Consider the following 65,070-nt stretch of genomic DNA (forward strand, 5'->3'; position numbering starts at 1 on the left):
TTGGCGGGCTGGAAGTAGTCGCGATTGCTACAACCTGCAGAGGGTGAAGAACAATTAATCATACAGTTTAGTGTTTACAAACGGGAACAGAAACATATAAACCAAGAGGTGGTTAAGGGTTTTACCCCGTCAGATTGAGAAGAAAGAACATTGCTTCCTGAAGGGGGTTCTGGTGCAGCATTATCGCTCGCTGAGTCCACATTCGCGAGGGAAGGCTCCACATTTTCACTTTCGCGGTGAGGGCTGGTCACACCTTCTTCATTTCCTGCCTCATTCTCCAGACTTTGAGTTGAAGAGGAGTAGGAGAGTACTGTTGTGGGGTTGATTGATGTTTGTGGCTCCAAGGTTCGAGTGCTCGCCACCGTGTTGAGGGGAGTAGCTTGAATTGGCTCTCTATACGTGATCACAGCCTGTTGGATGGCAGTCGCGACTCCCATGGTAGGTGACTGGGCTTCCTCATGAGCTTGTGTAGTACATCATTGATTCACAGACGACCAATATAAGATAAGGGAACTACATCTTAGCAAACAAAAAAGTGTTGCTTGGGGGGCAACAGTGTGTTTAACTACATACAGGAACGTCCGCCATCGTGGTTACGGCAGCATGAATGATAGGCAGAGGTGATCAAGTTGGGTTCTCACGAACCTACAAATCAAATAAGAATCAGGCAAAGTGGTTCATGAGTGAATAGCCAGTTGGAACAAATAGGGTGGTATCCTTACTTCAATTGCTGTCTCTGGGTTGCTGGTCCCAGTTGCTGGCTCAGGGTTGACCTGGTCAACGGATGCACGCGGCATTGCCTCAATCGTGAGCGGGGTAGAGGTGCTTGAGGCAGTTATTCTTCTCCTCTGAATCAACTGATGACCACAGACGTTGGTCAGTGGCGAAGGTTGCAACAGCCTTTAAGATTGTTAATCAAATATGGATGAAAACTTACAGGGTTGAAGTCTATGGCGTCAGGATCATCCTCGTCATTGTCAGATTCCATTACCCTCCCTCGTTTGCGGCCTTGGGAGGAGGAAGCACCAGCTGTGTTCTCAAAAACCTGCAACATGAACCGGTTATCGGTTTTTAATCAATATTGGTATAGAACTGTGGGAGTTCTAAGGAGAGTTAGGATTTTACCCTTGAGGGGACAATTCTTGCGGCATTTGGAATTACTGTCCGCAGCAAATTCTCATCACCGGGAACCTCAGGATCTTCCTACAAGTATCTTCTGAGCCCAGCCTAGAAGATGTGTTGGAAGATGACTCGCGATCGTTGTTCCCACTGGCCAAAATTGATCTTTCTCCACCATTGGGGGTAAGACTTGTCAACACGGAAACAGCGAAGGATACTCCCACTTGCTATCACAGGAAATGGTGTGGGTCGCAGCTGCGATTGGTGCCCAGGATTGGTGGCAGTGGCGGGAACCATGGGGCGTCGCCATGAGGAAAACAAGTTCAGACTCTCAATGGGAGGGAATGGAACAATTTGAGCCATGCCGAGTTGCCTCGCGAATAGATGGGGGGCATAGAGTTCCACTCCAGTGCAGGGGTGTCGGGGTAAGTCCGCCATCGAAACAACTTGTTCAAACAGATGCCGGCTCTCCCCGTCATAGCGTATGCGGATTAGAAAACCTCTATGGAGGGCATCAGGGTGGGTGCGGTCTAGGAGAAGCCGGGCTGAGTCAAGTACAGAGGCATCCAGGGTGTAGAAGCACTCGAAGCATGTTGCATAGCGAAGAGTGAAATTGGGCTCCAAACCATCAAATGCTTCTCCCAACACTTCAGTTAGACGGAAGTCCCTTGCGTTTTCGTTTCGCAATTGCACAAAGTAGACCTGGATCCAGAGGTCTAGAATCCACATAGGCCCCGAAAGCTTATGATAATTGAGGGGTTCCATAGTAAGCGAGCGCATCATACAGTAGAGTTCTGCCAGAACTATTTGTGCTAGGCCCACTGTGTGGCCATTGTAGAGGAGGGTCGCGAGTTGCAGGTAGCGCCCAGTCATCTTCTTGGAGTTGGAGCAGAACATAAACTTTGATAGCCAAAATTCCAAGAAGGCGATTCCAGCATTGGCAGTATGATTGCGATTAAAACTGGAAAGCCAGGAGCCATATGATTGATAAATGCCAATCTCGCGGGTGGCGGTAACCAAGCATTCAACATCAAGATAATCCTGATCTCTATAAGGCCTGGTACTAACTGGTAGACCTACGATAGCATATATGTCCAGCAGAGATATATCCATTTGACCAAATTGAAAGTCGAAGGTATTACTTGCAGAATTCCAGAAGCAAGCAGCGGTCATGATGGCACATCTGTTGCCTCCATCTTGGGTCAGCTTGGAGGAGAGATCGATACATTCCAAGATTCCTGCTGCTTCCTAGATGTTTCGATCGATCAAGCGGCGACCTTCATACCATGTTCGCATGGCTGTGGAAACAATGGGCCATGCTCCAACGGGGGACCCGTGATGATTGTGCCATGTTGTTGGAGAATAAGAATTTCGAAAGATGGTTTTCTGGGTTTTCTGATGATGGAGCAATCGGGTTGGATGAACTGGTAGATTTCGGGATCGCGATTTATATAGGAACTGAAGGGGTTTCTGAAATCGAAATCGATTGAGTTCTGGGAAGAGTTGCGTCTGCTCGATTGAAACTGGTTTGAGTTTCTAACAGAGTCAGTGTTTCTCGCGTACTTCAGCTCGAAAGGTTGTAGCGGTTTAAGGTGAAGTCGCGCGTCAATTGGCAACGGGGGAACGTAAAGCGTTTCGAATTATTTTAAAAAAGATAACCGTTTGGGGTTTTTCTTATAGTCCTTTTCAATTTCGCGGGGACTTCAATTTCAAGGCCTGGGTGGCAATGTTTGGGCCTAAAATAATACTTCGGTATTATCTAGACTATTTAGGCTCGTGGACCGGATATTTGGGGAAAATTTATCATAAAGTAAGATTACCTACCATATTGGAATAGATTTAGGAGACGATCGCTGTATAGAATCTGAGTTCATTAAGGAAAGTGAATCTAAATCAACTAGGAGGTTCTCAAGACTTGATCCGCAAGAAAGAACAATTTGTGTTCTCTATATAAAGGAGTCGAATGTGCAGAATAACACACACAGAACGTCAAACAAACTATCACGCAACCGCATAGTCAAATCTCCACACGGAGTAAAAGTCTGATTCGCTTCGGCAACCAAGTCTCCCATCGGAGCGGAGCTACCCAGATGTATGCCTCACGCTGCATGTAGCAAACAAGCCCGATTAACCTCGGCATCTATAGTCAAGTCCATCGAGTCGCTAGCCTAGCTTCTAGCAAACACAAAAGCCTGCACTAGTCAGCAATTCCCTACAGCGAGAGAGTCCCGCTATCAACGACATATTATAAGCTCTGCTTTTCCCTAAGCGGTCTAAAGTAAGATCGGCCATCTACTTGAGGTGGAGTGAAAGGTACCTAGCAACTCCGGTTGTGTATAGGTCATTCGAACTTCAGCGGTTTATCAGCAACTGCGGAGCAATCGTTTGAGACGAAGACAGTACGTGAGCACAATCATCGTCAAACAAGGCAAAAGTATTACCTAACTCAAAGGTACAGGCACACCAGCAACAACAGAGAATGAAGGTTAGAACCGTCTAGGGTTCAACACCGGGGCTTGCTAATTATTCTCTGAAGAAGATCTTTTTTCCCAGCTCGAACACTTTTTACCCATGCAACTCGGCTGAACTTGCTTGTGAAGCTTATAGTGACTTTGACTATATTTACCCACCTCACTCTTTCCCCTGTACTTCCAACATTTCCCAGAGCTACAGAGCACACAGTGATCAAGATCAGCTGTATTGTGAGAGAGAGAGAGAGAGAGAGAGAGAGAGATGAACTTCGGCGGCTTCACACCTATAGGTCTCCGGTTCCAGCCCTCCGAGGAAGAGATGCTGAGTCACTACTTGGAGAACAAGAATCAGCGCAAGGACTCCCAGTTCACGGCCAATATCATCCCTGAGATCAATGTCTTGAAGCACGAGCCTCACGACATACCAGGTACGTACTCCGAGCTGGCCATCATCTATCTATGCCCTTGCTCGTTTCTTCTATATGTTATGCTTGTAGATTTGTTGGAAAAAATGGTTTGGATAATCCATTTTAAATCAAATTTTAATTAATTAATTAAATTAAGTTAAACTTAAAATTAATAAAAGATGAACATATATTTGAATTTTCCATAATGAGGGCTATAAGGTCATATGTTTATTTGTGTAATTTGATTAGTCTGTGAATAAGAAATTGTCACACAAAGATAATTAATTAGAATGAGAGAAAGTGTTTGTCCTACGTTAGAAAGAAAAGTGTTGAAAATTATTTAATATAGAATCCATCGTTTATGGGTTGTAAAGTGTGTAAGCCTCTTTATACCCTCTCGCGCACGTTCAAGAGGTGCAAATCTTGGGTTGCAAGGAACTCGTGTATGTCCGCGCGACCTGCGGATACGAATGTAACATCGAATTGGGGGTCGGAATCTATGAAGCATGGATACGTCAAAATTTGGGTATGTGTGTATTGTACCCATGTCAGATACGGGTACAGGTGGATGTACGGTTTGGATATGCCATATACTCTTATCCATGGATGAAAAAACGTATCCTAACTATGAAGTGTAAAGTCAACTCAGCGGATACGGTCCGAATACAATTTGGACACGTTTTAGGGTAAAATCGATGTTGATGTCTCTTCACTCCTCTTCAAACCTTACCAACTGCCAGGGTTCCATTGAAGCCCTTTTAGTCTACATCCCGTCTTCCAGAAAACATGATTTTGACGGAAAATGAATTGGATTCAGGTTCTAATTCTATAGATATTGGAAAAAAAAAGAATTCGAATCAAGATATTGAGGCTGAGCTTACCAATATGAAATCGAAGAGGCATGTTGAACTTCCATGGCGCTGTTTAGAAGAAAGAGTAGGACGGTGGCGACGAGGTGGTATTGAACCCAGAGAAGTAAAACTCAAAGTTAGACTCCAATTTGACAAATTGAAGGAAGAATCAATTTAATAATCAAAGAGGAGAATTGGGTTAAACCAAATTCGAAGATATGGAGGCTAAATAGAGCTCAACGTAGGCGTTGCAGCTCCAACAGTTCTCCATTGTTTCAACTTCAATCCAGAAGAAAACTGCTTAAGTTGCTTGATCGAAGAGTATGGTTATGCAGAGAAAAGAGAGGCGAACAAATTGATGGAGATGCATTTCACAGGCCTCACCGGACGACGGCGCCAGATGATGATGAAGATTTTGGTGGTGGCGGTCTTGGTGAGAGAAAAGAGAAAAAGAAAGAGATTGAGGTCTCGAGAAGAAGAAAGAGATGGGAGACTAAACAGAATTAAAAGGAAGGGAATTGGGCCTAAGCTTTGGGCTCGGGTTATGGACTGAAAGAGAGATGAATTCGGCTTCTCCAAAGCACTAGCAACTCTAGAAAATTGATGGATTTTAGGTGTTATAATTGCTTCTTTGTTATTAAATTCTAGAATTTAATATATATATATATATATTAAATATTAATGTATAAAACGTATCCAAGACACTACATATTAGAAAAAATGTATCACTGTATCATGCCGTACCCGTATCTGCGTCCCGTACATGTATTGGTGCATCATAGGTCGAAATGCAGATTTTTTTTGCATTTTTGAAAATTCCTTTTGGATATTTCGCCTTCTCTTAACTGTTCAAATTATGTAACAGCAGGAATGTTATGGAGGAGATTTGTAACAGAAAACGTTTTTGTATTCATTAACTATAACCATTCTCTTTGAATTACAACAACCATCTTATTCATGACAGATTGCAAATCCTCATTGTATAAATAACCATCATCTTTTCATTGTAAAATCATTACAAACACAATCAGCTCTCCCTCTTTCTCAAACTGTTCTTAGCTTTTCTCTGGTGATAGAAAGAGGTACTTTTCGAGTTCGTTGAGAGTTCTAGTTAGTAGTGCAACTTCCTAAAATTGTTTAGACGTTATATGGGAGACAAGTGCCAAGCATCCTTGCACCGGTAGAGGAAGCGTAAACGTCTTAAGGACAGTGTGGTATCACACACATCTCAACTAGTTCTTCAATCATCAATCGTTTGGTATTTTAGTTGAGTTCATATTGAATTTTTTTCGTGTTCTTCGTTATTAGAATTTCATGTTCTGTTTCTGTTTTATAAATATTTTATAATTCAGTTTATTAAATTATATACGCAATATATCACTGATTTTCTAACAAGATTTACCAAACCATGCATCAAGTGTATGTATATTAGCTCTGATTCAGAGACACATTCATAGGATGTGCATGTATGTACGTGCATGTGTTTTTGCCTATATATAATCTGGTAAAGGTCGAGACTTGAGTTGGGTTGCGATTTTACAGCACTGGTGTTCGCAATGGCGGGGTTTCTGGAAAGGGAGTGGTTCACAATGGCGGACTCTCCGGGCATGGCGTGGCACTTCTTCAGTCCAAGAGTTTTTAAGCACAGCAAAAGCAAGAGCAAGAAACAAAGCACTCTGATCAACAGGACTACAGGGGAAGGCAACTGGAAGAAGCAAGGCAATGACTACAGAATCACTGGGGCCAATTCTAATAAGCAGATCGGGGGGAAGAGGATCTTGACCTTCTACCATTCGGAAAAGGGCAAGACTGACTGGGTTATACATGAGTATTATCTCACTGATGCCGATTCTGGTCAGCAGATTGGGGACTATGTTCTCTGTCGCTTGCAGAACAACCAATTGAAGAACAACCGCTCGAAGAAGATATCGAGCAAGTCTAATCATGATCAGCATACTCCGGGAGGTAAGCCTAGTAGCGGTAACTGCAGTATGGCCCCCGGCGTTGACGATCAAGCATCCAAAGAGATGAGAAATGTTCTTCCAACTCCCCATGGCGATGCTGATGAATCTGAACATGATGGCTGTAGCTGCAATATGGCCATTAATTTTAAAAATCAAGCGTCCAAACGGCTGGAAGATATTCTTCCCATTTCTAATGGCATTCATGATGACACTGAGGATGGTGGTAACAGCTGCCACATCGCCTCTGGTTTCAAATATGGAGGTACCGAATATGGTAAGCTTACAGAAGCGGAAGAATACCAGGCATTCGTGGTGCTGACAGATGCTGTTTGTGAATCTGATGGCAATGAGAAAGAACTTAAAGGCTTGCAAACTGATTCTTGTCATATAGATAAGAATGACCTTTCGGCCTCTCTTGAAGGTCAATCTGATAGCTATAATTCACCTGATTCTGAGATGGTTGAAGGGGTGAGAACAAACATACTTTTGTTGATTCTCCCATGAATTTTTTCAATTTGAAAGCATAAGATGTATATTGAAAATGTCACCTAACACTGTCTTGTGTTTCTTGATCTAACAGCTACTTCATGAGCCAGAAAACCTGGTCTTACTCCATCTGCCTTTGTCACCTCAACTGCAGTCACCAATGTACACAAAGCCGGGAAATTCCCTGTTCCTTGATGAGGAATGTCGTAAGAGGAAATATCCATTTGGAGATAGTGACCCTTCTCTTACGAAGAAGAATCATATTGATGAAATAGGCTCTGAACATGATGGTTCAGATGGGATTTCAGAGGTTAGAAAAGGAAGCATATACTCTTTAACCCTATCTAATTTGAATTTTTAAATATGCAGCAGCACAAGAAGTGTACACAAACTTAACTATTTCTTCCTACATTTGTTAATTCAGGGATATTCTCAAGGAGAGCATCTGGGGTCTGTACCATTTCAGTCACAGAACCGATTATCAATAAACAGAGAACCGAGAGATTTTCCCCATGACAATAATTTTATTGAATGGGATGATTTGGAACCTTTATTTGAAGGTTTTGACTCTTCTCTCGCAAAGTTCTCAGATACAATTATTGATGGAGGTATTAGTGACAAAAACATCGAAAAAATGCAACGACGAACGATTGTTCTGCATTAGCCATTGGAGCTACACTCCAATGTAGCTAGTCTAACTTTGTTTCTAGGAGAATATCATAGTAGTTATCAGTAATAATGTGTCTCTAAGTCACATTATTACAGATGATGATATTCTCCTTCAAATGGTTCAAAGATCTCCAAGTATATGAAATGCTCAGCTGTGTTGATTGACATACAATCACAGCTTTTCTGCATTTCTTGCAATGGAGGCTTTGGAAACCTCTTAGTCGTTTTGGCTATAGATACAACTCAGGACAGCTGAACTGTACCTGTTCTTTTTTTTTCTTTTTTCTTTTTTCCGGAGGGGAGGTGTTGCTGTGTTGCAGCATCTGGTTGGAATGCCATAATGTACCCCTTTTTGAATGAAATAACTCCAGGTCTGTTCTCATAAGCAGTTCTGAGGAACTGCTGGACATCTTGGGCTTTGTCCTTAAATGAAGTGATTCATTTTCCCAAAAAAAAAAAAAGCAGTTCCTCCAAGGTGGAGCTTCCTGTGTTAAACATAACTAGTTTACTACCGATATCCATTCCTCGTATCGTCTTGTCACAATAAGTAGTTAAGTACTAACATTCCTTACTCTGATCAAACATCGTATCCACAGTTGTACCAGTAATGTTTTCCTCATATCCATCCATAATTTTCAATTGTCCTAGGTTAAAGGACAATTAAGTATCCTTATCCATTTCTTCATTTCTTCTTCTCCAGTACTGGATACTCCAGTATCACCAGCAGTCATACAGAGTCTGCAATTAGAATTAGTGTGTCCCTAAGATCAAAGGACATATGCAAACATCAATATCATCTAATACTGATGAAAACACATAATTTGAAAATGGGAGGTGCTCCTAGAAGAATCCGACTGAAGATCAGCAGCACAAAGCCGAGGTGAGATAATCAATTTGATCACACTAAAGAATCTTTCTCTCATATTAAATAAAATTTTATGCTAAATCATTGAGGCTATTTTCTGCATTCTTTGACTAAATCTGGTTTCTGTTTACAGATCAATGAAGATGCAGAGGCATTATGTTGCTATTTTATCTTGCAAAAGAACTGCGAGTTCTGGGAGCAGACAACAGTTCTAGAGCTGGCAGCAATTTAAAAGATTCTATCAATTTTAGGAAGCATCTCCTTGCAATCCGTAGAACGGACTGAATTCACAGTTCTGGTCTGATAGGCCACTATGAAGACACAACTATTGTATAGTCGCTAATCAGGAAGCGGCATTACATAGAAGTGATAGAACCTGCAGCAAAAGCTCCAAGAAGCATCTCCGTTCAGTCCATAGAATGGACCGAATTCATAGTTCTGGCCTGAGAGGCCACTATGGAAGACACTACTTTTGTACAGTCGCGAATCCGGAAGCAGCATTCTGGGACAGGCGTTACATAGAACCTGCAGCGAAGGCTGCTGAAGTCTCAAGAAAGTGATAATCAGTCAGTAGAGTCTGGTTATTGAAAAAGGAAAGTTTGGGCTCCATACTTTGATGGAGTAGCCTAAGAGGCCACTATGAGCAATGCAACTGTTGCATAGTCGCCAATCTGGAATTCAGATTACATGGAAATTTTAGTTGGCTGCTGTAAAGACGTCGTTATTAATCAGAAGATTTCTGCCTGGTTAATAATTACTGTAAGTCAGCTTGTGCTCCCTCTTCAATGGAGTAGTGGTTACAATCATTTCCATAATGTAGGAATGCAATTGAAGGCAACAGAAAGGCCTTCAAACAGAAACTGTATTCTTGTTCTATCGCTCTTGTTTGTATTACCCTAATGTTATTGTACATGTTGTTCAATATGAAGCTGTAATGTTCAATGGAATTTTTTGTATATGCTCCAATTTGTATTCGAACTTTCAACATATACAGGCTTTGAATTGCTCAATTTCTAACAGAAAATAGTCATTTCATTCAGTCAGCAATGAGCATATGTGATATATTTCCATAGGTTTTCCAGTTTTCCTTCCCACAAAACTAAACTATCGTCTTCTGAAGGATAGATCCTTTGGGCATTTAGATATGTCATGTCAGGGATACTAAAGGATTCAGCCATATAGGTGGCATTAAAACTAGGATGCATCTTGCTCATTACTTAGGTGCAACCTTCTATAAGCAGCACAAAGTAATGATTAAGAGCAATGGATGTTTCCAAGTCCAGCACCGTGTTACTAAAACCTTTACAACATAAGCACTTAAGCAGGCTGCTATACATCTACTCATAGCTGACCGAGTTATCACTGTTTCACCCAAAGAAGAAAAAGCACGATGTTCATCATCCAAAGTAATAAAATTCATGATACCAACATTAACCACATGAGACAAGCGTGATGCTCAGAAATCTGCGATTTCTTGAACCAACCAAATGAACCATGCTAACATTTACATTCTAGCCTAGCATACGTTGGAAAAAAAGTCTCAATTTCATTTATTACAGAAATCCCAACATCACATCCAGATCCACCGCCACAATCAACCAAATTTGAGGTAGCTAAATCCTTCTGAACTATTATCTAAATTTTAGTGAGGAACTGGCAAGGAACCATTAACATGTAGGAAACCCAACAGTGATTAAATTAATATGGATGGCTATCACTAAATGGAAATTTGTGGAGGACAAGCAAATCGAAGTCTAAATTTGAAGAAGCCTAATGCAAGTAGCAGACAAACGACTTTATGCATATAGTGTCTTCATCAGGATCATCAGCCTCCCAATCTTTATCATCCTGAAGACTGTCAGATGATTCCAATTGCTCCTCATCTTGAATTTGTCCATCTTTCTTATCATTCTTTATCCGATCTAATATTGCAATCACCTACAATGTTTATGCTTTTATAAATCAGAATCAATAGACACTGACTTCAGAAGTAATTCTATAAGCACCACATAATTTAGATAGCCAAGAGATACATAAATACCGAAAATGTATTCATTAAAAACTGAAAATATTTTCATTAACAACCTCATACCCATATGGAACTCGATATGGAATGTCTTTTCCACATTATACTAAACAAATAGTGATAAATTAAAATTTTGACCCATGTCCACAAATATTAAACAATAACATCAATAGGGAAAGTCTTTTCTACAATTTGCTAGGCTGAAAGTCAAGGGGAACACTACCATTAAGTAATAAAGGAAACCATCACAGTTGATTGTTTCTGAAACAAACTGAAGATTACTCTCCCGACTTTCCTCAAGCGTATTTTGGATGAATTCACACACTCAAAGGAACAAACAGTTTACCAAAAAGAGTGGAAATTCATGATACATGATACTTGCGGGTATAACAGTGGTCAAGGATATGAAGATTTCACCTATTAATGTGCACTCAAAGGAGCTTTATACTATTCTTTCAGAAACTTGCGGTAGATGTTTCTAATAAGTGATGCACAATGATATATTATTACAGCTTAATTTGCCCAAGGGTTATGATCCACCAGTTAAATAGTTTCCTGCAAAAAAAATTGAGGAATCTTAATCATTGTGATCAATCCGAAGTTAGCTTGATTGTTTTAGGAGCTTGTACTGGAATCTATGCAATTGAAAAGAGTATACCAACCAATGCATCATTTAGAAAGCAGCACATATATTCCCTTGTTACTGTTCCCAGAAAAACAAATTAAAGGATACTGTAAATATTGTTCTAATGATAAAGTTGTGGACATTCTGTTATTGTGGTTCATATTAGTGTCATAGAAATTGGAAAAAAATGCACCTGAGAAAATAACTAAGATATCGATTGCTTGGAGTTGAAATCAGATCATGCAATGCTGCTCTTCTTAGAAGTTATTTAATTACAATGTTGAAGGTACATATGTTTGGCCTCCTTGGTGTCGATGAAGATCCAAAGGAGTGGAGATCAAGCTAAGGGGGAGCATTAAAGTTATTTCCTAGTTAGACTAGGAAATTGTCAAGGAAAGCTAGTATGTACCTCACGGCAAGGGTTTGTTCACTGATTCTAATTATGGGTATAATGATATATATTTGGGCATATAGAAATTGTTATAGAAAAGGGATTTATAATAAAAGGTGTATTCCATATTTATATGGATTTTTTTTCCCTTTTCTATCTAAGGTTGTATTAGGAAGGGATTTGGGCTTAATGCCTATTGGTGCTAGGGTTTAGAGTCTTTGTCGTGAGGTATATAGGAGGTATATGTAGTGTGTTGAGGTAAAGGCACAGGAAGTGATCTTGCCACACAAAAAGATACACACGGATAGAGAGGCAAAAAGAGAAACATTCCAAGAGAAGAATTTTTACAGGAAAGAAGAGCTTAGTGCATAGTCGATCTAAGTGATGACAACGAAGACCTTAGTGGCAACATCGACAATCTGAGTGAAGTCGACATCCGTGCGTCTACAACGATCTTAGTGAGGTTGTATTGACACTTGAAGCAACGATCTTTGTGAGGTTGTTTCATACTTAATTGTGACTATCAAGTAAGAAGTATTTTTAATTTTGAGAATAGTATTATTATTGATTAAGGTGTAATCATTACAATATCTTTTATTCAATAGAAAAGTAAAATTCTTCTACATATTCCGCTGCTATTACTCGTTCTTGTTCTATCTAATATTTTCATTTGGTACCAGAGAAGGTGCTGGAGGTGTCCGGTAGATCTAGCTCAAGATGGAACATCAAGGATTGAATCAACTTCCTATGCTTAAAAGTATGGATTTCGCTCAATGGAAGCTTCAAATGAGATCCATATATGGTATTGATTTTCATGCATGGAGGAGTGTTGAACGTGGATGAAAACCTCCAACGAAAGAAGTTGATTCAAAAGCTACTGAAGGTAAATCCACTGGTGAATTATAGGATGAAGATGAGTGGACTGAAAAAGAGATTAAGGCTAGTGAAGGAAATCACAAGGCTTTGAATGCTCTTTACGCATCAATGAGAAGATAATGATATTGTAAAAGAATAAAGATTACAACAATATTACTCTGAGATAGATGCGTTAAAAATGAGAGATGCTGAATCTATTAATGAATTTTACAGTCGTTTTACTGATCTCTCTAGTTTGTGTGAAAGCTTTGGAAGACCTTTACAAAAATTTGATATTGTAAGGAAAATATTACAATCTCTTCCAAAGTCATACAGGATGAAGAAGACAACGATCTAGGAGCAATATAATCTCAATGAATATTATGTGGACTTGTTGATTGGAAATCTGAAAGCTAGGGAGATGGAGCTTGATGAGGATGAAAGACCAAAAAGTAAGAATTCAAAAAATATTGCATTAAATGTTACAGAACACTCTAAATCAAAGTCTGAGAAGTCTGAACATAATGAAATACTGCTTTTAACTAAACAGTTTAAGAAATTTTTGAATCAGAAAAATAATAGGAATAAACAAAATAATCAGAACTCTAGGAGAAATTTTAATAATAAGAATTTCGAAAAATATAATGATAATTCCTCACAAAGGAAGTATGGAAGTAGTGGTAATAGCAATAAGAAGTGTTATACTTGTGGTGGCATTGGCCACATTGCTACTATCTGTGGAAATAAAAAGACTGATTCAGGTAACAAAGCTTACAAGACATCTTGGAGTGACGATGATGATAGTTCTACAAAAAGGGACAAAACATTTGCTCTTGTATCTTCATTCTCTCTAGATTATGCTGGTTCAGAAACTGAGGATCATGAGGATCAAGAAGAAGATGAAGATAACAGCTATGAGGATAATGAGATGTTTGAATATCAAGCAAGAGTTATAAAAGTTGTAGAAAATTTTCAGAAAAGAACACTCTGTTAAAACAACAAGTGGAGAAGCTGGAAAGGGAAAAAGTGAAATGGGAAGAGGAAAAACTAAACATGAGAAAACAAAATGACTACGGTGATCATGTGATTGAACGAAAACGTCTTTTAGTAAAAATTCAAATGCTCCAGGATGAGGTAACAAAAAAAATAATTTAATTGATTTATTGAACTCTAAACTTGGCAAGTTGCAGGTTTTGCTTGATGGGACTAATAACAAGGTTGGAAAGTTCCAAAATAGTTCAAAATCGTTATCTGACATTCTGAGTTCAAGAAAGAGCTACAATGATATAACTTGACTTAGATATACTGGTAAGTCTAGCTCAACTAAAAATTCTAATTTTTCCACTAATTTTGTCCGTGAACAATTAGGTTCGAAGGAATGTGAAAAATACATTGGAGAACATGAAAAATCTGAAAATGTTTAGAGCTCCTTCAAATCAAATGTTGCCAACTCAAATGACATGTATGAGAAAGATATTAAAGATATTTGAAGTAAGTTGGAATAACATAGTCACTTTTTACTTGATATCTCTCATTTTGTTGGTTTGTCTAAATCTTATAAAGAAACTAAACAGGATGTGAACGTTGCTAAGAGATATCCAAGTAAGAAAGTTAGGAGGAAAAAAGATAATCAAGATTCCATAGAAGCTTTTTGTAATCTATGCTATATTGATATAGATTATGAATCAGATGAAATTGAGGCTACTTATAATGTTGCTATTACTGCTTTATCTGCTAGACAAGAAGATAGTTGGTATGTTGACATTGGTTGCTCTAGACACATGTGTGGTAACAAGCATTGGTTTTCTGACTTAAAAGAATCTGGTGTGTCAGGTGCAGTCACTTTTGGAGACGGGAGGAAAGCAAAAATAATATTGAAAAGCTCAGTCAAATCTCAGGATCTTACTTGTTTACATAATGTTATTTATGTTGAAGGTCTATCTAATAATCTTATTAGTGTTAGTCAATTAGGTGATGAGTATGAGGATGTCTGGTTTAATAAACATCATTTTGTTGTCTTTGATAAAGATGGTACAATTGTGATGGGAGGAAATAGATCAGGAGATAACTGTTATCATGTTGCTTCTGACTTGAAATTTGACAACTCAGAATCGTGTTTCAGGACTAGTTCAGTTGAGGAAACCATGGAACTTTGGCATAAGCGTCTTGGTCATTTAAACTTTCAGGATTTGCTTAGATTATCTAGTCAAGAATTAGTAAGAGGCTTACCTACATTAAGTGGTCGTACTGACGTTATGTGTGGAGGATGTAAAACAGGTAAACAAACTCGTGCAAATCATAAAATTGTGAATGCTTCATCCTCATCTCAACCATTGGAATTGTTACATATGGACTTAATGGGACCATCTGATACTGTAAGTATGGCAGGTAAGGAATATATCTTTGTTGTAGTTGATGATTATTCTCGGTTTACTTGGGTTGATTTTCTGAAGGATAAGAGTGATACATTTGATTCTTTCAAAAAAATGAGTAAACAACTTGTAGTGGAAAAACAACAAGATAATTTACAAATTGCTATAATTAGATCTGACAATGGAACTGAATTTAAAAATTCCATTTTTTTTTAAATTTTGTCGAGATTATGGTGTGTTTCATGAGTATTCAGCACCCATAACTCCTCAGCATAGTGGAATAGCTGAACGTAAAAACATATCCTTATTGGACATGGCAAGGGTAATGTTACATTCATCTAGTTTAAGTGAGAATTGCTGGGCTGAAGCGGTAAATTCTACATGCTATGTTGGAAATAGAGTTCTTTTTCGATCAGGTACAAAGAATACTCCATATGAACTATGGAAAGGTAAGAAACCCGATGTAAGTTATTTTCATGTTTTTGGAAATCCTTGCTATATTTTAAAATGATCGTGAACATATTGCTAAATTTTCTCCAAAATCAAACGCAAGTATTTTTCTTGGTTATTCTCTTGACAATTGTGCTTATAGAGTTTATAATAAAGAAACTAGAACTGTCATGGATTCCATAAATGTTTTTGTTGATTATAATTTTGATGAGTCTATTTTATCTAATGAAAATTTAACTAGCTCAAAAGATAAGAATGTGCAATCACATAAAGAAGTCACGGAAGTGGATAAAAATCTGCAACCTGCAACAAAATATCAAACTGGATTCAAGCAGGTTAGGAAAGATCATTCATCCAATGATATCATTGGTGATACTGGTGAAGGCATGCGCACAAGAAGGAGAACTGTTGAGATTACATAATCCAAAGAAGTTGACCCTGAATGCTCCAACACAAAGATTGTGAAAATAAACAAAGCTATGGTAAGTTTTATTAAAGAAAAAGTTAAAGAAACTAACAAACTAAATGTTTTGGTTTGGTTTCTTTAATTGAACCTAAAAATATCAAGGAGGCTCTGCTAGATGATGATTGGATCAATGCAATGCAAGAAGAACTCAACCAATTTAAAAAGAATGAGGTATGGATTCTTGATCCTCGTCCTGAAAATACTAATGTTGTTGGTACTAAGTGGATTTTCAGGAATAAAATGGATGAACATGGCACAATTACGAGAAATAAAGCTAGACTAGTTGCTCAAGGATATTCTCAGGTTGAAGGCTTAGATTTTGATGAAACCTTCGCCCTGATGGCCCGACTTGAATCCATCCGACTTTTGCTAGCGATTGCGTGTCACCATAAGTTTAAGTTATTCCAAATAGATGTAAAAACTGCTTTTTTTAATGGTGAAGTACAGGAGGAAGTGTTTGTTGAACAACATCCAAGATTTAAAGATATTCACCATCCTGATTATGTTTGGAAACTTAAAAAGGCTGTTTATGGTCTAAAACAAGCTCCTCGTGCCTGGTTTGATAAACTATCTACTTATCTTATATCACAAGGATATTTTCGTGAAACTGTAGACAAAACCATGTTTGTTAAAAATGTTAGAAGTCATCTCCTGGTTGCACAAATATATGTTGATGATATTGTGTTTGGGTCTACTTCTGATGCTCTAGTAAAAGAATTTACTAAAGTTATGACTAATGAGTTTGAAATGAGCATGTGTGGTGAACTCACTTACTTTCTTGGCTTGCAAATTAAATAGAATCAAAATGGTATTTTTCTATCCCAATCTAAATATGCTGAAAATCTTATTAAGAAATTTGATATGACTGAGAATAAATCTATTAGTACACTTATGAGTACCACTACAAAGTTATGTCATGATCTTGATGGTAAGTCTGTTGACCAAACTAATTATAGTGTAGGTGTTTGTGCTACATTTCAGGCCAACCCAAAAGAATCGCATTTGGAGGCTGTCAAAAGAATTATTCGTTATGTTTCCGGAAGTATAACCTGTGAGGTATTTTATAAATGTGAAACAAATGTTGAAATTGCAGGTTATTCTGATGCGGATTGGGGAGGTAATCTGCAAGATCGAAAAAGTACTACTGGTGGTTGTTTCTTCATGGGTAAGAATTTAGTTGCATGGCATAGTAAGAAACAGAATTGCACTTCATTATCTACAACATAAGCTGAATATGTTCTTGCAGGTAGTTGTTGTACTCAAATGCTTTAGATGAAAAATATGCTTAAGGATTATGCTATTGCGCAAGGAAAACTTGTGATATTTTGTGATAATACAAGTGCTATTAATATTTCCAAGAATCCGGTTCAATATACTAGAACTAAGCACATTGATATACGTTATCATTTCATTCGTGAATTTGTTGACAAGAATATTCTAGCATTAGAATTTGTTTCTACAAATTATCAATGGGCAGATTTGTTTACCAAACCACTGGATACATAACGTTTTCTGACCTTACGTAATGCCATTGACATTTGCTCTCAACAGACTTGGTGGGTACATATGTCAAGGTAACTTTACTTCGTCATCGATCTTATCTTGCTATAGATGAGATACTACACTTTACCTGGTTGGTCGTTGATTCTTTGGACATTGTTGCTTTGGATCACACCTCTTGTGTTATCTGACGTCATTCATGGTTATTAGCCTTTATGTTTAGTTCTGACATACACATATTTCATAGTGGTGGAAAAATCTGAGTTTAGTCACCTAATCAAGAGCCGGTGTAATTGAATACATGTTATAGATATTGACTGCATGCAAAGAAAAAAAAATTTAGTGTGCATGCAGTCATAGGCCAAGCTAGTTCTACATCTTCATGAGTTGACTAACTACTCGACTCCTAGAAGAATAGACTGGTTTGGTCTCCCGGAGGTTCAGATATTTTTAGGCCAGGCTAGTTCTCCTCTCCAGGTATTGACTAACTACTCGATACATGTTGGCATGGACTGACTTGGTCTCCCCGGTGGTTGAAAAAAAAATTTCAACAATCTACTATTTATGATGTTATAAGGAGATTTTATGGAGAGATAGGGGGAGTGTCATTTAAGTTGGCTTGCGAATTTAATCACTCCTCTTTTTCATTCCCATTATGAAGTATATTCAAATGCATATCACATCTTACTATTGGCTAATGATTGTGCATATTGCTCGAGGATGTTTGTTTGTGTGGTTGATAAAGTGTATTGTCTTGCTAAAAAAGAATGCTCAGGTCATTGTATTAACTCTTGCTATAGTTGTATGATATGTTTGGACTTATCTAGTGATACCTTGCCAATGTGTGCTCTGTCCATATTATTGAAAGGTCTGTGTGTGTAAGGTCAGAATTTGTTGTCCTTAGTGTGGTCTACTTGTATGTTCAGTAGATTTTATTCTCTTGAATTACAAGAATTGCTTTATCTAGTCCCACTCTAGTTGATTAATGTGTTTGTTTTCTAAGGGAATTTACTCCTACTTCTATTAACCGGTGAATCACTAGGTCTTTTTAGGTGGCTCGGTGTCTTTTCTCTTATATGCTTCTCCACTTGTTCACATTGCAGTGTGCATATAGGTTTGCATGGTGCATGCATTGGTTGCGTAACAACAATCTCTTCTTGTGTACTCCTCGGGTTGATAATGTTCCCTTCTGCTGCTCGATTTTGTATGATTTTCTCTTCTTCCCTACGGAATGTAAGACATGCAAGCGATTTGGTTGGTTTACTTTTCTTTTGCAGCTCATATTACTTGGAATTCTCCAAGATTTGCTTCCTTGCCGAGATACTATCTTAGTGTTCTTTTTGGTTTTCCTATTTACTTCTTTTCGTATTAGGGTTTCATGCATTGGTTCCTTTATATATAGATGTTCCCTATGTTCATACTTTTTCATCTTACTCTATGTTCCTTGTTGTCTTCAGGGTTTGTTTTGAAGTGTGCAGGTTTTTTGTATCATGAGTGGAGCACGAAGGTCCCGACGTGAGATGGAGGCAGCTCTCCGTGCCGCTACCAATGATGAAGGTGTTGCTGGTCCAGTGACTCTTGCCGACATCAATCAAGCTTTTGGATGTATTGGAGTGCAGTTTCAGACGCAGATCAACCGCGTTAAATTCATGGATGAAATTGGTCACGACAATGTCACTCGACATCTTCATCGCCTCGATGCTGCTGTGTAGTTGTTGGTTGATCTTGGCATGGAGGCTCAGTCCATGGTTGCTCATCGAGGTCCTCCAGTACCGGCTGCCCCTCCAGGTCCTCCCTGCTCTGGCTCGTCCTCCTCTTCCTCTAACTCTGATGGCATGTTTCCTCCTCCTCTTCCCACCGAGGGCAGTCCCTTTTGGGATGTTGTCTATCAAGCACAGGAGCGTCGTGGCATGCGGAATATTGTTGCTACTCATACTGCCTGGTTGGAAGAGCACCATTGTCTCCAAGGCCTGCCCCCTCCGCAAGCTCCGGTTCCTGTGATTGCTCTTGATGTTGCTCCTCCCTCTCCTCCGCAAGCTCTGGTCCATCATCATCCCTATTAGAATGGCAACTTGTCTCCATCTGAGTTAGCAAACTATAAATCGGTTGGTTGTCGTAGGAGAAATGCTCGTCGTGGTGGTCATGGCGGCCGTGGCTAACTTTCCCTCCTTTGGCTTCCTCAACTTAGGGGGAGATGCCATCAAGTTTCTCTCCAGTGTCTTTATCCATGTTTTTGTTTTTGATGCTTTAAATTTTCGTCGAACTAGTTGTCTCTTGCATGAGACTAAGTACTTTTCCTTATCCGGTTTGTAACCTAAGTGCTTTGCACAAACTATGTGTTGGTTGGTTATGTTTTATGCACTTTATGTGTCATTTTAAGTTGATATTTGGATTGTTTTCATTGAACCTATGATCTAGTCACTTGGTGTCTTGAAAAAGGATGATCATTGATTCTTGAAATCAAGTGGCCTATTCTCTCTAGTTGAAAATAGTGGGAGGTTTATTGTACCTTGCGTTAGTTGTTTTATTCACATATCATACTTACAATTTTCATTGACTGCATTGTAGATACTTGATGGTGAAAGTTGCATGGAAGACCAAAGGGGGAGACTGAAGGTACATATGTTTGGCCTCCATGGTGTTGATGAAGATCCAAAGGAGTGGAGATCAAGTTAAGGGGGAGCATTGAAGTTCTTTGCTAGTTGGACTAGGAAATTGTCAAGGAAACCTAGTATGTACCTCACGGCAAGGGTTTGTTCACTGATTCTAATTATGGGTATAATGATATATATATATATATATATATATATATATATATATATTTGGGGATATAGAAATTGTTATAGAAAAGAGATTTATAATAAAAGGTGTATTCCATATTTATATTGATTTTTTCCTTTTTCTATCTAAGGTTGTATTAAGAAGGGATTTGGGCTTAATGCCTATTGGTGCTAGGGTTTAGAGTCTTTGCCGTGAGGTATATAGGAGGTATATGTAGTGTGTTGAGGTAGAGGCGCATGAAGTGATCTTGCCACACAAAAAGGTACACACGGACAGAGAGGCAAAGAGAGAAAAATTCCAAGAGAAGAATTTTTACAAGAAAGAAGAGCTTAGTGAATAGTCGATCTAAGTTACGACAACAAAGACCTTAGTGGCAACATCGACAATCTGAGTGAAGTCGACATCCGTGCGTCTACAACAATCTTAGTGAGGTTGTATTGACACTTGAAGCAACGATTTTTGTGAGGTTGTTTCATATTTGATTGTGACTATCAAGTAAGAAGTATTTGTACTTTTGAGAATAGTATTATTATTGATTAAGGTGTAATCATTGTAATATCGTTTATTCAATAGAAAAATAAAAACATTTCTACATATTCCGCTGCTATTACTCGTTCTTGTTCTATATTGTATTTTCAAATGTATTCTCATATTACACATTCCAAGAAGAAATAGTGCTGAAGATGTAAATTTATCTCACTGTCTCAAAAAAAAAAAGTAAACAGCTCAGCATAATCTAACTCCACGATCCCACTTAGCTTCTCCATTGGCACAAGCAATAACAATTCATTACTATCTAAACTAAAATGTTATCATTCGTGTTGAAGTTTCTTATGCTTCATACTGTAAAGAATGGAGGAACCATCTCCCAAAGAATCGTAGCAATGTAAAGATCAAATCTTTCTCGAAAAAAACTATAAGTTATTCTACCGAGTTCTACATAATGAAAGCAAATGAGGATCTCCAAACTATCAATAATGAAAACAAAAGTCAGCAAGATGGTAAATGGGTAACTATAGACTAGGAAACATGCAAACAAATTTGATACTCTCTTTCTCACGTGTTCCCAAAACACCATCAAAGTGTCTACAACTTTACACAATTGACATTAATGATACCCAAAATCCTAACCAGCTCAAGACCCCACAAAACCCACAACAAATTATCACAATTCAAAACTCAAAACCAAATTAAAAGGCAAACCTGCAAGTCGGTATAGACCTCAACATCACTAATTGTGGTCAAAGAAGAGAGATAACGATATGTTGGGTTTCCAGCCCATGTGTTTTTCCTAAGATGGTTTCTTAAAGTATGGTGTTCCAATAAGGATTCCTTTTTGATGATGGTTTACCTATAATCTTTGTTGATTACAGAGATGGAGGAGGTTTTACAGCCTACCACTATTTGGGATAGGATTCCTATTTGGTGAGTAAACATGTATGTCCTTATGGCTATATAAGGAGGGGTTCTGCTCTAGATTTAGTCATCGTAGAGACAAAGAGAAAAGTGTGTTCCATTCTCGCGGTTATTGGGTGAGAGAGGGAAGAGAGAAGAGAGATAGGAAGAGATGAGAGGAGTCCTTTTCTTAATCTTTCTTATGTACCCATTATTAATATAGTAGAAAAGTGTGTTTTTGTTTGGTGGATGTAGGTAAAGTTTTTGCTGAACCACCTTAAATCTGTGTGTTCTTGTGTTATTTTCTTTGTGATTGTTTCGCTTGGTTTGCCATACTTTTTTTGGTTCTCTGACACGCTTGTTGACCAATTCACATCAAGTGATACCAGAGCCTGGTTCAAGGTTGGGTTCGACAGGAATCGGTGTTGTCAGAATGGATGATGATGTGAAAGGCACAATGATCAAACTCACCCACAAGAATTGGGTGACGTGGAAGCCAAGAATGGAGGATATCATGTAATGTAGATATATGCATGAGGCCATAGAGGGTGGCTGCAAGGCCAACCAATATGAATGATGAAAGTGCCGAAAGCTGCACTGGAAATTAGTTGGTACGATAAAGAAATGGGTTGATCATAGCGTATTTCACCATGTTTCGAAAGAAACTGATGCGGATCAAAGAACTCTAGAAGATGTTGGAGTCCCTCTTTGAGAAGAAGACCGTTGCGAAGAAAGTATTCCTTATCAAAGAGATGGTCAATATGAAGTTTAATGACGATACTAGTGTGGCTTAGCACTCAAAAAATTTCCAAAATGTGACCAACCAGCTGTTGACAATGGATATGAAGCTTGATGATGAGCTACTCGCCTTGCTACTGCTAGGAACTTTGCCAGATAGTTAGGAAACTTTCATGGCGACCTTGAGTAATTTTGCATCTAATGGTGTATTGTCTATGGATACCGTTATGATAACATGCTTAACGTGTTGTACCTTCAAAACACATATACAATCAGAACAGTTAGATCTATTCCCAATATATAAACATAAACACAATTATGCAGAATCAATTAAAACCAAGTAAAATACCTTTCCTAGCTGCATATTACCTTCTGGGATGGCCATCGATGGGATTACTGACATGGTTGATGCTCAAAGTGATAGACTCGATTACTCGACATCAAATATTAACCCTGCAAGAGGGTATCGTTCACAAACCGGGGATCCAACCAGGGCATAGAATCACAAACAATTAACACGGATTCATAAAGATATAAAAGAGTTGAGAAATAAGTTTCAGATCAAAAATAGAAAATAAAACCTAAACTAATATATACATGTGATCAACCAACCAACACACAATACATCACCAAAACAATTCACACAAAGAAACCGAAAACAAGTTCTATGTCTCCATTTAGAATCATACCGAGACTTCCTTATGAACAACTAAGGTTGGATCATTCAATTAGGGTTATAAGCAGTAACCTAATCATATAGACACTTAACACATTCGATTAATACCAACATGTTCATATTATTATGTAATTCCAAAGCCATGCACATTGAATTCATTAAGCATGTCATCTACTTAACCAACAACCATGCAATTCGAAACTTACATATAAAAGAGTAAACGTATTCTTAGCATAAATCTTTAATCCAACAACCTAAATATCATGCTACAAGCATAATCATAACACTTAGAAATCGAAATCATTCATAGAGAGTACACGACGGTAACCAAAACAGAAAAATCATAAAACCAAAACATGAAATCGCATCTTTATATAAATTGAATCAAGTAGCTATTTCATAGACCAAATCAAAACAAGGTTACACTACACAAATATATACAACCAAGAACAAGAAAACCACAAACCGAAATAAATATAGAGAGAATCATGGTTACACTTTATCGATCAAGCGATTCTACAAGGTGTAGCCGTGGCTTTCTAGGGGAATGGAACCTCTTCACAAGTGTGCTTGAAGGCTAAGGATGATGGTGGAGAATGGTGGAATCTGTTTTAGGATTTCTTGGAAGGGTGAGTATGAAGTTCGGTAGAGCTTTGGCTAGTATGTGCGCAAGGTTGATGATCTTTGAATGGTGAGGCCGTGCCTCTATATATAGGAGAAAATAAACCCCTCATGCCGTTCCAATTAGGAGATGGAATTCGATTGGGAAGCTGAAATCTTCTTTGATAAGGACTTTGATTCATGTACTCCAACTCGAACTTGATGTAGGAAACCAAATCCAATAGGGAAACATATATGGACTGCACGGCATCTCTCCTTGTCCAACTAGGAATAGTTAGGCCAACCTCTTCTTCTCCTTCTTCAACTCGGACATGATTTCCTTGTCTCACTAGGAATGCATCACGGCATCACGACTCCTTGTCCAAATAGGATTTGTCTTTCCTGGAAAGAAATCGACGATTAAGGAATATGAAAGAATGAAAATTGGAAAGTAGAATCCTAGTCGAGTAAGGAATTCAAGCTCAATAAGGATTTCTAACACTTAGCACAATTTCATCATCAATTCATTCAAATTCGGCATAGCTCTACTAAAACACACAAATAACAAATATGAACCTAAAACAACTAAATAAGAAGTAACAAAGCATAAGAATAGGGCATATATACATTAAGAACGTCACACTTTGTGCTCCTATCAACAACCCCACAGTTAGACTTTGCTAGTCCCTTAGCAAACACTAAAAAGGGAAATCAAAACATAAAACTAACGACACAACTACACATGAAACATCCTAATGCCTTCAACATTTTGTCTCAGAGATCTTCAAACTCATTGCATCAAGAATAACACTCAATCGAAATAGATAAGATGAATTCAATGGTTAATAAACATGAGATTTCGTTTAATAAGTAAGACATGGCAGAAACAAATGTGATATTAAGCTCGACATGTTCAAAACAAGTTCAAATTCAATTCACAAAGGATATGCATCTGAATCTTTTCTCTCAAGAACATGGCATATGCTTAAAAGATTTTCACACACAATAGTTATAACATACATAGTAAAATCGAAAACCTCATGAAAGATACAAATCATATACACAAATGAACCCAAACCATCTGCTTACTCATGAAACAAACTCCACAGATTAAGAACTACTCATTTTAAGAATCATGCGGATCTTTATAAAGGGATGGCTTATGCTCGACATGGATATCATTTTTCAGGGTAAAAGAATCACAAAAGTCATCCTCAAGACATAGCAGAGCAAAATATCCACCTTAAGTCGCCATACTCCATAAAACAAGGGCCAAATATCATCATGTTGGACCCATCCTTCACTCTCAACATTGTGAAAACGAACAAAGACTAAAGTATAACATTATTGAGCCTTCAACAAATACATCACAACTCCAAATTCACATACACAAGTGTCATGCCATGACATCTCTTCATTCAATCTTTTACATTTTTTTTTCTCAAGCCGTGTATATATACTTTTTTCTTCTTCTTTTTCACACGGCATCATACAATTTTTCTCTTTTTAATACTCTTTTCACGGCATTCTTACATACAATAGCATAACCTCACACTTGAATCAAATCATCACTCTATATTAACTCCAAGAATCGGCTTTGCCAAGCCTCAAAGATAAGGTAGAGATATAACTATACTAAGCAAGGATATAACATGTTGGTAATGAAAGAAAAGGCTTAACGTAGGCTCAAAGGGGTTAACACTAAGGTGTCCCAAGCAGGGCTCAAATAGGGAATATGGCTTTTTAGCTTAAAGTGGTGGAAATCCTAAAAAGATCCAACAATCATTTTCAAAATCAGAGTATATTATGACATAAAGCTTCGAAAGTTTCACAAAGTAAGTTCTAGCATTCTCTAGTTCATTGTAATTCGATGGCATATGAATTGATCAAAATAAATATAATGAGGTTATAAAGCCAACAAAGGATAGAATAAACTCTCCAAAGAAAGACACAAGTATGGCTCGAATCTCACTTAGGTTATATGAATTCAAACAAGTAAGGAACATGCTCATTTTGTACCTAAGTTTCAAAATCCTCATCTACTACATGTTCGTACAATCACTATACATCGATTAACCATCAAATAACAATTAAGTTTAATTCAATATCGTGATCATCTATCAACCATAAATTTAAAGATCAACTCATCCTAGACAGTTAAAGGCATACCTAGGACTCAAAACAAAAACAACTTAAACTAAAAATCAAAAATTTCAAACTAAAAATCGGAAATCAAAGCAAAAAAATTGAAACACATAAACATCAAACAATAGAATACAACGAACGATATATACCACACCCCACACTTAAAACTTACATCGCCCTCAATGTACAATATGATAAGCAACGAAAATTAAAAAGAGATAAGGGATAGAAAATGCAAACACTCGTTGATGGCTCCTTCATTGGCTTAAGTTTAGAGTCTATAGCCTAGACTATCTCCAAAATATCACTTGCTTGCCGTAGGATCAAGGAGAGACGTCTACTCCACGTATGCTCCACAAAATTCTCATAGTACGGCTTCAAGCGATGTCCATTAACCGTGAATTCCTTTCCATACACCATACTTTTGATCTGAATAGCACCAGAAGGAAAAACATTAGTAACAACAAACGGTCCAACCCACCTAGAACGGAGCTTGCCCGGAAACAATCTATGTCGAGAATTAAACAAAAGAACTTTCTGCCCAACGACAAAGTGTTTCTTCCTACTCATACGGTCATGGAATGTCTTAGTCTTCTCCTTGTAAACCATTGCCGAATCATAGGCCTCATTCCTAATCTCTTCAAGCTCATGCAATTGCAACTTCCTATGCAATCCGGCCTCATCAATGTCCATGTTAAAATTCTTCACTGCCCACCATGCACGATGTTCAAGCTCCACAGGAAGATGGCACGCCTTGCCATAGACTAACCAAAATGGTGATATACCAAGAGGAGTCTTGTATGCCGTCCTATAGGCCCAAAGAGCATCATCCAATGGTTGAGACCAATCCTTGCATGATGGTCCAACAGACTTCTCCAAAATTCTCTTGAACTCACGATTAGATAGCTCCACTTGTTCACTTGTTTGGGGGTGATAAGGCGTAGCAACCTTATGCTTGATTCCATACTTCATCAATAATGCCTCAATGGTCCGGTTGCAAAAGTGAGATCCTCCATCACTAATGATAACTCTCGGTATACCAAACCTAGAGAAAATGACACGACCCGTCCCAAAAATATACCTAATTATGCGTTAAAACCAAACTTTAAAACCAGCAATCGAAATCTAATCTAAATTAATTGTGGCTGCACCCAAACCTTGGTTGGGCTGCCTACGTACCCTTTACAAGGGATCAAGCCATTCGTAGTTCAACTTAGTAAGATAAACCCCATTTTGGTCGAAGAAATAAGCCGAGAATCCCATTTTCGACCTGTGACAAGATAGCAGGGAAATTACTCTCAGTACCTCGTCCTACAAGGAATCACCAAAAATATAAATTAACCCATTAGTCAACTTCTCACGATCCTTTAACCCCCATTGGAAAAGACACAAGTCCATGAGGATCATGACCTCTCGGGTCACAATATTCATGACCTCCCGGGTCACAACTGAATCAGCAAGTGGTCCCACCACACTACGATTCATTAAAACATACCTCTCAGAATACAACTATTGTTACATAATCGAAATGAGTACCACTCCTGGTATTACTCCCCTATTCCAATGCCGCTGAAAATGTGCAAAATCTTTTTTTATGGATTTGTCCAACCGTTTGACAAAACCAATAGTTATCATCAAATCTCTAGGAAATGCTTCTTACAACTTTAATGACTTGAGCGGACACTTGTATGGACAAGTTTCACTCGTATCGAGCAGAAAATGCCACTTGCATCTATATTCTCTGCTTTTACTACCAATTCTGCAATATGATTTAGAGAAAATTTGTACCCCAAATTCTAAATTATGCTCACCACCGCATTTCATTACTCTTGGAAGGCAGACAACGCTTCCATATACACTCACTCTCCACTCAAATGGGGACGTTTGATATCCTTGGTCTTCTCCCTCTCTCTACTTGCCCAACAGAGTTCTTCCATAACCGCAGACACAGCTCATAGTCACTCTTGGAACAAGTCCTCGGAAACTCAAGGTCAAAGTACTACAATTATTGTAGTACCTACAGACATCTCACATTATTAGCCTTCTGTGTATTGAGCTCTGAAGGTCCTGAATTCCCTGTCTTTTAGCTTCAACAAGGTCAAACATCCCCTATTGATTATCCTTACATAAACCTTCCGAAACGACCATACAGAAGGAAAGTTATCCTAATCACTTCGTCTCACGAGGAATAATCAAATATGAATTAACTCATCGCCTATTTCTTAAGATCTTTTAGCCCCTAATTAAAAAGACACCCGTCCATAAAAGTCATAACCTCTCAGGTCACACCTGGATCCATAAACGGTCCCACCACCCTACGATCCAGTGAAAATGTGTCACCAAATATGGATACGGTGATACGTATTGAAATATGTACTACCACCATTACCCCACACATTAGACAAGTTGGAATAACTCTCCAGCCAATGCAAAAACATTTCCTCTAATGGTTCTCACTTCTAAATCAATTTCAAATAATCGAAGGTGTCGCATTGATCCATTCGTGATGTATAACATTACACCAATAAGACTACTGTCAAAAGGAAATTTACTAAAATTGCCCACATCTATATCGAGTCGTGCGCGACCACTAACAAAGGAGGCATACCGAAATTTCGGCATAGTCTCCCCTGAAAATAGCATGCCCCACCTGCACAAAACGACACTTCTAATAATCATAAAATCAGCCCAACACCTAGAGCCATCTGCCCCTCCAATTAACACGGCATCCACCACATTTAAAACAATTCCAAGCATCCACAATAACAAATCGCAACCTATAAAATTCATCTAGACGTCCATTACGCTAAGAGGCGTTAGGACACAAAACATCGGTCGATCCCTAGAGCTTCCCGATCCTATTAGACCGCAACCGTTCCACCCACGTTATGACAACAAGAGCCGTTAATTAACGTAAAATATAATTCTCAAAGAATTACTAAAAATCTAAAACTATCTGATCAAAATTAGGAGATTTCCAATCTCGGATAATTATTCGACAATTAATAAAAATAGACTAGCCCCGCCAGTCAAACTAATAATTCAATAATATAAACTGGACTAGCCCAACTAGTCAAAATAATACTATCAGGTTGTATAATGTGGACCAACACCGCTAGTCAAAATAATACTGTCAGATAATTAAGGATAGCTAGAAGCCGACTAACCCCGCTAGTCGCAACAATATAGCAAATATCCGAAAATGGACTAGCCCCGCTAGTCAAATAGGAAAATCAGTAAAAGTGGACTAGCCCTGCTAGCCAAAATAAAAGACAAACGCCATACAATATCCCCCCCCCCCACCCCCCGGGCAAAATATATATACACAAATAATCTCCAATTTTCAATACCGTCACGTCATGTTCACGGAGAGGGTATTGAATCAACATATCATTGCCGGCTATATAACCTCGCCTCTCATGCGGCATCGCCCTCCAGGCGGAAAAGTGATATCACGTAACATCGCCTTTCAGGCGGTATCGCCCTCCAGGCGGAAAAATGATAAAGTATGCTAACATAGTCATCTCAAAATGTATGCCCTCGACAACAATGAGTGAACTAGCCCCGCTAGTCACAATGCAATAAATGAGAAAATCATTCTTATCCGTTGATCGTGCCCCCTTTAAATAGATAAAGGAGAGGATACCTGATAAGAATAGATAGAACGAGTACAGTTCCCAACCGTACGTATAAATCTCAACATCAAATAAGGAAATAATAATAATTCGACATGTCCCTCATATCAAATAACTCTCAAATATGCTCATAACAATTTCCGATAATCCCATTCCCGAATAATTAATCATCCATTTTCCAAATATCCCATAAGGCATTAAATATATTTCTCAAATTTATTTCCAAGACAACTAAATAGAATCACATTGTAAATAATCAAGAAAAATAAATAAATTAAATCACACATCTTCCCGAAAATCCCATTTTCGGTAATTTCTCAACAATTATAGTTTTCTGGAAATCCCATTTCCAGATAACTAACCAAAATAAATATTCAACAATTATAATTATAATTCTAAGATAATAAATAATCCCATAAACATGCATCAATCTATTTAAAAAATAAAATTCCACTGACTTCAAACCTGGCATCTAACTTGGATGCTTGCAATGTAAACCGGACAACCTCAATTAATTTCGGCTTACAACCCCATTTCCCGATAGGACATGGAGAAAAACCGAGTCAAATTGCTAAAACTCACTCATCTCGGTTCTAAGTGAACGCACGCATGAATCCATAAAAACTAAGATATCTGAGACACAGAAAATTTCCAAAATAAATGTACTATCTCCCACATCTCGGCAAGCCCATCGGTCAGAGGATCATGCTGTGATACCAAATGAGACGACCCATCCCAAAAATTTACCTGATTATGCGTTAAAACCAAAATTTAAAAACCAGCAACTGAAATCTAATCTAATTTAATTGTGGCTGCACCCAAACCTTGGTTGGGCTGCCTACGTACCATTTACAAGGGATCAAGCCATTCGTAGTTCAACTTAGTAAGATAAACCCCATTTTGGTCGAGGAAATTAGCCGAGAATCCCATTTTTGACCAATTCAACCACCAACACATCTAGTAAGTCCGATTAATTAATCCTTAAATCCTAGGATGAAAACAGGATCAATCCAACGGGTGGTTTTCACGATTTACAAACCCGATAACGCGTATCTTCAACAAATCCTAACGATCCTTAACTTCATCGATCCAATCTCACAATGTATTCACGAATTCCCTACACCGAGAGGGTTATTTCGAACCCTACGCTCGGCCGGATTCCGGCACAACGCGCCGCCCTCGCGCCGCCGCTACCGCCGACCTTCAATCATCACTAAATTTCATCAACACAATCCATACAACATTTCTAACAACTTTCTAGTTCACTACTAAGGCTAATTCGGAGTCTAAACCCATCAATCGAAATCAAATAGAAAATTTCCAAATTATGAACCCTAAAATTTCAAATCGTCGATTCTCTTACCTCAAGGCGAATTGGGTCGATTCCTTTGGAGGGTTTGCTATACGGCTCCTTGCGCTTCTTTTGTGACCGATTTCGTGGCCTATGGTGGCCGGAGGAGGGAGCGACGCCGACTAGGCCTCTCGGCTTCATGGCGTGGCGACGAACTCTAGGCGGCGAGAGGGGGTGCGCCACCACCGCAGACCTGCAGGGGTCGGCGGCGCGCTTCCAACGCGACAGGTGGCGGCCGGAAAAGGGAGAACCGGCGGGGCGAAAATCGGGGTTCCTTCGGGTGAACAGTGGCCGACGGATTTTTATTTTTCTCCCCCATATTTATGATATTTTACCCCTATTTATACTTATTTCCAAAAATGCCCAAATACGCTTTTTAATTCATAACTTTCCCGTACGAACTCCGATTTAGGCGTGCCGCATGTCCACGAATTCGTATCGACGAGCTCTACGACTTTCGTGAAGGAAGTCTTCCCGAGAACTTACGCATCAAAAAGTCAACTTTTAGAGTCGTCACACATAGTACGACTAGTTCCGAGTAAAAGATGAAACTATTATCGCAACGAATCGTAAAAGATTCGGGTCTTATCAGAAAATGTTAGAACGAAGGAAATCTACAACAACTCGAGAATCATTAGTACGGGTGGCTTTTTCTTCCACCCATTTCGAAACATAGTCAACACACACGAGTATGTACAAGAAACCATTTGAGTTAGGAAAAGGTCTCATGAAGTCAATGCCCCAACAATCAAATATTTCGACATATATAATCGGTGTCATAGACATTTGGTCCCTAGATCCTAAATTTCCCATGTGTTGGCATCTATCACAAGTCATGCAAAAATGATATGCATATTTGAAAATTGTAGGCCAGAAGAAACCATATTCTAACACCTTAAGAGCAGTCCTACATGAACCAAAATGTCCTCCACAAGATTCAGAATGGCAAAAAGTAAGTATGGAATGATGTTCAGATTCAGGGACACGCCTCCTAATGATTTGATCAACACAATGTTTCCACAAGTATGGTTCATCCCAAACATAATACTTAGCTAATCCCTTGAGTCTATTCTTTTGAGCATGCGATAAAGTATCCGGAAATTGCTTAGAAACAAGATAATTCACAATATCTGCATACCATGGGTCACTTACCTCAACTCGAAAGTGTTGCTCATCCGGAAAACTCTCTTGGATAGCCAAGGGCTCGGCATCTCGCACCAAACGGCTCAAATGGTCCGCCACAACATTGTCACTTCCCTTATTGTCCTTGATCTCGAGAACAAACTCTTGGAGTAAGAGAATCCGTCGAATCAATCTCAATTTAGCATCCTTCTTCGTCATTAAGTACTTCAAAGCTGCATGGTCAGTGTAAACAATAACTTTGGATTGAAGTAAGTAAGAACGAAACTTATCTAAAGCAAAGATCACGGCAAGAAGCTCTTTTTTAGTTGTGGTGTAGTTTTGTTGAGCATCATTGAGCGTTCATGAGGCATAATATATGGCGTATGGCTGCTTATCCTTCCTCTACCCTAGCACGGATCCCACTGCATAGTCGGAGGCATCACACATCAACTCAAATGGCAAGGACCAATCAGGCGGTGCCATGATAGGTGCCGAAGTTAAGAGCTTCTTCAAGGTCTCAAATGCATGCTTGCAATCATCATCAAAGTGAAAAGTAACGTCTTTTTGAAGCAATGAACTCAATGGTCTCGCAATCTTGGAAAAGTCCTTGATAAACCTACAATAGAAACCTGCATGTCCAAGAAACGATCGAACATCCCTCACGTTTGTGGAGAGGGGTAAGTGACGCACAAGATCTATTTTAGACTTATCAACCTCAATTCCTCTAGATGAAACAATATGGCCTAAGACAATGCCTTGTGTAACCATGAAATGACATTTTTCCCAATTCAAAACCAAGTTAGTTTCTTCACAACGTTTAAGCACAAGTTCAACATTCTCTAGACATATTTTGAAATTTTCACCATAAATAGAAAAATCATCCATGAAAACTTCAATTTAGAACCAATATACTCAGAAAAATGTGATACATACAACGTTGAAACGTACCTGGAGCGTTGCATAAACCAAAAGGCATGCGACGATAAGAAAACGTACCAAAAGGGCATGTGAACGTAGTATTCTCTTGATCTTCCTCCGCAACACTAATTTGATTGTATCCACTGTATCCATCAAGATAGAAAGAATGACCAGTCTCGCATTTGATCAATGAATGGAAACGGCATATGGTCATTCCTTGTTGTAACATTGAGCTTCCTATAGTCGATACACACACGGTGACCGGTCACTGTCCTTTGAGGAACTAACTCGTTATCTTTGTTCTTCACCACCCTGATTCCTGACTTCTTTGGCACAACTTGAATGGGAGAGATCCACCTACTATCCGAGATGGGGTAGATCACACCACAATCATGCAACTTGGTGATCTCGTCCTTGACAACTTGCATCATTGGTGGGTGAAGACATCTTTGACCTTCCTTGGTTGGTTTGGCACTATCTTCAAGCAAAATTCGGTGCACACACATGGTAGGGCTGATTCCCTTGATGTCGGCTAGGGTCCATCCTATTGCCGTCTTGTGTCTCTTCAGCACTTCAATCAATCTCTCATCTTGTTTCTCGTTGAGTGCAGATGAAATGATCACTGGCAATGTATCCTCATCTCCCAAAAACGCATACTTCAAGTGGTCCGGAAGAACCTTAAGATCAAGCTTTGGAGCTTGTGCCACATAAGGAAGATTCTTGTTAGTAGTTAAGAGAATTGGACTAGGAGAGACATAGGTTACCTCATGTGCAACCTCAATGGAGGTCACGTTCTCTAGAACAAAGGATGGCACGGTATCATTAGCTTCTAACTCAGAAACGTTAGAACCATCACTTGTAAATCCGGCCCCTTGCGCAATAGTGAGTGCCAACTCGTCATGTGCCAAGGTATCTAGATAGTTATCTACAATGGAATCAACAATGTCAACTGAAAAAGAATCACTTAATTCCGAAAGGGGATACCTCATGGTTTCAAAGATGTTGAAGCTAATCACTTCACCATCGAACTCAAAGGTGAGTGATCCACTAAACACATCGATTTTCGTTCTTGTAGTCCTCATGAAGGGACGGCCCAACAAGATAGGGACCTCCTTGTCATCTGCTTCAGTTGGCTCCATGTCAATGACATAGAAGTCTGCAAGGAAAATTAAGCTCGAAACCTACACAAGAACATCTTCAACATAGCCTAAAGGGACTTTGTTGGAACAATCAGCCAATCGAATCACAACATTATCTCATTTCAAATCACCTAGACCTAGGTCCTCATAAATATAGTAAGGTATTACATTGATCGATGCACCTAAGTCTAGCATTATCTTTTCAAATGTCATGTTTTCCGATTGTACAAGGGATAGAAAAACTCCCTGGATCCTTAAGCTTTGGTGGTAGCTTCCTTTGGAGCACGTCATAAACCATCTCTCTCATTGTGACAACCTCCTTCTCTCGAGTCATCCTCTTATTGGTGCACAATTCTTTCAAAAACTTAGCATACCTAGGATTCTGTTGTATGCATTCAATAAGAGGCATGTTCACTTCCACCTTCTTGAAGATGTCGAGCATGGCTTGATCAGAGTCATCCTTCTTTTGCTTTGCAAATCTACTAGGGAAGGGAACACGAGGAAGATCATTAGTTGAAACCAAACCACTAGAGTTAGGATCCTTACCTTTGTCATGCACGGCATGATCTCCTTAGGGTAGAGGCACATCATCATTAGCCTTAGAGGAGGCAAGGTCCTTCTCTAAGTCTTTGGCATTGAAACTCTCGGCCTCTTTTCCTTTAGAAGGCACGGCTTTCTTGTTTTGCTACAATGGAGCATCCAAGATCCTCCCACTTCTTGTCATCATGGCCTTCACGTTAGGATTTGGCTCAGTTTGGCTAGGCAACTTACTTCCTTCATGGATCTTGCCCATGAAGTCGATCACTTGTCTCATCTGCTTCTTAAGCTCGGTTATGTCCTTAGAATGAGCTTGTTGACTTGTAACTAAAGCTTGAGTAGCAAAGTTTAAATTTTGTTACCCTTGAGCAAGGAACTTCAAGAGCTCATCATAGTTAGGTGCAAATGCATTATTCGATCCATGAACATTAGAGTTAAAGGGAACATAACCTTGAGGTACTTGAGGCCTCACAAACAAACCTGAAGGACGAGGTCTTTGACCTTGAGCATTGTACGATTGAGTATTGTTGTTCCAACGAAAATTTGGATGATCTCTAAGCCTAGGATTGTATGTGTTCGAGTAAGGATCGTACTTAGGCCTTTGTTGCCCCATGAAGTTTAACTCTTCTTCAGTCATTGCACCATTTCGACAATTATCCGTTATGTGATGTTTGAAAGAACAAATACCACATGCTTGAGTGTTGATGCTCGAACCATTGAATGCCTTGACTAGAACGTCAAGCTTCCTTTCTAAAGTAGCCATCTAATTTCTTGCATCAACATCATACACCCCACGGCTCTTGCTTCCTCTCTTCTCCATGGAACTAAATTGACAATTGTTTTCGGCCAAGTCATCAATCAAGGTGTAAGCTTCTTGACCGGTCTTGTTCATGAATGTGCAGCCACATGTCGAATCCACCATGCTCTTATTAGTGGTGTCGAGTCCTTCATAGAAGAATTGCATCAAGTCATCCAACGAAATACCATGGTGAGGGCACTTCATTTGTAATTCCTGAAATTCCTCCCATGCCTCATAGAGTGAATCACCATCCTTTTGAGTGAAGTTCTGAATTTCCCTCTTAAGTCTTTTCGTGAGTTGGGCAGGGAAGAATTGCTTCAAGAACCTCCTAGTCATCTCGTCCCATGTGGTGATGATTCCAGCAGACAAAGAGTACAACCAACGCTTAGCATCATCCTTAAGGGTAAATAGAAACAAAAGCAACCTCAAGCCTTCTTGAGAAAGATGATGAATCGATTGGAGCTTGCAAATGTCCAAGAACTCCCTAAGGTGAACATTAGGGTCTTCAATTGAGGAACCAGAGTACTTAGGCAGCTGCCCAAGCAATTGAACTGGAATGGAGAAGTTGGCTTCATCAGGTGGAGTGAAAGCAATGCATGAAGGTGATTCAGGGGTGGTGGGGATGAATGCGTTCTTGAGTGCCATTGGAGCACCAACAAGAATTATATCACGGTCCATAATTGTGTCTAACTCTGAATTGAAGATGAAGGGGAAGGAAATGTCCTCCTCTTCTTCTGATCTAGCTGAAGAGTTTAAGATGGAATTACTTGGAAATGATTCGAAATCCAAGGGTCCACTCGTGAAAGAGTTGTTTAAATCTCTAAGTACTTGAATTCGGTCTTTGAGCTCTTGTGTTCTCTTAGATATTTCGGACATGCATAGTTCCTGTGACACAAAAGTTAAAGACTTAGCATTGAAGAATACATAATGAAGTCATGAAACCATGCCCTTCCTTAGTCATATACACGGCACACTTAGGAAGAGACACGGCAACTATATTGTCAACTTTACAAAGAGTTAGTTCTTTACGTTTATAAAACTTCATACAATTCACAAGTTCTTTTTGCCATTTCAATGATTGAACGATCGATTGATTCTAAGTTGTAAACCGAGGTGGACGTGCAGCCTAAGTATGGATGCCTAGACACAAGATCAAGTCTTTGTTTCAGAAGGACGTGTAGCTCAATTAGAGATAGTGAACATGGTAGGACTCATTTGTTGAACTACGGAGAGCAAACTTCCTATCTACTCCATCACCGAGATGTATGTTAGTCTGTAGTTCTCTGAGATCCAATTTTGGTCCCATGCACCAGAGTAATAAGAGAGCGTGTCCCTTACTCAGCTGGACTTAACCTTGGGTGTTAGACAAATTTCCAAGTGTTAATAAAAGCCGCCCTCGACCTCATGCAAACCCGAGAGCTAGCATGAAGGGTTAAGGCTAATATTAACAAAAGAGACTTTACCTATTCCGTTCGATTTACAACCTACAACAATCATTCACTAATGCACCAAAACAACAACCTAAGATATATTTACTATATGTATAACGAAACAAGATAAGAATATACAAATGTACAATAAATGAATTTGAAATTAAAAGTTAGGGATCCATCTTTATGGATCCCCGGCAACGGCGTCATTTGATCAACTCGATTACTCGACATTAATATTTAACCCTGTAAGCATCGTAAGTAGTATAAAGCAAGAGAGTATCGTTCACAAACCGGGGATCCAACCAGGGCATAGAATCACAAACAATTAATACGAATTCATAAAGATAAAAGAGTTGAGATATAAGTTTCGGATCAAAAACAGAAAATAAAACCTAAACTAATATATACATGTGATCAACCAACCAACACACAATACATCACCAAAATAATTCACACAAAGAAACCGAAAACAAGTTCTATGTCTCCTTTTAGAATCATGTCGAGACTTCTTTATGAACAACAAAGGTTGGATCATGCTATTAGGGTTCTAAGCAGTAACCTAATCATATAGACACTTAACACATTCGATTAATACCAAGCAGCCCTAATCGAAATCTAACATGTTCATCTTATTATGTAATTCCAAAGCCATGCACATTGAATTCATTAAGCATGTCAACTACTTAACCAACAACCATGTAATTTGAAACTTACATATAAAAGAGTAAACGTATTCTTAGTATAAATCTTTAATCCAACAACCTAAATATCATGGTACAATCATAATCATAACACTTATAAATTGAAATCATTCATAGAGAGTACACGGCAGTAACCAAAACAGAAAATTCATAAAACCAAAACATGAAATCGCATCTTTATATAAATTGAATCAAGTAGCTATTTCATAGACAAAATTGAAACAAGGTTACACTACACAAATCATATATACAACCAAGAACAAGAAAACCAAAAACCGAAATAAATATAGAGAGAATCATGGTTACACTTTAACAATCAAGCGATTCTACAAGGTGTAGCCGTGGCTTTCTAGGGGAATGGAACCTCTTCACAAGCGTGCTTGAAGGCTAAGGATGATGGTGGAGAATGGTGGAATTGGTTTTAGGATTTCTTGGAATGGTGAGTATGAAATTCGGTAGAGCTTTAGCTAGTATGTGCGCAAGGTTGATGATCTTTGAAAAATGGTGAGACCGTGTCTCTATATATAGGAGAAAATAAACCCCTCATGCCGTCCCAATTAGGAGATGGAATTCGATTGGGAAGCTGAAATCTTCTTTGATATGGATTTTGATTCATGTACTCCAACTCCAACTTGATGTAGGAAACCAAATCCAATAGGGAAACATATATGGGCTGCATGGCATCTCTCCTTGTCCAACTAGGAATAGCTAGGCCGGCCTCTTCTTCTTCCTCAACTCGGATATGATTTCCTTGTCTCACTAGGAATACATCACGGCATAACTACTCCTTGTCCAAATAGGATTTGTCTTTCCTGAAAAGAAATCGACGATTAAGGAATATGAAAGAATGAAAATATGAAAGTAGAATCCTGGTCGAGTAAGGAATCCTAGCTCAATAAGGATTTCTAACACTTAACACAATTTCATCATCAATTCATTCAAATTCGGCATAGCTCTACTAAAACACACAAATAACAAATATGAACCTAAAACAACTAAATAAGAAGTAACAAAGCATAAGAATATGACATATATACATTAAGAATGTCACATTTTGTGCTCCTATCATAAAGCTAATTGACGCACTAAAGATCTTCTAATCTATACCACTATATCTCTCAGAATGGGACTGATTGCTTAAGGAATTTGTAGCTAGATCAGGGACTTGATGCATGTATATATAGGGATTAAATCTCAGCTCTTCCCATAAAGACTCTGAGCTTTAATCCAATATTGCGTTAGACTACAACTCTATTACTTTCAATTCATGTTAATCAGGTCATTGACAACTAGCTTTCTATTCTAATTGAACTACACACTCATCAATAAGTCACTTTATTGAATTCCAATTCTAACTCTCTTCTTGCTTCAATCCTAGTTAATAGAAGACTATTTGATTTAGGTTGCATCAGATCTATGCAGTATCCATTTTAGTTTCCAACATTCTCCCACATGGATCAAATATATATGTGAACATAGTACTTCAGCCATAACTAGAATCAAAACAAGAAAATTAAGGGCGCGCTGAGATATAGAACAATTCAAGCTAGTTCAGCTTGGTCAACAATTCAATTGCTGCAAAACTAGGAGCTAAATTTTGAAACAAATATCAAAACCGGCTAAAAGCGACTAACAACAGTAACAAGATGTCACATAAGCCATGAAAGATAAAATATAAGAACAATTTGAAGACTGTATGCATGTTCCTGTAAAGTCAATTGTTCAAGTCCAATATATAATCATAGTATAGTGATCTTGCAATATTTGCAGATTTGCAGAAGTTATAGCAAAAATAAAAATGAGCTTGCTTTTATCTCAAAATTCATGCTCAACTATAAAAATAATGATACACACAACAATATTTTGAAACATAAACAAAATTATGATAAAAATAATAATTTATTCATAAAAGAAATCTACAACTGTTATGAAGAACAATGATGCAGATGCAAAGGTCTTTATTGGAAACAGTCTAAAAATTTCTGAAGGGTGACTCCCACAAAATTCAAGCATCTAAAGCTAATAAAATTCTTATTTTTTTAACATGGTTCTGAAAACATGTAACAGTTAAAGCCTTAGTAAATGGATAAGCTAGTTGATTTTCTGTGCTAATGTTCAAAACTGAAATCCCACCTTCCTTCACACATTGTCTCACATTTAATATTTGAGAGCTATATATTTCGAGTTATTTGATCTCTTGTTGTTCTTGGCAAACCACACAGCTACTTCATTATCACAATACATTTTAATTGGATATGTGACAAGAGATTTAAGTGCATCTATCTGTAACAAGAAATTTCTAATCCATAGTGCTTCACATACTCCCTTATAAACAACTATGTATTCAGCTTGCATTGTTGAAGTGGTAATTAATTTTTGTTTCATGGTTTTCCATGCTACAACACCACCTGCAAGTATAAAAACATAGCCACATGTAGATTTTGAGGATTTAGGCCAATTACCTGCAAAGTTTGAATTTGTGTATCCTAATAACTCAAGCTTTTCAACTTTTTTGTAAACTAACATCTGTGATTTAGTCTTCTATAAATACCTCAAGACCTTTTTACCTGCAATCCAATGCTCATTAAAAGGGTTAGATTGAAAACGAGATAAATTCCTACAACAAAGGATAAATCTGGTCTTGTGCAGACATGTGCATACATCAAACTACCTATAAGCCTAGCATAGAGTTTAGTGTCAATCTCACTGTCACCTTCAATCTTCCCCCCATTTTTAGGCTTTTTACTAAGCTTATCACCTTTGGACATATGGACTGGACTTGCAGAGCAATGTGCCATATTAAATCGTTTCAGAATCTTACAAATGTAAGCATTCTGAGACAAACCAAATACGCATTGCTTTCTATCCCTTTTGAGTTCTATTCCCAAAACATAAGAAGCTTCACCAAGATCTTTCATATCAAAATTTATAGAGAGAAAAGCTTTAGTATTTTTCAACAATTTCATATCAGTACTAGCAAGCAAGATATCATCTACATACAGTACGAGAAAAATAAATTATTTTCCTACTGTCTTTAAATATACACATTCATCCATGATATTTTCATCAAATCCAAAAGTTGAAATAACTGAATCAAAGTTTTTATACCTCTGTCTGGAAGCTTGCTTTAGGTTATATATGGATTTCTGTAATTTGCATACGTGATTTTCTTTTCCTGGTTGTATGAAGCCTTCAGGTTGTTTCATGTAGATTGTCTCTTCTAATTCTCCTTTTAACAATGCAGTTTTACATCTATTTGATGAAGTTCCATGTCAAAATGAGCTACAATACTCATAATGATTTTGAATAAATCTTTTGTGGAAACTAGAGAAAATGTTTATGTATAATCTACTTATTTTTGTGTGAAATCGTTGGCTACTAACCTTGTTTTATATCTGTCAATCTTGCAATTTTCATCTCTCTTGGTTTTGAAAACCCAGTTACAACCTATATCTTCATGTTGAGGGTATGGTTTGACTAGCTCCCACATTGAATTTTGACTCATGGACTTCACTTCAGCTTTCATGGCCAACTACCACTGTTTAGCATTTTCATGCTCTTTGGCTTGTTTATAAGTTGTTGGATCATTGTCTTCTGCAAGAATATCATCCATTTCTTGCAAAAATACATAACAACTATTTTCATCAAATGTAGGTTTTCTTTGTCTTTGTGATCTTCTTAGTTGAGGTTCTTCTATTTCAACCTGTTCTAAATCTACCTCAATGTCTACTGCATTATCTAAATTTTCAGGTTCATTTAAAACTTGGTTTTCTACAGGTTCTGCAGCTTCATGGATTATTTACGTAGGACTTTGGTCTGTGTCTTTTTGTAGAGGAAAATAAATTTCCAAATTTTTATCTCTTGAGATTTCTTCAAAATCAAAGGTTAGATCCTTAAAAGTTGAACTAAATTCAGTCTCATTTAAAAATTTAGCTCAATGATTCTTGGTGAATGACCTGCTGCATAGAATCTGTAGCCTTTTGATTTTTCACAGTAACTAATAAAATTGCAACTTACAGTTTTGGACTCCAATTTTGGTGTAATTTGATTTGGTGTTTCGGCTTCACCAATGCAACCCCACACATGACACAGACTTGGTTTTCTTCTAGTCCAAGTTTCAAATGGTGTGGTTTCTACAACCTTGCTAGGTGACCTGTTGTAGACATAGTTTGCAGTCTTTAAGGTCTCACCCCACAAGAATTTAGGCAGCCCTGCAGTACACATAAAACTTTTGACTATATTTAGTAAAGTTCGATTTTTTCTTTCAGCTATTCCATTTTGATGAGCTGTATGGATTAGTGTACTGAGCCTTAATTCCATGCTCCTGCAAAAATAATGCAAATGGCCCTTTGAGCTAGCCTTTCTCATTATATCTTCCATAATATTCACCTCCTCTATCAGATCTCACGATTTTAATTTTAGCTTCTAACTGAAGTTCTACCTCAAATTTGTAGATTTTAAAAGCATCTAGAGCTTGTGATTTTTCTGATAAAAGATAACATAGCTATATCTCGAATAGTCATATGTAAAAGTTATGAAGGAATGATTTCCACATATAGTTTGATGAGTGAAAGGTCCACATATATTTGTATGAATTATTTCAAGCAATTTCTTGCTCTGAGTTGCAGTCTTTTTTATTTTGTTTGCCATTTTACCTTTGTAACATTCTATGCAATCTAATAAATCATCATAGTTTAAATCATGCAGTGTTTTTGTAATAACCAGATTTTTTAGAACGATTTATTGGATTGATTTTAAATTTATAAGTTTGTGAAATTCTTTAAATGTGATGTTTTGCGCTGTGACGTCGAAATTCGAAAATGGATACGTTATCGGAACGTTTATTTAGAAAACCGTTACGTTTCCGCGACGTGAGTATCCACTTTTGTTCCATCGTCCGTTTGTCAAAACTTCCTTCACGGAAGTTGTAGAGCTCGTCGATATGAGTTTGTGGACATGTCATGCGTTCAAATCGGACGTCGGGCGTGAAAGTTATTAATGACAGAAGTTAGTTTCCGATTTAGAAAAGGGTATAAAAGGAAACTTTTCTGAAGTAGGGTTTCCATTTTCGGAAACCCACTTCTTCACTCACCCCCGCGCCTCCCTCCATCTCTCTCTCTTCCCCCGAGCCTCTCTCCCTCCGAAAAACCCTCCACCGGCGATCTCGCCGTCTAGCCCTCTGTGGCTTGCACCGCCTCGCCCTACAGCCTCGCGAGGCCCTCCTCACCAAACCCCAAGCTCGGCGCACCTCCCCTCACCGCCGGGAAGCCTTCGTGACGACCCAAAGCTCGTGCATTCCTCCGCCGACTCCATGCTCAAGGCAAGCTCGCCTCCGCCTCCTCTCACCTTTAGAACCCTCCAGACAAGGGTTGAGCCTCGATTCACCACGTGCCCTCGCCTTTGCTCGAATCGACGTCGCCGGCCTCTCAAGCATCACCGACGACGAATCAAAGACTCCGCCGTACGATCTAGGTATGAATTGAATTGTTGTGATGTTGATGTGTGATTTTTGATGGATTTGGGTTCGATTGGTGGCGAAATCGGAGGAGGAGGAGGAGGGGAGGTACCGCCGCTTAGGGCGGCGCGTGTGAGAGTGTGAATAGGTTTGGAGGCGGCCTTGGGCCATGTAGGGGTGGAGGAGGAAGAAAAGGAGAGGATTTGGGCAGCGGTGGCGTGCTACGCGCCGGTTTTAGAATCGGTGCGTGGCCCCACGCGCTGCCAAAGTGAGTGGCGCATGAGCGCCACGCGCGGTCTGCCGGAGGTGGTGCGTGAATAGTTTTTTTGAAACAATAAATTTGTAAATTTATTTTTACGTGCGGTGAATATAAAAAGTGATTTACGTACTGTAAATGTAAATTTATTTTACGTACGGTAAATATAAATATAAATTACGTTCAGTAAATGTAAAAGTAATTTCAGAAGGGTAAATTGGTCATTATTATTTACTGAAACAGTATTTACGAATGAATAGTATGCTTACGTACAATAATACGTAAACAGTATGTACTCATACAGGAATACGCAATTGAGATGTATTTGTACAGTAATACGTGAATAGTAAATACTGGAATAGTAACTCTGTGAACAGTAAATTCGTAAAACCAGAAATTGCTTAACAGTAACATATTATTACTGTTTCGGCATTTAAGGTTTACGTAACGCTTCTAAATTCTTTTCTTATCTTTTCAAGGTGATCGATAATTCAAGTAAATGAATTACTTTCGAAATCATGGAATTACGCTCGAGAATTATAAGGTGAGTAAAAATCTCACATTTACGAATCTACCCTTGCGGAGATTCAAGATTATGCAGAATTATAAAGAATAAAATATGACATGTATATGATATAGTGGAATATATATTTGTATAAATGATAAATAGGTACATATATATAGTTTGCTATATTATTTACTGTCATGATTTCATTGTGAATATGTCCATTTGGTAATGAGATTTATATATCGAGCATGTGATTTGATTTGTACAATATGACATGATGATTATTGTACGCGGTTTTAACATTGAGTGTTGTTAAAACGAGTTTTGTCTTCGGACGTGATTTAAGTCTTCGGACGAGTTTTTGTCTTCGGACGTGATTGATGTCTTCGGACGAGTTTTTGTCTTCGTACGTGATTTATGTCTTCAGACGAGTTTTTGTCTTCGGACGTGATTGATGTCTTCGGACGAGTTTTGTCTACGGACGTGATTGATGTCTTCGGACGAGTTTTGTCTTCGGACGTGATTGATGTCTTCGGACGAGTTTTTGACTTCGGACCAGTCTTCGGACGTGTTGGCATGTCGGAACCTAGCCTTTGGCCGGGCGAAAGTTACGATACAGTTAGAGCTCTAGTCTGTCTACCGGAGTACTGCATGTGAGGTAACAGATGGGTTATAGGCTCATGAGTCTCATATTTTTGGATGTTGGGTAGCAGGAGGTTGCCCAATGTCGGTGGTGTACTACATAAGGGGTAACAGAGGTGTACCCGCGCTCAAGAGTACCCATGTTATAAATGCATTTGGGTAAACAGAGGGGTTGCCTAATTTCTCATGAGCAATTTCATTTTCATATTTTTGGACAACCAGATGGGTTGTCCATTGACTCATGAGTGCATTTATAATTTATGTTTTGTGATGTTTCGTATATATTGATATGCGAGTTATATTGTCGTTTTACTCATACGAGCTGCAAAGCTTATCGGATTTGTGTTTACAATCCTAGTGCACCTATTCGATGGTGTAGGGGATAACTCCGCAGGTGTGGATTACTGGAAATCGACGGACCGCTCAGGGGACTTGAAGTCATTTATTTCCATCTTGTGGTGAGGATTTTGTGTGGATTCCTGGTGAGGATTTTTGTGAGAATTATACATTTCCATTTGTTATAATGTCGAATTATAAATTTTGGTTTGTAATTATCGGTTTAACTGAGTTGTATTTTGAAATCAGAGATGATCCGCTGTGACATTTAAATGATTTCTATTCATTGAGATTGTTTTAGTGTTTTTCATGACTTCGAAATTTGAGTTTCATACTCGAAATTTTGGGATCGTGACAGTTTTATTCTTAACCAAAGTTTTTAATCTATCTTTAGATAAATGTCCTAATCTATTGTGCCAAAGATATGCATATTTATCATTGTATAAGGTTCTTTTGGTTCCTGCAATTTGTTGTTTATGGTGTTTTGATTGTTTTCAATTGCATAAATATCACTATTTCCAGTAACAGTACAATTGAGCTGTAAATAATCTCGATTAAAAACATCACAATCAATATAATCTGAACCTTGAAAAAAATTATTCCTGAAATATCAATGATTCCTACAACCAATTTTGATTGATAAATAAATAGAAAGCAAATTCCTACTACGAGAAGGTATAAAATGGACATTATCTAAAAACAACAATTTTCCTAAGCCAAAATTTAAAAATAAACTTCCCATAGACTTGACCGAGACCTTCATGCCATTTGCCACACAGACTATGTCTTCATGTTTCTTTGTTGCCCTCCTCTTTAGCAAACCCTGTAATGAATTTGTGAGCCAGAGTAACAAAAATGAATTAGGTTCAATGTCAATGAAGTTTGCTTCTAAAACAAATGCAGTTTTATCAAAATATTGAAGATTTAGCATGGCCTAAAACAGAACTGTAATCAAAAGATGAGTTAGAAATAGTACCCTTCTTTAGCATCCACTTTTTGAATCCATCACACTGTTTTTTGACATGTCCAAACTTCTTGCAAAAGAAGCATTTTATTTTCTGCAGCTTGGTGTCAAATATCTTCTTGTCCTTTTTGATGTCCTTTTTTGGCTTCAAAAAATTATGTCTTGCTCTTGTACTTCTCAACCTTCTTAGACTTTTCAACTGCATTGACACAGGTAGCTGGCTTCTTCTCCTTCTTGATCCTATCTTGCTCATCAACATAAATAGAGATAAGTTCAACAACCTCCCATTATTCTTTCTGAGCATTGTAGTTGCTCCTAAGATTGCTGAAATCATTTGGAAGAGACTCCAAAGCAATGTGCACCACCTGTGCATTATTGACACCCATGTTGAGCTCCTTCAGTTGGTTGTTGATGTCATAGAGCATTGTGAAGACAAAGAGCGAACTGTGTTCCATTCTCGGTTAGAAGGTGAAAGAGGAGAGAGAGGAGAGAGATAGAAAAGTGAAAAGAGAGTCATTGTTTTCTTAATCTTTATTGTGTACCCAACATTAAAATAGTGGAAGAATGTGTTTCTGTTTAGTGGATGTAGGCAAAACGTTTGCTAAACCACCTTAAATTTGTGTTATTGTGTTCTTTTCTTTGTGGCTGTTTCTCTTGGTTTGATGTGCCTATTCTGGTTCTCTGACACTCTTATTGACCGATTCACGACACGGTCGGCGCCTACAGAAACCTCAGGAAAAATAGCGTATTGCAACACCTTATCTATTAAGAGCATGTCAGAGAGTTCCCTTTGTATCTTCTTTGCCACCATTGCAACTTTGCGCGGCTTTGCCATGCACCTAATACTGTCAAGTAGAGCCGCATGATGGTTTTCTGGGGTGAATCTAGGCCGTTGGTTTATGGGTCTGAATTGGGAACCTTGATGATGGATCCATGTTTTTTCATATTGTTGTTTCATCTCAAGGCATGCTTTTTTAAAGATTGATTTTTTAAGGCATAATTTTTTTGTATGACTGTGTTTAATACAAATGGTATTTCAGTCAAAACAATATTTAGTGATTCTCTGATGTGTTCAGAAAAATAAGGTGGTGTTCGGTAACATTTTCATACCTATATTTTTTATTTTTAAAAATGAAAATAAGGTGAGAATGTGTTTGTTAAAATATTTCTCAATTTTGTTTTAAAAAAGTGAAAACATGATTTTTTTTTTGATTTTAAGACTTATTTTTGAAAACTATTTTCAGAAAAGAGGGCCTAAAATTTCCCAAAAAAAAAGAAAAAGAAAAAAGAAGGGCCTAAGTGTCTTTTAAAACGAAAAATTGAATGTAGAGTCGTGGCCAAATCAAACGGCAGTGTCGAGTAGAGAAAAAGAAAAGGCAGAGAGAAGGGGGGCATTCGTTGTCCAAAAATCTAAGAGCTGAATGAGATTCCGGAGTATCCAGAGTAGACTCCCATTTCTCATCTCTCCCAAATTCAAAAACACCAAACTCTAGAGAGGACCAAGTTCATCCCTCGTGCCCTTTCCTTCAGCTTCAGTAACCAAATGGGAAGCCGAAAGGAGGAAGAGCGAAACGAGAAGATCATTCGAGGTCTCATGAAGCTCCCTCCCAATCGAAGATGCATCAACTGTAACAGCCTGGTACATGCACACTCACTCCCCCCCCCCCCCCCCCCCTTATCTCTCTCTCTCTCTCTCTTAATCTTTGGTTTTGAATGCTTGTACTACTTACTCTACAGGGTCCTCAGTATGTGTGCCCCAACTTCTGGACTTTTGTTTGCACCACTTGTAGTGGCATACAGTAAGCTATCCCTAACTCCTGTTCTTTGCCTCTTACTATTGTTGCTCTACTTTATTTTTTTGATTTTTTTTTTGATTAGTGATTTAGTGTCTAAGGCCATTTAAGCTGGGTACAAACTTGGAAGGTTTTATGTCATTTTATAAAAGGTCCCACTTTTTCTAATCCCATGTGGAGTTTGGTAAATTACTGCAAAATTGGAACTTGTTGCACATTACGAATTAACTGTGTATTGGTTCGAACGTGAATTAATCGCCTTTTATTATTTACTTTGGTATCGCCACTGCAAGGGAGGATTAAAATGTATGGTATGCTTACTTTGGCAAAAACCATCAATTAGCTTGTAAAGTGGATACAGAGGTTATGACTGTGATAATTTTATTGTAATAGTAAGGAGTTTATCAATTAATGGGAAACTATTTATGATCTTTTGCTTAGAGTCAGTTCTTATATTTGATCTAAAACAGTTCTACCTGTTTTTTTTTTCGGTCACAGTTATGCCTGTCACTCTCCTATTGACCGAAAATTTAAAAAGTTTGGTGCTATTGAGCTATATATTTTAGATCCATATTTCATTTTCCCTCCCTACTGAGCATCCATATGGTATTTTACAGTCGTGAATTCACTCATCGGGTGAAGTCAGTGTCGATGTCTAAGTTTACATCACAAGAAGTCGAGGCACTTGAAAATGGTGGTAATCAGGTACATTCCATATTCTCTCTCTCTCTCTCTCTCTCTCTCTCTCTCTCTCTCTCTCTCTCTTCGGAGGAGTCTTATTTGAATTCTGATGAGCCGCTCCTCATTCTTTTCAGCGGGCAAGGGAAATATATTTGAAAGATTGGGACCTTCAAAGGCAGCGGTTTCCTGACAGCAGGTGAAATATATATGATTTTATTGCTATCCTGAAATGAGCAAGTGCATATCCAGGCACAGATTTTCATTTCATATTTTCTTCTTGCAGTAAGGTTGATAAAATACGTGAGTTCATAAAAAGTGTATATGTCGATAGAAAATATGCTGGAGGAAGAACCTTGGAAAAGCCTCCAAGAGATATGCAGGTGGGATGATTATAAAGCAAAAGCATATACATATTATATTACTGCAGATAATATAGTTTTGAACTGATAATATTTCTGCTTTGTTGCCCAAATATATATCTCCTTTCATGGAATGAGGAAAAATAGGTCAAAATTGAAAAAAAATTTCTTTGTTGTTAAGCTTGACTATTGGTTTGGGTGGATTATGATATCTTCTGTGGCCATTCCTCCTCTTCTGTTCTTATTTCATTCGTATAAGAAATTAAATAACAACTCTTGTCTTTGATTGGAAGGTTTAGATGCTCATCAAAAGAAACAAACAATTAGTGATAATTATATGCAGAAATTTCTTTATGTGGCTCCTAATTGTTGGATTTGGTGTAGAGTATGAACCTAACATTTACTATCCTTTACAGAACCATAAAATCCGTGAAGATGAGACAAGACGTGCCAGTTCATATCATTCTTATTCTCAAAGTCCACCCTATGATTATCAGTATGAAGATCGAAGATATGGGAAGCAAGCTGCTGCCCTAACCAGGAAGCCTGGTTCTGATCGAGGTCGATATGAAGGAAAAATCTCCAATTTTGGTTATAGTGATGGTCGCTTAAGTGAACAAATGTACGAGGATAGATTTGAAAATGATGGCTCTGGTTCCAGAGTTTCAGATTTCTCTGTGTCTAGTGGAGGTGATGCATCCAGATCTCGAGTACAGTCTCCTAATTTTCAGGACACTGGATCTAGCAGTCGATCTTTCCAGCCTTTGCAAAATAATAGCGATGTGAGGTGCCAAGAAAAAAGTACTGTTATGGAGGCAGATGTTAACAGAGATGCAGAGGTGATGCCGATTTCGCAGGTTGTATTCTTGCAGATTTTTCATTTGTTTGTAACATCTGAATGATTCTTTTAAATTTATTTTCTGTCTGCTGGTTTAGAAAAATTATCAAGCATATTTCTTGTGGCTTTAGTACATGCAATCCCTTAATTGTTTTTCCTTTAGTGAAGTGCCTTACATATCTATGTATGTAATCCATATGATAACATATAGAGAAGATCCAGAGAGGATCTCTATTTAAGGCTTGCTGATCAGTAGTTGGAACAACCCATTTTAGATTGTCCTCCAAGGTCACCCTGCCAAAAATCCGCTAGATCGTTCGGCATACTATTTTTCTACAGTTTAGATGACCCTACATTTCCGGTTGTGACTGATCATATATGCACTGATAACCTCTTGAAATGAACATACAGCAGTAACGGTTCTGATCAATTACATTGCATAGTGGTCGGAACTGTAGAGGTTCGCAAAACACCATCCTTTTGCAGACGTCTGTTGTTGTTTCGGCTTTTACATGTAGTTGTATTGAATCTTCAAATGGGAATATGAGCACCATACATCTACCATGTCACCTCCCAGGTCATCTTACTAGTTCATACTCAATAATTGGATAAGTATTCCTTTTAAAAGACCTTTTCTTGTGACTCAGTTTAGTTGGTGTCATTGTAGTAATATGGTAATACCTACTTTTTTCAGACATCATTCCATTTTCATTCATGCTTTTCCTTACCGATCTTACATGTTTGTCATTGTTTCTTTGACTTGTCGATATAATTATGCTGATGATCCCCAAACATTTTTAGTGACCTAACATTAGTTTGTTTATACAGAGAACCGTATCCTTGGGAAGTTTTGGCTCAGTGGACAGCTATTCCATGTCTCTGAAGTCATTCAATTCAGGCGGTTCAGTGGATGTTGTCTCTGAACCTGAACAATATGCTCGAGCCCTCCATGAAAAACCGACTTCTTTATCATCTCTTTTTGGAACTTCTGATAGATTGGATCCGTTCAAGGCCCCAGTTCAACCAGAAGAAATCCCTTCTATTGATTTGTTTCAGTTACCAGCAACATCTACATCTCTTTCCAAAGATTCATTTCAACCTTCTGAATTTTCTTCTGCTTTGCCTTTGAATGTATATCAACCTCCTCAGGCATCGACACCTTTGGATTTATTTGCTGATTTTCCTCAGCACCTGTCAACTGCCAAACAAATACAAGAATTTGTCCCTAAAAGTGAAGGATGGGCAACATTTGATACACCTCAGCCCTCAGCTTTTATATCGGGGACTGATAGTAGTATGCCTGCAAGTACAGCTTCCAACGATGGTGCCTTTATTGAAAATTTCGATCTGTTCCCGTCATCAAATACAGGCACGCAGTGGCAATCGTTTGTGAACATTTCTAATCCGTGGAGTGAAATTCCCGATTTTACAGCTCCAAATGATACAGCAAGTACTCAGGTAAGCCTCGTCATGATCAGAACTACACTTCCATCAGATCCTGTTGGGATTTTAAATGTTCATTCAATATCTGAGATTAAGTACTATGAAGAACCGTAAATTCTTTGTTTTTATATATGTTTCTTATTTTTATATTTTGGGATAATCTCTTCAAAAGATCACGATGGCATTGTGGCTACTGGTGTAACACCTCATTGTGTATATTTTTATGGCATAGCTCAATATAGATTATAATCAGGTGGATATTTTGTTTCTAGAGCAGTCATGGAATGCATTTGAAGATTCTATTGGACACCTTCCTTTTGAGGGCACTAAGAAGACTGGTGAACCAATACCAGACGAGCTTTTGTCAGCTGGCAACCAGTATTTGAAAGTCGTTACGTCTGAGGTTTCTGCATGGACCGTATATTTCTTCACATGATTATCTTCCTTTCTGTCAGTCTGTATTTGTCTTTTTGCAGGACTCTATTACAGATGGGATTCAGATAGCTGCCCCCCAAGGTGAACCTCTTGATCCTGGTCTGCCATCACATATCATGGGGCCATCTTACACTCCTCAAGTCATTCCTCATATGGTTTGTAATCTTCAGATTCTTCAGCTTTGTTGGTGTCATTTGGCCAGAGAAATCTACATAGTAATCTATTTTCCTCCATATTCCAGGTTGAACTTAATGCGCATGCCTCTGAGCACAGATCAAATAACCCTTTTGATCTGAATTACAATACAGATCTGGAGCAGAACAGTATGGTGCGTCTCCTTTCCATTATAGTTTATTCTTTCAGCAAATTGTGCCCTCGGTGTCTTTGTTTCATTAATTTTGTAAGTGTGAAAAGTGATTAGCGAGCTACTTTAGAAAGAGGATATAGACATTAATAATAAAGTTTTATGGGATTGAGTTGGAGAAGGAGAAAGTATTCTTTAGTTTAGTGAAAAATACCGTCTATGAGCAAGGAGATGGGAATTTATAACAAAGTATGGGTGGGATGGCTGAGGGTATGTTGAAGATATCCTTGTGGTATGTTCTAATCAAAACCAGTATGGTTACGATGACAATGGGTGAGATGCAAAGCTGAAATCAAGAGATTCAAGTCTAAATCATGTAAAGGACATTTCAGCGGGATTAAATCAATTCTCCCTTTGTCATAAACTGGTAGTGGGGAATGGCAAAAGAGTGAGAGTTTGGGAGCTCTTGGGTGAGCGATGGAGCCGTCAAAAGTTATTTTCCAAGGTTAATTATCATAACTTAAGGGTTGAAAGCTAAGTAGGTCCGACACGGACACGAGTGTCCGTATTGGACACGATTCGATACGTAGACATGACATATAGAATTTTTTTTGGACACGGACACGTGGTGGACACATTAATTAAATAATAAATATATATATATATATATATAATTATTTAAAAAAATATTTTATAAATTTGAAAGTATATAGAATTTTAAATGTATATATATGTCAAAGTGTGCATTAAAATGATGAAAACATAACTTGTTAGAATGACTAAGGACTTGATAAGTATCTTAGATAAATAAGGTTCGAATCCTACCACAAGCATTCTTATTTTTATTACGAGTTTCTCTCCTTATATATATTAAAGTGCATAAATATACCAAAAACTGAATTTGTTGGAATGGTTGAGAAGTTGTTGAGTGCCTTGGATGACCAAGGTTTGATTCTCACCATAAGCACTTTCACTTTTATTATGAGTTGGTGCGTGTCCGCGTGTCCGATTCGGATACTCGCGTGTCTGGGCGTGTCCAAAGTCAGTTCGCGTGTCCGAGCGTGTCAACGCGTGTCCGTGTCCGTGTTTGTGTCGGACACGCAATACGGTGCCATGAGCACGTGTCCGTGCTACTTAGGTTGAAAGCCTTTTAGAAGAAATCTAAGCGATTAAGTGGTCAATATTTTTTTTTACATTGTCAAGTGGTGGAGTCTTGATGGAAAAATTGTTTAGTGAGGCCGAAGTGATTGTTGAATAATTTTCTGAGGATCGACATGTTTAAAAAGACTAATGCTTTTATTAAGTGGTAAAAAGGCCAAGACTCTGGAATGTAGGGTGTCAGCTGTAATCTGGTGAATTTGGATGCAAAAAAATAAATAACGTGTGAAGACTGATGGTGTGGAGGTGGAAAAGTTTTGGTAGAGTTTTTGGTCTAAAACAGTTTTCCCTCAGATATAACTTAGAGATTGTTCTCATCTATTATTTATCCTATAGAACTTTTTGCATAGTATGCTATAGTGTTAACTGAGCAGCCAAAAGAGACTTCAATCTGTCTCTTGATGTGGCGAACTTCTTGTCCACTTCTTTGAACTTTTTGTGTTAGCTAGTCAATAAAAAGCTATTTCTTTTCCAAAAAAGTAAGAAATAAAAACATTTGGTAGAGTGATGATATGAGTTATACGGTTAGAGCCCTTTCTGTTTTATTTCCACTACATATTGGATTGGAAGTTTAAAACACAGTTGGGAATTCGCATAATAAACAAACCTGCACATCTAAGTTTCTTTGTCACCACATTCTTTTATTTTGTCTTATGTTTTCACTTATATGATAATTCTTTTATGTGATTCTTGTTAAGGAGAGTAATTTAGGCAATCCACGATTCGGTGAAACTTCAATCGCTTGGTTTTGTTGTGTTAAAGATATTTGCTGTTTATTTGTATTGAATGATCGTTTCCTGTATCTGTAGCTGACTCCATGCTTCATGGAAATACTGTCAGAGTTATAGACATATAGTTGGCCAGTAGAACTTCTAAGGCTGCCCAGTCCTATGATTAAGAGTGTCTTTTTATTTTACGGGAATATAGTGTAGAAAAGAAGAAGAGAATAGGTTGAAAGTGATGTAGATTGATAGTGCTCAATGAGAGCTTTATACATGAGAAGGAATCTGTTTTACATCTATAAATCCTATAATATACATAAAGAAACTTTACAACTTATACACAGCCTATTGTCATCATCAATGACAGATGTTTCCTCCTCAAGTTGGAGAGTGAATGTCTTGCACTCCCAACTTGCGAATCATAGGAATAAAAATGTCTTTCCCCAATGGTTTAGTGAGAACATCAGCTAGTTGATAGGGGGAACTAACATGTCTTGTGACCACAGAACCATCTAAGATTTTGTCTATGATATAATGGCAGTCCATCTCAATGTGTCTCGTTCGCTCATGAAAAACAGGATTGGCCGCAATGTGGAGCGCAGCCTTGTTGTCACATGCTCAAATCCTTAAGTAAACAACGTAACCAAGTCAACTCACAACATGTGCCTGTCATAGCACGATATTCAGCCTCTGTTAAAGATAAAAACACTGTCTTTTGACGCTTAGACTTCCAAGAGACCAAGGAAGACAAAGTATCCAGGTTGTAGATCTCGTTGTGACTGGACATCCTGCCCAATCGGAATCACAATAGGCTCTCAACCTTAAATCATTGATGGAAGAGAAGAATAAACCTTGACCTGGAGCACCTTTCAAGTAACGTACCGCCCTTAGTGCTGTTTCCCAATGAGTCTTTCTAGGTTGATTCATGAACCTACTGAGGACATGGACAACATAGGTAATATCGGGACGGGATACAGTGAGATATATGAGACGGCCAATCAACCTCCTGTATTTTTCAGGGTCTTTGAGCAGATCACTATGCTCTGACAATTTCAAGCCTTTTTCCATGGGAGTATCTGTCGGAGCAGCCCTTAACAATCTTGCATCTTCAATAATCTCCAAGGCATATTTACGTTGACTGATAAAGATACCACGTTTTGAAGTTGAAACTTCGATGCCAAGATCCTTGAGACGAAATTGACTATGCAAGAAAGTCTTAAGTGCAATTGTCTCCAAGTCATTCCCAGTAATCAATATATCATCAACGTAAATCAAAAGTGCAGTAAATGAATTCTCTTTCTTCTTAGTGAACAATGAATAATCAGCTTTAGATTGAACATACCCGGCTGTCTTTACTGCATCAGAAAACTTTTCAAACCACTGCCTTGAAGCTTGCTTCAAACCATATAGAGACTTATACAACCGACATACCAGATTCTCCTCCCGTTGTCGCCGAAGACCCGGCAGAGGAGACATAGATTTCCTCTGATAAATCACCATGAAGAAAAGCATTATTCACATCCAGTTGGTGTAATTTCCAATGACGAGCAGCTGCTAAAGCTAAGAGACACCGAACAGTAGTAATTTTAGCAGTAGGGGAAAAAGTCTCTTGATAATCCACACCTTCTAATTGAGTGAAACCCTTTGCAACCAGCCGTGCTTTATAGCATTCAACAGAATGTCTGCTTTATGTTTGATCTTATATACCCAACGACAACCAATGGGAACTTTGCCGGTCGGAAGTGTGGTTAGAGTCCATGTGCCATTAGCCTCGAGGGCTTGCAACTCAAAAAACATAGCTTGCTGCCATTCTAGATGAACAATTGCCTCAGAATAGGTGCGTAGCTCTGTGACATGACTGATCTGAGCCAAGAAAGCCTGATGTGGGGGAAAGCACCGATGGCAAGAGAGATAGCCAGCCAACGGGTAACGAGTTCCTTTAGTTGGACCAGGCAACAAGGAGGATGATGGGTCTAAGTGAGCGGAGCGAACATTGTAAGTGAGGCGGTCCGGTGGGTGCGACGGAGAGAGATGGGTTCAGTGGTGGGTGGGGCAACTGGTGTGGCTGGAACGGGTGGATTTGTTGGCGGAGTCTGGGTGGAGGATTGTGGTGGAGGACGGCGAGAGTATGTGCGGAACAGAGGTGGCGGACGCGGAGGTAATGGCAGGGAAGAGAATGGAGGGGGCGGTGCTGTCGTGGTGGGGCAGGGAGGAGAGGGAGGTGGTGATGAGTCGGGTGATAAGGGTCGGGGTGAAGGAGGTGATTGTGGCTCAGGCATGGACATATCGAACGTGAAGCCATCGAGATCAAAGGAAGAAATGACTGGGTCGGGGTCAGGCACTGGGGCAAAAATTGGGCCGGGTTGGTGGCCCAAAGGGTCCTTGGCTGCATGAGGAAAGATATCTTCATGGAATATGACATCCCGACTGGTAAAAACTTTTTTTGTGGACAAATCATATAGTTTAAAAGCCTTTTGACCGACTGGATACCCAATAAAAATGGATTGAGTAGCGCGTTGGTTGAATTTATGGGAAGGATAAACATTTGTGGCATAAGCGAGACACCAAAAAACACGGAGATGGGAAAAGGAAGGAGGTTTGGAGTAAAGTAGTTCAAACGGAGTTTTGAAAGAGAGAAGTGGTGTGGGTAACCTATTGATGATGTGAACAGCTGTAAGGGCACAATCACCCCAAAATTTTTTGGGAAGATGAGCCTGAAATTTTAATGTCCGAGCAACTTGGATGATATGACGATGCTTACGTTCCACAACCCCATTCTGTTGAGGCATGTAAACGCAAGAATGGTGGAAAACAACTCCATTATCAGAAAAGAAAGAACGGAGTGAGATAAATTCAAACCATTGTCACTACGAAAAATTTTAATGCAAGAGTCAAATTGTGTAAGAGCATAGTTGAAAAAACGCTTTATGAGAGGTTGTGCTTTATTCTTATGTCGCATTAAAAAAATCCAGGTAAAACGTGAATAGTCATCAATTATTGTGAGAAAATAATGAGCACCAGAAAGTGAAGGATGTCGATAACGACCCCATATGTCACAATGAATAATTTCAAAAGGTTTATTGGAGGAAGTTTTGCTATTATCGAAAAGCAAACGACTCTGCTTTGCCAAAGGATAGATATGGCAAGTTTTATTTGATTGAATGGGAAAATTCAGAAAATGTTTAACAATGAAACCTAAGCATGACGAAGACACATGTCCGAGCCTATTGTGCCAGAGATCAGTTGAGGAAATGGAGAGGTTGCAGGTAGGCTGTTTGGTGGTGGAGGTAGTTTGGTTTGTTGACTTCTCTGTCGCTAATGCCACCAAATAGTATAATCCATCACGTTGTTCACCTAAACCAATCATCCTTCTCGTAGCCAGATCCTGCAATATGCACCAATAAGGATAAAATGTCACTAAACAATTCATACCTCTTGTCAAACGACTAACTGACATCAAATCAACTTTAAACTTTGGCACATATAACACATCATGAAGGTAAAAATTGAAACTTAATGGCAGTGATCCTTTTGCAACAATAGCAACTTTATCCCCACTTGGTAATAAGACCGGAGGCAAGGAACATCGATTATCAGCATGAAATAATGCAGTGGATGATGAAATATGATCAGTGGCCCCGCTATCGATGATCCAATTGCGGGAAACAACCTTGGACAAACCTGGTTTAGTTACGGCATGAGCTTTAGGAGTTGCATTGGCCTGAGAGTTGGAGCTTGTAGGCATAACGTTAACGGCAGCCAGAAATTGATTGAATTGGGCTTCATATAGAGTGACTGAAGGTCCATAATGAGTACTAGAAACGTTGTTGGCATAGGGAACTCTAAAACCAGCGTTGGAATTCGGCTTGGGATTGGAAGTCTGTTGATTTTGCTTCGCCTTTGGGTGACCTGGGGGATAGCCAATCAGTTCAAAACACGTCTGAACCCAATGACCAGGCTCTCCACAGTAGACGCATTGAGGACGGCCTCTCCCTGATCCTTGTAGCCGTTCTTGAGTGAATCGGCTAGAGTGTGGTCGGGGATTTGGCTCAGATCTCCCCCTGCCCTGAATGGAATTGGGTATGCTACCCTGTTGTGGACCTGGGAACCTGTCAGAGTTTTGAACAGCCATGGCCGCACTACCGCTAGATTCGGCCGGATGTGTAGCACTGAGGAGACGTTGCTTCTCTTCTTGGGCAACTGCATCGTAAGGTTGGCGGACTGTAAGCAAAGGATTTAGTAATAGAATCTGACTGCGAATCGCACTGTAAGTATCATTCAAACCCATTAGAAACTGCATGAGCTTTTGTTGTTCTCCTTGTGAGCCAAGAGGAGTCTCTGAATAAGAAGCTAGTTCATCCCAAAATCCCTTTAATTTCGTGTAGTATGTTGGAACTGATTGTTGATCCTGCTTGTGACAAGCAATATCTCGCTGAATCTTGAAAATCCGAGAAGCATTACACTGAGAAAAACGTTCAGATAAATCTTCTCATACCTCTTGAGCCGAGGGGTGGTAGGTGAGGCTATCAGCAATTTCTTTGTCGACAGTGTTGCTGATCCACTGTTGCACCATGTCATTCACCTGTGACCAAGTATCATAGCCATTAGAATCAGTTTCCTTTGAAGGAGGTTTGATTGTGCCATTGATGAATCCTAGTTTGTTCTTCGAATTCAAGGCTCGAAGCATGGCTCTTTTCCAATTGTTGTAGTTGTTTCCATCCAGGACTTTAGAGATTAAGACTAGCCCTATATGATCAGAGGGATGAAGATAATAGGGATCTCTGGGTTGGGTGTTTCTGACGAACTGTGTTTGGAGACCTCATCGTCACCAGCCATGACAAATAGGAAGAATGAGAGATGCTACACGAGAAATCAAGATGTAGCAGAAAAGAGATGACCAGCTATGATAAATAAGAAGAAGAGATGCTACACGAGAAATCAAGGTGTAGCAGAAAAGAGATGAGGGATCTGACCCGCTCTGATACCATGTAGAAAAGAAGAAGAGAATAGGTTGAAAGTGATGTAGATTGATACTGCTCAATGAGAGCTTTATACATGAGAAGGAATCTGTTTTACAACTATAAATCCTATAATATACATAAAGAAACTTTACAACTTATACACAGCCTATTGTCATCATCAATGACAGATGTTTCTCAACATATAGAGCTAATTTCATAATACCTCTGTAACTGTTGTCCGTTTACATATTATTTTCTGGCAATTTTGAATTCATCTTATGTGCCTTTACATCTCATATTTATTCAATGTTGAGTGCCAATTAGAGCTTCTAATATTTACCCATGAAAATTAACCATGAAAATTTACCCACAACCACTTCTAAGGTTGTCCAATCTGATCATTAAGATTGAAGCCGGACCTGCTGGTTGTTGACTTGTTACACATTTTGAATTGATCTACAGATGATATATATCTTAAGTCTTTTTTCTCTCATCTTTAAAGAATCCTGTGCTAGTCATAATGCAATTTATTAAATTGGGTTGTGATGGTTTGGAACTTTGAATTGATGTATATTTATGACACGTTATCCTGAAAAACTAGAAAGATTTGGAGTGCAGCTTAATAATTACTCAAAGACCAAGGATTCCCAACTCCTTCCTAAATCAGAAAATACTTGCTGAAAAGTCACGATTACCAACCAAAACACATTCAGATCTTTGGTTTTTAATGTTTTCTTGTCTGTGTGTTTTTCTTTTAGTTTTTGGACATGAGTTCTTTAGAAGCATCTCTCCCAAATGCCCAGTTGCAGTCCTCATTTGTCACTGGTGTATCCCATCCATGGTTTCGTGAGAATGCAGTGCCTTACATTCCAGCTGCAGAGGGTAAGCTTTTTAGTCACAGAAAAGCTACAATGCTTTCCTTAACTGTGTAATAAATAAACCACTAGATGTTTAAGATTCCTAATGAATAGATTGCTATTTAAGGTCATAGCGATCTTTCCCTTTTCTGTTTGTTTTCTTTTTATAACAATCGCACTAATTTAATGTACTGCTTTCATTCTGTAGGTGGCTTAACCTACTTGCCAGGGCAAGCACAAAGTGCTCAAATATCGTGAGTTTATATTCTATTCCTTGGCCCGATAGTCATCTTTTCTCATCTTAAAAATTTGATCAGTAAGAGTAATTATATACGCACATCTCATTTTTGTTAATGCTCTCCTTGATTCCTCTATTTCTTTTAAATAAATAAAAAATTATATTCCTATGAAAAACAAAAAACAAAACTCCAGGGGATCTTGGGTTTGCTATTTTTCCCATTTGTTCTCAAGCTTAGTGGTTCAAATTTGAAATGTAATTAAATCGTATTCATTAATCTGCGTATGGAACTTCCCATCAACCCAAAAATTCAAAGTAGTATTTCCAATGCATATTCTCGGAGGAAAGTCAACTTGGTGAAATGATCGTTGATGGGAGAAGTGTGAGCGAGGAAGGAAAAAGAAAAAACTTGTTTTGGTTGCATGCTCGGAACCAAAAAGAAAATAATAATAACAATTATGATGGCCTTTCTAACTAGTCAGGCTCACTAGGGGCGTGTTTTTTTTTAATTAGAAAGTCAAATTGAATGCATAACGTGACGATATGTTTGATGTTCTTATAAGCATTGTATCAAGCTTGTGACTTTTTTGAATATATTGTGAATTTATTTTGCAGGACCGTACCGATACAGGGCCCTGTCGCATCAATTGGAGGAAATCCTTTTGCATAGTATGTGTGTCATTTTTAGTTGATAGTATTCTTGCAGTTTTCAATAACGTTAATTTGTGCTTTGTAGTTTGTAAACTAAAACCTCCCATCTTCAAGGCTGTGAAAAGTTATGATTCACATTGATTTTATTATGCTTGTATCATTTGTTGCATACTTTGAAATTTGACACTGGCGCATGATTTTCGTTTACCAATTCCAGTTTTGACATTAGAAATGTATTTAAATTGCTTTAGAATTCTTCATGTGCGAATGTGCTTTAGGGAACACCATACTCTGGTTTTGTACGGTGAACTGGTTCTTTTTCTTTCTTAAACAAGCTGAATCTTTATTAGGACAAATAATTAGCTACATAATAAATAAAAAGCATTGCACTTAGAGAAAAAAGAGTTTTATAAAGAGAGCAATAGAATTGGCATGATGAAGAGATGGTGCTGAAAAGTTCGTTATCTGTAACAGATTACTGATAATGTCATCGTGGACACTATCGTAGAAAAAAATGAACATACCAGATAACTGATTTCAAATGGTCCTTTGTTGAGTAAAATTATTAAAATATATAATGAAAATACGAAAAATATTTGGACAATAATAAAATAAATGTTGTAGAAAAATGGAATTGGTCTACTCATCTTATTGATAATCTCTTTTATATAGGGGTTATGATTATAATAAAAGTAAAGGGTGATGAATCTGTTATGTCCGTTGATCATAAATGTCATTAACTCATTCCGTTATTTACTTTAACGAATGCACACTAATGGTGTTTTTCTTTCAACACCCCCTTGTGCCGAGTTTAAAGATATAATGGTACATAGGGTGTTGCCTCATTAAAATCTTGCCAAATAACAAAACTCAATTGGAGAAAATAACACTCCAACACACCTATTACATTTAAGATTAGCATATATGTGCTAGACTTCCCTTAATGTTTGCTGTCTGCATCTCCCCCTGATCTTTACATTAATCATGGGAGCTTTGATAACTTTTGCATATTTAATTATGCGTTTTATTTTGTACGTATTTCTTTACGTATGCAACGACGTGAATATTATCTATTCTCATCATGTCGTTTTCTCTTTTCTTTATAGGGACTATAAACCTAAATCTTTAGGTATTGTTGTTGCGTGAGAGCTAAGCTATACAATGAATGAGAGGTCGAGTCAAGTATATTGTGTTAAGTGCAATAATGCATCTTTACACTTATATAGGGAATCTCATTTCTTGACACTTATTACTCATCTTTCATTTAGACGAAAACAGATCTTTCTTTAAAGACTTCGACTGATCATGAGATTTTATAGAACTTTTAATCTTTAGAGTGCTTAAAGCCGGTTGATAGTTAATTATCAATATTACAGTCGTCAAGATCCATTTTGAGACTGTGTCTTCCCAAGGATCTTTTTCATTCTCGACATAGGATTTGTAATTGTGACATCTTTTTAGTTCATCAAAAGACTCTGCAAATTCATATTGAATACGCAATGACATAACACATCTGATACATATTCATAATCGAGTATTTTACTTTGTGAACGTTTCAATTCCTTTTGTAATGCTACGTGGTCTAGAATTATTTCTTGGGTAGATAAAGTCTATTCTTTGACTTTCATGTGAATCTCTTAATTTCGATTCCCATAGAGATACCTTATTTCACCATTCATAAGCTGCATTTGTCAGTTTTTCGGAAACTACCAAACTGATAAGGTAGTGGAGTGCAATGACATTCATTACGAGAATATCTCTTTGTGGTCTATTACAAAAGAATATATCATCGTAGTCGATTCAACTGCGTTTGTGAGAGACCTTGCGCTATAAGGTGAGTCTAAACTCTTATTTCTCATTACACATCCTAACAAAGACATGTGATAGGGTTTACATTTGCGGTGTCGGCTTCACCTGCCTAAATACCTATCTCTTTGTTAGTGAACCTTAGTTCATTCTAGATCACTTCTTTCTATTAGACCAAAATTACTACGTTTGTATTTCTCAAAGAAGTACGGTTCAATATCAAGACTCAATATCCTACGTCTTTATGTGGTTTTACTTCTAGAGATAACATCTGAAGTGTTCCTTAGTGATAACCAAAATCCAAGAATTCTCATGAGGCATATTTGAGATTATGGATCAATGGATCTAATTGTGCCAAACTCGCTTCTTCCTTTGATCGAGTATATATGGAACATAAGGTGGGTTCCCCCTCTTCCTTGGAGAGCCACGGCCTATGACACCATTTATGGCACTTTATGGTGTCAACATACCACCATCTATGGTGGCAATGCAATGCCCAATTTCTTTTGGGTGGCGTTATGTCCTCTTATTAGGACATTGAACCTTGCAAGCATATTTGCAGCTAATATCTGTGATCTCATCACTTTGTCCAATAGTGGGGATCAAGATGAGACACAATGGGGATAAACCACGACGATTCATGTTGTTCCACTTGAACATTCTTTGTTTTTATCTCCCCTTAACGATGAGAAGACTATCTCATCAAAGTGATATTCCACATATCTAGCGCAAAAAGAGATCGCTTGTCAAGGTTGCAATATAGCGGACCTTATGCGATATGGATGCTCGTCTCCAATAAGAACACTTATTCACATTAATTGGCTTCACCATTATGCGATGTGGCGTCGCAATTTGGCACATAGATTAATCTAGTTTAGCTCAAGGATTGTAGATCTGTGCAATCCTCGTGAGCTCAAGTAGTTTGATCCTTCGATGTTATGAATTTTAATTTATTTTAAAATGATTATGGTGATAGCCAAGAACTAGTGAGTAAGAAGTTATGTATGCAAAAATTACATTATCCTAAACAAAAAGATTGGTGTGCATTACCATTTACCAATATCAAGACTAGTATTTTAGTCGTTTTCTGTGAGACCAAGTGGGTTTGTAACTATCATAAGTAACATTAGTTTTAGTAGTGAATGGTGTGATGACACATGACCAGCGTGTCGACACATCAACTAACACCATAAATTATTTAAAGTGTTTGCAAGTTGATTGAATTAATCTATATAATGTTTTTGTTGGATTCAATCTTTGAACATTGTGAGAATACATGTCCTTTGTATAGGATGATCTCAATCTAAATTTCTTTAAGAGATAAGCTTTAAATGATTAGCTTTACATATGTAATCATAATGAATATAAGAAGCATAATATGGTGTTAGTGCATATACTGATGCATCAAACATTTCATGGTTCCGTTTTAGGGGAGCGGCGAAATCTGGGTATGAAATTACATCTTCAATTTCTCCATAAAAATAAATTTAAGGATTTTTACAGTACTTTATTTCCTTAGTTTTTTCTTCTATTTTATCCAAAAAAAAAAATGAGTGTCCTGGTGTAACTCCTTTGATATACGGACACATATAGCACGACTTGAGTATCCCAGTAAATTGAGTCAAACCCAAATATGTCGAAATCCTAAAGGTCAATTTCTTTTGACGTTGTTGGATTCATTAAGCAGTTTCATATACACTTGCTAAATGGACATATGAACTTCTCTAATACTCAGTTACATCTGCAGTCATTAGAGATAGTGCAAAAAAATAAACTGTAATATCACTTATTCTTTTCACATGAAATAGTCGTTGACATAAATACTCCAAACATATAGAGGTTCGATTGTCTCTTGTTGGCTCTTGTTACATAAGATGACAATGAGATATATAGTTAAGACATAAAAATGGAATATTAACTCAACTGCTTTAGATAATTGATAGAACCATAAAGCGATATTTCCATCCCATAAGGAATGTACATTGTGAATCCCGAAGGATTATAAATTAGCGATCGTTGATTAATATTATTTGTTATATCCACTGATATAGTACTATTATTCTTCAGTACTATTGCCGTGAGGATCGCATAATGCATTTCTTTGCATTTAGTTATCCATATCATACTAATTTTTGTGAAGTTGCTTTATTTTATGCGGTACTTCGCAAAGTCAAAATATTAAAAATCGAACCACTTATATCTTGATTCATATTCGAATATTCTCATCATTTCATTGAGAAAAAGTCATAACCTTGGTTGTATGTCAACGATTGCATCAAGGTCTTGTCCAATCCAAAGGTACTTCAATACCAAAGTTTAATGAAATTTTAGGCATATATAAAAACCATTAAAATTATATCTTGGAAAATTAGTGGCAGATTATAATCGAAGTCTGAAACATTTTGGATTGACCTATATTTGTGTCGCTCTAAAAATTGAGGAGCTTTCTCCTTGTAGTTTGATATTGAATATACTTTTTCAAATCGGCGTACTCTCATTATTCTATACTCTTCTCGTAAGAGGGCGTTCCATATTTCAAACGTTACATTGTTATCAATTGCCATTGATCAATTTGTATGAACCTACATGTTCATAATATTTTCTCTTTGCTGTAGGGTTATTACTTTTTTATTATCTATAGTTCGTTCTGAGAAAATTTCTTTGTCCTGAGAGACATTTCTTTGTCATTAAAGATTTTAAGTATGCTTTCAAGTTATGTGCAGGAAAACATGTTTGCATAATTAGATCATGGTTGAGCCTTGGTTGGCTTGTAGGGGAGGTTGGTACTCAAATTCTTTAGAGTCTAATATATGTTGTGCTGGTTTAACCAACTGTAGAATACACGACTTATTAGTTTCGCATTTTAAAACTCTAAATAGACTTACACAAAAATTAAACATACTAAGACATATTATGGCCACTTTGGAGCTTTATGAAATTGTTTTATCAGATAAAGATATACAATTCAAGTAATTTCCAATAAATACAAATCAGATTACAAGACCAAGAATTGAAATGGTCGTATTTTTCGATGCTTCATGAAAATACTTTATCACAAGAATATGTTTGTCCCCTCTTTGCTTTTGAATTAGAAAATTCTCATGAAATTTCGTTATCATGACAATGCTCATATAATATGCTTAATAACATAATTATAAAAATTATAGACATAACAT

General features: G+C 38.0%; 2 protein-coding genes and 1 non-coding gene across 3 annotated transcripts; all 3 read left to right on the plus strand.

Moving 5' to 3' along the window:
• Positions 1-3,852: 3,852 nt before the first annotated feature.
• On the plus strand, positions 3,853-7,962 carry LOC126804166 (uncharacterized). Its single transcript, XM_050531945.1, has 4 exons — positions 3,853-4,018; positions 6,391-7,280; positions 7,393-7,608; positions 7,723-7,962. The coding sequence occupies exons 1-4, from the start codon at positions 3,853-3,855 to the stop codon at positions 7,960-7,962; spliced, it is 1,512 nt and encodes a 503-aa protein (XP_050387902.1).
• Positions 7,963-35,534: 27,572 nt separating this feature from the next.
• LOC126805330 (small nucleolar RNA R71) lies at positions 35,535-35,641 on the plus strand. The gene has a single exon (XR_007674002.1). It is a non-coding gene; the product is annotated as a small nucleolar RNA R71 (small nucleolar RNA).
• Positions 35,642-47,099: 11,458 nt separating this feature from the next.
• LOC126788441 (probable ADP-ribosylation factor GTPase-activating protein AGD14) lies at positions 47,100-60,344 on the plus strand. The gene is made up of 13 exons (XM_050514438.1): positions 47,100-47,287; positions 47,386-47,447; positions 48,059-48,146; positions 48,257-48,318; positions 48,406-48,502; positions 48,898-49,338; positions 50,148-50,777; positions 51,040-51,165; positions 51,239-51,352; positions 51,439-51,525; positions 59,101-59,224; positions 59,408-59,453; positions 60,053-60,344. The coding sequence occupies exons 1-13, from the start codon at positions 47,192-47,194 to the stop codon at positions 60,105-60,107; spliced, it is 2,028 nt and encodes a 675-aa protein (XP_050370395.1). The 5' UTR covers positions 47,100-47,191; the 3' UTR covers positions 60,108-60,344.
• The last annotated feature ends 4,726 nt before the right edge of the window (positions 60,345-65,070 follow it).

Source organism: Argentina anserina, chromosome 1 (assembly GCF_933775445.1).
Source record: "Argentina anserina chromosome 1, drPotAnse1.1, whole genome shotgun sequence".
In the NCBI taxonomy this organism is placed as follows: domain Eukaryota; kingdom Viridiplantae; phylum Streptophyta; class Magnoliopsida; order Rosales; family Rosaceae; genus Argentina; species Argentina anserina.

Coding starts and splice junctions, on each gene's coding strand:
- LOC126804166 (XM_050531945.1), top strand. CDS start 3,853: ATGAACTTCGGCGGCTTCACACCTATAGGTCTCCGGTTCCAGCCCTCC. Junction 4,019..6,390: donor CGAGCCTCACGACATACCAG/GTACGTACTCCG, acceptor GCGATTTTACAG/CACTGGTGTTCGCAATGGCG. Junction 7,609..7,722: donor GTTCAGATGGGATTTCAGAG/GTTAGAAAAGGA, acceptor TTGTTAATTCAG/GGATATTCTCAAGGAGAGCA.
- LOC126788441 (XM_050514438.1), top strand. CDS start 47,192: ATGGGAAGCCGAAAGGAGGAAGAGCGAAACGAGAAGATCATTCGAGGT. Junction 47,448..48,058: donor ACCACTTGTAGTGGCATACA/GTAAGCTATCCC, acceptor GGTATTTTACAG/TCGTGAATTCACTCATCGGG. Junction 50,778..51,039: donor ATGATACAGCAAGTACTCAG/GTAAGCCTCGTC, acceptor TTTCTAGAGCAG/TCATGGAATGCATTTGAAGA.